The following is a 72,089-nucleotide window of genomic DNA, read 5'->3' as shown; positions in this document are numbered from 1 at the left end:
AGCCAACTCCAGGGTGCCTCCAGTTTAGGAGCTTCCTATGTGGGCTGCGTGAACTGGTAGTCAAGGCTGGTTCTGTAGTGCCAGTAGGCCCAGCTCCCCCTGTAGGACTGTTGGGGTTCAGTAACTGCGGCTGCCTCGCGGCCTAGCTGTTCTCTCCTCTCCTGTGGGCCTTGGGGTCCACCACCTGGTTCCAGCACCGTCAGCTGGTTCCGGGCCGAGCCTTTGGCTTAGGTGCCTCCTCCTGGGTATCCGAGTTCCGCCAACGTCAGGCGGTCCTTGGTAGTGCTTTTAAGCGCGGGCACCTACAGCTTAGTAACCGGGTTCCAGCACCGCCAGCTGGTCCTCGGTCGTGCCATTGGCTCTTGCACACTGGGGCAACGCATCTGGGTTCCAGCAACGCCAGCTTGTTCTCGGCAGTGTTTTTGACACAGGTACTCCCTCATGCCAAGCCTGGTTTCAGCACCGTCAGCTGTTTCCGGGTTGTGTCAAGCTCACTGAGACGCCTATGCTTGCCCCGTCGTGGTGCGGTCGGGTTAGCCAACTCCAGGGTGCCTCCATTTTAGGAGCTTCCTATGTGAGCTGCGTGAACTGGTAGTCAAGGCTGGTTCTGTAGTGCCAGTAGGTCCAGCTCCCCCTGTAGGACTGTTGGGGTTCGGTAACTGCGGCTGCCTCGCGGCCTAGCTGTTCTCTCCTCTCCTGTGGGCCTTGGGGTCCACCACCTGGTTCCAGCACCGTCAGCTGGTTCCGGGCCGAGCCTTTGGCTTAGGTGCCTCCTCCTGGGTATCCGAGTTCCACCAACGTCAGGCGGTCCTTGGTAGTGCTTTTAAGCGCGGGCACCTACAGCTTAGTAACCGGGTTCCAGCACCGCCAGCTGGTCCTCGGTCGTGCCATTGGCTCTTGCACACTGGGGCAACGCATCTGGGTTCCAGCACCGCCAGCTGGTTCTCGGCAGTGTTCTTGTCACAGGTACTCCCTCGTGCCAAGCCTGGTTTCAGCACCGTCAGCTGTTTCCGGGTTGTGTCAAGCTCACTGAGACGCCTATGCTTGCCCCGTCGTGGTGCGGTCGGGTTAGCCAACTCCAGGGTGCCTCCAGTTTAGGAGCTTCCTATGTGGGCTGCGTGAACTGGTAGTCAAGGCTGGTTCTGTAGTGCCAGTAGGCCCAGCTCCCCCTGTAGGACTGTTGGGGTTCGGTAACTGCGGCTGCCTCGCGGCCTAGCTGTTCTCTCCTCTCCTGTGGGCCTTGGGGTCCACCACCTGGTTCCAGCACCGTCAGCTGGTTCCGGGCCGAGCCTTTGGCTTAGGTGCCTCCTCCTGGGTATCCGAGTTCCGCCAACGTCAGGCGGTCCTTGGTAGTGCTTTTAAGCGCGGGCACCTACAGCTTAGTAACCGGGTTCCAGCACCGCCAGCTGGTCCTCGGTCGTGCCATTGGCTCTTGCACACTGGGGCAACGCATCTGGGTTCCAGCACCGCCAGCTGGTTCTCGGCAGTGTTCTTGTCACAGGTACTCCCTCGTGCCAAGCCTGATTTCAGCACCGTCAGCTGTTTCCGGGTTGTGTCAAGCTCACTGAGACGCCTATGCTTGCCCCGTCGTGGTGCAGTCGGGTTAGCCAACTCCAGGGTGCCTCCAGTTTAGGAGCTTCCTATGTGGGCTGCGTGAACTGGTAGTCAAGGCTGGTTCTGTAGTGCCAGTAGGCCCAGCTCCCCCTGTAGGACTGTTGGGGTTCGGTAACTGTGGCTGCCTCGCGGCCTAGCTGTTCTCTCCTCTCCTGTGGGCCTTGGGGTCCACCACCTGGTTCCAGCACCGTCAGCTGGTTCCGGGCCGAGCCTTTGGCTTAGGTGCCTCCTCCTGGGTATCCGAGTTCCGCCAACGTCAGGCGGTCCTTGGTAGTGCTTTTAAGCGCGGGCACCTACAGCTTAGTAACCGGGTTCCAGCACCGCCAGCTGGTCCTCGGTCGTGCCATTGGCTCTTGCACACTGGGGCAACGCATCTGGGTTCCAGCAACGCCAGCTGGTTCTCGGCAGTGTTTTTGACACAGGTACACCCTCGTGCCAAGCCTGGTTTCAGCACCGTCAGCTGTTTCCGGGTTGTGTCAAGCTCACTGAGACGCCTATGCTTGCCCCGTCGTGGTGCGGTCGGGTTAGCCAACTCCAGGGTGCCTCCAGTTTAGGAGCTTCCTATGTGGGCTGCGTGAACTGGTAGTCAAGGCTGGTTCTGTAGTGCCAGTAGGCCCAGCTCCCCCTGTAGGACTGTTGGGGTTCGGTAACTGCGGCTGCCTCGCGGCCTAGCTGTTCTCTCCTCTCCTGTGGGCCTTGGGGTCCACCACCTGGTTCCAGCACCGTCAGCTGGTTCCGGGCCGAGCCTTTGGCTTAGGTGCCTCCTCCTGGGTATCCGAGTTCCACCAACGTCAGGCGGTCCTTGGTAGTGCTTTAAGCGCGGGCACCTACAGCTTAGTAACCGGGTTCCAGCACCGCCAGCTGGTCCTCGGTCGTGCCATTGGCTCTTGCACACTGGGGCAACGCATCTGGGTTCCAGCACCGCCAGCTGGTTCTCGGCAGTGTTTTTGTCACAGGTACTCCCTCGTGCCAAACCTGGTTTCAGCACCGTCAGCTGTTTCCGGGGTGTGTCAAACTCGCTGAGACGCCTATGTTTGCCCCGTCGTGTTGCAGTCGGGTTAGCCAACTCCAGGGTGCCTCCAGTTTAGGAGCTTCCTATGTGGGCTGCGTGAACTGGTAGTCAAGGCTGGTTCTGTAGTGCCAGTAGGCCCAGCTCCCCCTGTAGGACTGTTGGGGTTCGGTAACTGCGGCTGCCTCGCGGCCTAGCTGTCCTCTCCTCTCCTGTGGGCCTTCGGGTCCACCACCTGGTTCCAGCACCGTCAGCTGGTTCCGGGCAGAGCCTTTGGCTTAGGTGCCTCCTTCTGTGTATCCAAGTTCCACCAACGTCAGGTGGTCCTTGGTAGTGCTTTCAGGCACGGGTACCTCCTGCTTAGTAACCGGGTTCCAGTAACGTCAGCTGGTTCTCGGTAGTTCCATTGGCTCTTGGACCTTCGGCTACCCATCCGGGTTCCAGTACCGTCAGCTGGTTCTCGGCAGTGTCTTTTGCTCTTGTACCTTCTGCTCCCCATCCTGGTTCCAGTAACGTCAGCTGGTTCCGGGCAGAGCCTTTGGCTTAGGTGCCTCCTTCTGGGTATCCGAGTTCCGCCAATGCCAGGCGGTCCTTGGTAGTGCTTTTTAGCACGGGTACCTCCTGCTTAGTAACCGGGTTCCAGTAACGTCAGCTGGTCCTCGGTAGTTCCATAGGCTCTTGAACCTTCGGGTAGCCATCCGAGTTCCAGTTCCATCAGCTGGTTCTTGGCATTTTCTCAGCCTTCTTGTACCTTCTGCTACATTTCCAAGTTTAAGACCCTAAAGTCGACGACCCGGAAGACCACCCCGATGACGACGACCCGGAAGACCACCCCGATGACGACGACGACGACCCGGAAGACCACCCCGATGACGACAGCGGAGACGACGACGGCGGAGACGACGACGGCTGAGACGACGACGGCGGAGATGACGACACTGGAGACGACGACCCTGGAGACGACGACATGGAAGACCGAGAAGCAGAAGAACAAGAGGCTGCAGAACAAAGAGCAGAAGAACATTAAGCATAAGACTTAATATCAGAGCAAAAGATATTATCTAAATTATATGCAGAAGAAGACTAAGCAGTGTATGGGGGTGAGTCCGTTCCTCCTCGTGGTGCCCCTGGATAAAGCCTGATGCTGCAGGCCAAACTGAACGCGGACAAATGTAACTTTTGTGACTGGCAGAACGGAAGGTGTAATCTTCCAACTTTTATAGATAACAACTACGGGAATGCCTGTCACAAATGAGAATATGATGAAGAAGTAGAATAGGAAGAATAATAACAGTGGAATAAAAAGAATATGTAGAATAGGAAGAATAATAATAGTTGAATAAAATGAATATGAAGAATGTAATAAAAAAAAAAATAGGTAGAAGATGAAGAAGAAGATGAATAAGGTGAAGAAGAAGTTGATGTCAAAGATGCTGATGATGATGAAGATGAAAGTGTGGGAAAAGTAAAAAAAAAAAGAAAAAAAAGAAGGGGAAGGGCGTGGAATAGTGAAACATCAATATCTGACAAAATAAAAAAAAATTTACATACTCAATATCTTTTTCACTCCGAACGTCTTTAAAAAAAAAAAAAACATGCTATTCTATTTGATTGGGCTAAACCTCATTGCCTTTAATGTCTCCGCCACCTCCCACAATACATCCTACATTATTCTTAGTTGTTTTCCTTGATGTAGAATGAACCTACAAGGAAAGAAAGGGTTTATTTTAATTCCGATATTTTGGTCCCATTGACTTGCATTGGGATCGGGTATCGGTATCGGCGATATCCGATATTTTTTGAATATCGGCCGATCCAATCCGATACCGATACTTTCCGATATCGGAAGGTATCGCTCAACACTAGTGACCAGTTATTGATATTATTTTGAAAACACTGATAATTTATTTGTTATATTTTGATATATCTTGTAGATAATTACCTTAATAAAGGCCACACTGCAGAAATATTGGTGCTGGATGACTGGTCATGTGAATAAATTCAGAATAAGTTGCATCGACATTCTACTTGTTTGCCTCAGGATTATCTATTTTAATGAAAAAAATTGAATATGCAAAATGTAATTTTGAAATCACTGCCCTCTCCTAAATACATCTTTCTTATAAATAGAAGCCAAACCTTTTTTAGTAATAAACCAAGACAAGAATTGCTTTTTAACCTCTTAATGCAATATAATTCACATGTATGTGATAGCAAGTGGATGGGGCTCAGGAGTTAATCTTTTTTCATACAAGGCAGAAATTGTCTATTTTAAAGAGAGGTTGTCGACTACTTTAACATTGATGATCACTAGTGTTGAGCATTCCGATACCGCAAGTATCGGGTATCGGCCGATACTTGCGGTATCGGAATTCCGATACCGAGATCCGATACTTTTGTGGTATCAGGTATCGGTATCGGATCAATAGGGATGTGTAAAATAAAGAATTAAAATGAAAAATATTGATATGCTCACCTCTCCGGCGGCCCCTGGACATCACGCTGGTAACCGGCCGGCTTCTTTGTTTAAAATGAGCGCGTTTAGGGCCTGCGAATGACGTCGCGGCTTCTGATTGGTCGCGTGCCGCTCATGTGACCGCCACGCGACCAATCAGAAGCCGCGACGTCATTCGCAGGTCCTAAATTCCTAGAATTAGGAATTTAGTGAATGAGAATGACGTCGCGGCTTCTGATTGGTCGCGTGGCGGTCACATGAGCGGCACGCGACCAATCAGAAGCCGCGATGTCATTCGCAGGTCCTAAATGCGCTCATTTTAAACAAGGAAGCCGGCCGGTTACCAGCGTGATGTCCAGGGGCCGCCGGAGAGGTGAGCATATCAATATTTTTTATTTTAATTCTTTATTTTACACCTCACTATGGATCCCAGGGCCTGAAGGAGAGTTTCCTCTCCTTCAGACCCTGGGAACCATCAGGATACATTCCGATACTTGATGTCCCATTGACTTGTATTGGTATCGGATATCGGTATCGGCGATATCCGATATTTTGTTCGGGTATCGGCCGATACTATCCGATACCGATACTTTCGAGTATCGGACGGTATCGCTCAACACTAATGATCACTCTTAGGAGAGGTCATCATTGTCTGATCAGAGGGGGCACAACACCTGTCACCCCCTGACGATCAGCTTTTCATGATAAAGGCAATGCCCGGAAGTGCTTAGTTATGGAGCTGCTCCGTGTACTGATAGTAGCCATAATACTACATAGTGAGCAGTTCTTGCTGTCGCATTGGGTACAGCTGATCGGCAGTGGTGCCAGATGTCGCACCCCCACAGATCAGACATTAATAACATGTCCTGACGATAGGTAATCAATGTTAAAGTAGTGGACTACCTCTTTAAATTGCCAGCATATGTCGCTAACAGTGGCATTTAAATGGAACACACTTTTAAATGGAGCAATGCTAACTTTAGTGGAATGCTGAAGACCATGTCACTGCCATGTTGGTACTTCTCTGAAGCTCAGCTGTATACTAAGATTTAAAAGAGACCATAATTTAAACTAGATACTATAATACTGGGATATTTCAATTTGTAGTATAAGTTACTAGGTAATAAAAGATTCAAGTCCCATAATGAAAATAAAATAAAATAAAAAATGAAAGAAAAGTTTTTAAAAGTATAGAAAGAATAAAGTAATATAAAAGTTTGAATCATCACTAGTGATGAGCAAGCAAGGACTAATTACGGGGTATATAGATTGCAGTGCTAGATAGGCAGGCAGTGTATGTGCATACTGTATATACATATCAATGCAAGGCATGCAGGCACTGTATGTGGGTATATACAGGTCCTTCTCAAAAAATTAGCATATAGTGTTAAATTTCATTATTTACCATAATGTAATGATTACAATTAAACTTTCATATATTATAGATTCATTATCCACCAACTGAAATTTGTCACGTCTTTTATTGTTTTAATACTGATGATTTTGGCATACAACTCCTGATAACCCAAAAAACCTGTCTCAATAAATTAGCATATTTCACCCATCCAATCAAATAAAAGTGTTTTTTAATAACAAACAAAAAAACCATCAAATAATAATGTTCAGTTATGCACTCAATACTTGGTCGGGAATCCTTTGGCAGAAATGACTGCTTCAATGCGGCGTGGCATGGAGGCAATCAGCCTGTGACACTGCTGAGATGTTATGGAGGCCCAGGATGCTTCAATAGCGGCCTTAAGCTCATCCAGAGTGTTGGGTCTTGCGTCTCTCAACTTTCTCTTCACAATATCCCACAGATTCTCTATGGGGTTCAGGTCAGGAGAGTTGGCAGGCCAATTGAGCACAGTAATACCATGGTCAGTAAACCATTTACCAGTGGTTTTGGCACTGTGAGCAGGTGCCAGGTCGTGCTGAAAAATGAAATCTTCATCTCCATAAAGCATTTCAGCCGATGGAAGCATGAAGTGCTCCAAAATCTCCTGATAGCTAGCTGCATTGACCCTGCCCTTGATGAAACACAGTGGACCAACACCAGCAGCTGACATGGCACCCCACACCATCACTGACTGTGGGTACTTGACACTGGACTTCAGGCATTTTGGCATTTCCTTCTCCCCAGTCTTCCTCCAGACTCTGGCACCTTGATTTCCGAATGACATGCAAAATTTGCTTTCATCAGAAAAAAGTACTTGGGACCACTTAGCAACAGTCCAGTGCTGCTTCTCTGTAGCCCATTTCGGCACCTGTAGCCCATTTCCTGCACACGCCTGTGCACGGTGGCTCTGGATGTTTCCACACCAGACTCAGTCCACTGCTTCCTCAGGTTCCCCAAGGTCTGGAATCGGTCCTTCTCCACAATCTTCCTCAGGGTCCGGTCTCCTCTTCTCGTTGTACAGCGTTTTCTGCCACATTGTTTCCTTCCAACAGACTTACCATTGAGGTGCCTTGATACAGCACTCTGGGAACAGCCTATTTGTTGAGAAATTTCTTTCTGGGTCTTACCCTCTTGCTTGAGGGTGTCAATGATGGCCTTCTTGACATCTGTCAGGTCGCTAGTCTTACCCATGATGGGGGTTTTGAGTAATGAACCAGGCAGGGAGTTTATAAAAGCCTCAGGTATCTTTTGCATGTGTTTAGAGTTAATTAGTTGATTCAGAAGATTAGGGTAATAGGTCATTTAGAGAACCTTTTCTTGATATGCTAATTTATTGAGACAGGTTTTTTGGGTTATCAGGAGTTGTATGCCAAAATCATCAGTATTAAAACAATAAAAGACGTGACAAATTTCAGTTGGTGGATAATGAATCTATAATATATGAAAGTTTAATTGTAATCATTACATTATGGTAAATAATGAAATTTAACACTATATGCAAATTTTTTGAGAAGGACCTGTAGATATCAGTAGCAGGCATGCATTGTATGTGGCATATTTCATTGCATACATCAAGAGGGTCCATTCCATTACTGTCTGCTGCTGCTGCCTATTACATATATTGACCATGTATACCTATCCCCAGGTCTCAGTGGGCAGGATTTTTTTTTGTCTCTTAATCCTGATTATTTTATTCCAAAGCAATCCAGAAACCCCTTTTTTTTCTCCATTTGCCTGTTGACACTGCTGAATACAGCCAGATCCTTTTCATAGTACAGTGTGAAAATCCAGCTATTTTATGCGGGTTTGCATGTCCCAGCCATCACATCTGAGTGCGCAAAAATTTCTGACATTTTTGTGGCAGTGATAAAAAAATTTTTGGAGTGTATAATTTCTTGACACCATTTTGCTGCTTGAAAAATACTTAGCTGTCAAAAAATATTTAGCTATAGGCAGATATTTTACATCGGGTTTTGTCCGCCACACAGATCGCATATCATTGCGCTCAAAATTGTGCCATTTCAGGCCTTCATAGAATTGTTTTTGTTGCGTCTTAGCCTACTTATTGACCGAATTTAGCTGCGCAAAAAAAAATACAGGCCAGATATTTGAAAGTGGGCCTTCTCCGTCATGCGTCTCATCTATTTGTGGGCTACAAATTGTGGCATTTCAGGCCTCCATTCCACTGAAAATGCTGTCTGTTACCCTAGTTCTATACACTATTTTGGGGTAAAAAATAAAAAATACAGTCCACATATTGAACTGTGTAGTATCTCCATCAGACTCTTCATCTGTCTGTGGGCTACAAATTTCAGACCTTAATTCCACCATATTTGCTGTCTGTTACCCTAGTTCTATACACTATTTTGGGATAAAAAATAAAAAAATACAGGCCACATATTGAGCAGTGTGATATCTCCATCGGACGCCTGATCTATCTGTGGGCTACAAATTGTTGCATTTCAGGCCTCTATTTCACTGTATTTGCTGTGTCTTATCCTAGCTATTGATACCAGTTTGATAACAAAAAATAAATTTTTACCTACATTCCAGATATTTTAAAATATGGTTTTCCCGCACATGGATCACATATAAGTTCCCTCCAAATTCAGCAATTTGTAGTGAACGTGGAAAATATTGTAATCCATTTAAAATGGGCAAGGTACGTGGCAAGGGATGGGGAAGTGGAAGTGATGGTAATGGTGCATGCAGAGGCAGAGGCCGTGGGCAAGCTGAAATTGTGCCACAACAAACACCGACATCTTCTCGCAAGACCTTCCTGTCCAAATTCATAGGGGCCCCAGAACAGCACTATTGAAGCCAGCGCAGTGTCAAAAGGTTTTTGGTTGGATAGCGGATAATGCTTCCAGCCATTTTTCCATCACCACCAGCACTCTGTTTTTCACACGGTCAAGTCTGAGTAGCTGTGAGTCTGGACTGCTTATTCCTCACCCTGATCCTCCTTCCTTCCACCATGCCGAGTGCCCAAGACAACTGATTCCACACTTGGACCCTCCAGTCTGAGCAGGTTCTTAACTGTTTCCATTCCCCTGCCTGTATACTAGTTGCTACCAGAGTATCAACCCTGTCTGTCTGACCTGCCAGAGTGCCAGCCGTGCCCGCCTGTCTGCCAGAGTGCCAGCCGTGCCTGCCTGCCTTCCTGTGTCTCTGTCAAGCCCGTCTGCCCATCAGGGCCTCTGGTTTACCTGTCCACCAGCCAGTGTCACAGTCGTGCCTGCCTGTGTCCTGTCCCCCCAGTGGCATTAGCAACCACAGCCAGACACCACCCTGGAGTGGTACCTGGTAGCTTCCTGCCACTCAAGTCTAACCTCACCATCAGAGGCTCCAGCGAACACCAAGAAAGCTACTTAGTTATGCCCCTTCCAGGGTAGTCTGGTCAATGGTCCAGTGGATCCACACCCCCAAATGCCCGCACCAACCAGTCTGGGCATGAGCATTACACCCGGCTGTTATGATCAGGTGGCCTTGGAGCAGCATGAAATGACCTTCGCTGGAGCAGTGGTAACTTTACTGACCGCAAACCCTGATCCTATCACCGCAACTAGAAGTAGCCGTGAGGTGTGCCTAACAAGACCTAGACACCTCGACACAGCCTAAGGACTAAATATTCCTAAAGATGGAAATAGGAAAACTCTCTTGCATCAGAGTAGATCCCCAGGGGATAGGTAGCCCCCCCCACAAATAATGACTGTGAGTAGGAGAGGAAAAGACACACGCAGACAGAAAACAGGGATAAGCAAAGGAGACCACTTCTACCTAGATAGGAAAGGAAAGTACAGGATACTATGCGGTCAGCATAAAACACTATAAAATATCCACAGCAAAAAAAAAAAAAAAACTCCACCACCTAACTAAAGATGTGGAGAGTGTGCGACTCCAGCGAGTCCAACTAGACTGAGAAAAACATCAGGCACAGTCTAGCAGGAACAAAAATAGAAACAAGATAAGCACAGAAAATAAACACACAGCAGTGTGTCTAAAAAAATGAAGCAAACACTTATCTTAGCTGAATTGGCAGCAAGCAGGAGAGGCCAGGCAGAGGACCAACACTTCCAAAGGAACATTGACTACTGGCAAGGACTAATGAGTCCTGCACAGCTAAATACCCCAGTCAGAATTGCAATTAGCAGAAACACCTGTCCAAGACTGCTGCTCAGGAATAACTGCATTACCATCAACAACCACCGGAGGGAGCCCAAGAGCAGAATTCACAACACCCGGCATTGCACAAGCACGTGTCCCACAACATTACCCGTGCCTTGAACAATGCTGTTACTGGGAATGTCCACCTAACCATGGACACATGGACAGGTGCTTGTGGGCAGGGATGCTACATCTCACTGACAGCACACTGGATTAACACAGTGGAAGCCTGGACACAGAGGGACCTTGGGATGGAACACGTCCTCCCGATGCCGTGGATTGTGGGCCCTACATCAATCAGGGTTGCCCCCACAGTCTATAGCTTCTGCACCTCCTCACCTCCTACTCTTCTTCAGCCTCCATCTCCAAAATGACCACATCAGTCACAAGCTAGAAGCAGTGCAGCACTGCCTCAGCCAAGCGTCAACAGGCTGTACTGAAGCTATTATGCTTAGGTGACAAACTGCACAATGTTGAAGAGTTGTGGAAAGCTCAGAAAGAGCAGCAGATGTGTGGCTGACACCACTGAACCTACAGCCAGGCATGATCGTGTATGACATTGTCCGGAACTTGGTGGCTGCTCTGAGGCGAGGCGAGCTCACACACGTACCCTGACTGCCCCATGTGCTTAACCCCTTCACGACATGTGCCGTACTAGTACAGTGCATGTTGTGTTTCCCCTTTGATTTAGTCTCTGGTGCTGAGCCCACATCAAAGTCGCAACATGTCAGCTGTTTTGTACAGCTGACATGTGCGCGCAATAGCGGCAGGTGAAATCGCTATCCACCAGCCGCTATTAACTAGTTAAATGCCGCTGTCAAACGCTGACAGCGGCATTTAACTACCACTTCCGGCCATCGGGCCAGAAATGCGTGCATTACCGACCCCGACATGTGATCGGGGGTCAGCAATGCGTCGGCTTAACAACCAGAGGTCTCCTTGAGACCTCTATGGTTGTTGATGCCGGCTTGCTGTGAGCGCCACCCTGTGGTCGGCGCTCATAGCAAGCCTGTAATTCTACTACATAGGTGCGATCTGAGGATCGCTCCTATGTAGCAGAGCTGATCAGGCTATGCCACCTTCTAGCCTCCCATGGAGGCTATTGAAGCATGGCAAAAGTTAAAAAAATGTTTTAAAAAATATGAAAAAATAAAAAAATATAAAAGTTGAAATCATCCACCTTTTGCCCCATTCAAAATAAAACAATAAAAATTACATATTTGGTATTGCCGCGTTCATAATCGCCCGATCTATTAAATAAAAAAAGGATTAACCTGAACGCTAAACGGCGTAGCGAAAAAAAAATTCAAAACGCCAGAATTACGTTATTTTGGTCACCGCGACATTGCATTAAAATGCAATAATGGGTGATCAAAACAACTTATCTGCACAATCGTGGTATCATTAAATACATCAGCTCGGCATGCAAAAAATAATCCCTCACCCGACCCGAGATCCCAAAAAATGGAAACACTACGGGTATCGGAAAATGGCACTTTTTTTTAGTAAAGTTTGGAATTTTTTTTCACCACTTAGATAAAAAATAACCTAGACATGTTTGGTGTCTATGAACACGTAATGACGTGGATAATCACATTGGCAGGTCAGTTTTAGCATTTAGTGAACCTAGCAAAAAAGCCAAACAAAAAACAAGTGTGGGATTGCACTTTTTTTGCAATTTCGCCACACTTGGAATTTTTTTTCCGTTATCTAGTACAAGACATGACATAACAAATGATGTCATTCGAAAGTACAACGTCCTGCAAAAAAATAAGCCCTCACATGGCCATATTGATGGAAAAATAAAAAAGTTATGGCTCTGGGAAGGAAGGGAGCGAAAAACAAAAATGCAAAAATGAAAAAGGGCACCATCTTGAAGGGGTTAATCTCGTTCAATGGTTTCTCAAAAGCTACTCAGAGCTGCCAGATCTGCTTGTCAAATACGCCACCTGTGTGCCCATTTTAGAAAGTCAGCTCCAGCTTTTGGCGCCCTTGCCATGCTTCAGCAGCGTTTGCAGCTTCCGAATCTCCGACTGGTGTGTGATGTCCCCATGCATTGGAACTCAACACTGCACATGTTGAGAGCAGAAGAGGGCATTTGTTGACTACCAGCATTAACAAGGCCGTTGGTATTTAGTTCAGACTCTGCACATAAGACCTCAGGAGTGGACATGGATGTCAGATACAGTATATGTACCATCCTACAAAACTTTGAGGACTCCACCAAGATGGTGAGCGGCGATGATGCGATAACTAGCATTCACATCCCGCTTCTCTGTCTTCTGAAACACTCTCTGCTCACAATCATAGAGGTGGCATTGCAGGCTGATCACCATGAGATGGAGCAAGGAAGCATACACGGTGATTACACACAGCCCAGCCTCATGTCATCCCAATGTGGATTGGTTGACAATGAGAAAGAGGAGGAGGAGGAAGAACAGGAGCTACTTTCCTGCGCTATAGACAGTATTACAAGCACATGGTGGGATTTAATTTTTTCACAGTTTCACCACATTTTGAATTCTCCCATTATTCAGTATGTTAGGTGTTAAAACAAATGTTGTCATTCAAAGCAACAGCATACTTGAAAAAACAAGCCCTCATACAGCTATATTGATGGAAAATTTAAAAAAGTTTTGGCTCTCGGATGCAGGGGTGGAAATAAAGAAAAAATTCTACAAAGGATCGGGATAAAAGAAGTAATGGGAGAGGGCATGTCATCTCATCAGATAGATCACTAGAGATACATGGTGTGTGGCTGTAAAACATATGGTTAAATATGGTTAAACACTCTTCTGTTTCTGGTGTAACAGTGATATATTTAAAGACATGGTCGGCGACTGTTTGGTGAACATTGGGAAGTTTACCGAACATAGCTGAACTAAACCTTAAAAGATTGGCTCATCTCTACACATGATTATCAAAACCTACAGTTTTACTTAAGTGACTTGTATCAAATAAACACTTTTTCCTATGTTTTAGCAAACACACAAATTATGAAAATTTCACAAAAATTTACAGTGGCTTGTGAAAGTATTCACCCTCTTGGCTTTTTAACTACAGGTCCTTCTCAAAAAATTAGCATATAGTGTTAAATTTCATTATTTACCATAATGTAATGATTACAATTAAACTTTCATATATTATAGATTCATTATCCACCAACTGAAATTTGTCAGGTCTTTTATTGTTTTAATACTGATGATTTTGGCATACAACTCCTGATAACCCAAAAAACCTGTCTCAATAAATTAGCATATCAAGAAAAGGTTCTCTAAACGACCTATTACCCTAATCTTCTGAATCAACTAATTAACTCTAAACACATGCAAAAGATACCTGAGGCTTTTATAAACTCCCTGCCTGGTTCATTACTCAAAACCCCCATCATGGGTAAGACTAGCGACCTGACAGATGTCAAGAAGGCCATCATTGACACCCTCAAGCAAGAGGGTAAGTCCCAGAAAGAAATTTCTCAACAAATAGGCTGTTCCCAGAGTGCTGTATCAAGGCGCCTCAATGGTAAGTCTGTTGGAAGGAAACAATGTGGCAGAAAACGCTGTACAACGAGAAGAGGAGACCGGACCCTGAGGAAGATTGTGGAGAAGGACCGATTCCAGACCTTGGGGAACCTGAGGAAGCAGTGGACTGAGTCTGGTGTGGAAACATCCAGAGCCACCGTGCACAGGCGTGTGCAGGAAATGGGCTACAGGTGCCGCATTCCCCAGGTAAAGCCACTTTTGAACCATAAACAGCGGCAGAGGCGCCTGACCTGGGCTACAGAGAAGCAGCACAGGACTGTTGCTAAGTGGTCCCAAGTACTTTTTTCTGATGAAAGCAAATTTTGCATGTCATTCGGAAATCAAGGTGCCAGAGTCTGGAGGAAGACTGGGGAGAAGGAAATGCCAAAATGCCTGAAGTCCAGTGTCAAGTACCCACAGTCAGTGATGGTGTGGGGTGCCATGTCAGCTGCTGGTGTTGGTCCACTGTGTTTCATCAAGGGCAGGGTCAATGCAGCTAGCTATCAGGAGATTTTGGAGCACTTCATGCTTCCATCGGCTGAAATGCTTTATGGAGATGAAGATTTCATTTTTCAGCACGACCTGGCACCTGCTCACAGTGCCAAAACCACTGGTAAATGGTTTACTGACCATGGTATTACTGTGCTCAATTGGCCTGCCAACTCTCCTGACCTGAACCCCATAGAGAATCTGTGGGATATTGTGAAGAGAAAGTTGAGAGACGCAAGACCCAACACTCTGGATGAGCTTAAGGCCGCTATTGAAGCATCCTGGGCCTCCATAACATCTCAGCAGTGTCACAGGCTGATTGCCTCCATGCCACGCCGCATTGAAGCAGTCATTTCTGCCAAAGGATTCCCGACCAAGTATTGAGTGCATAACTGAACATTATTATTTGATGGTTTTTTTGTTTGTTATTAAAAAACACTTTTATTTGATTGGATGGGTGAAATATGCTAATTTATTGAGACAGGTTTTTTGGGTTATCAGGAGTTGTATGCCAAAATCATCAGTATTAAAACAATAAAAGACCTGACAAATTTCAGTTGGTGGATAATGAATCTATAATATATGAAAGTTTAAATGTAATCATTACATTATGGTAAATAATGAAATTTAACACTATATGCTAATTTTTTGAGAAGGACCTGTATTTTGTTACATTACAATATGTGTTTAAATTTTTTAGTAATCCGATTTGTGGGTGATGTATCAGCACTAAATAGCCTAAGTTGGTAATGTGAAGTGAGAAAAATATAGGTATAACTTAAATTATTGAGATCAAATATCTATATATTGGCATGTGCACATGTATTCACTCCTTTTGGTATGAAGCCCATAAAAATTTCTGATGCAAGTATAAATCACATGCTTAGTGAAAGGAAGTCCACCTGTGCGCAAACTAAATGTCACATGGTCTGTCAGTACATACACACCTTTTCTGAAAGACCACAAAGGCTGCAACATTATTAACCTCTTTACCACCTTAGGCCAATTTCACACGTCAGTGTCTCAAGTACGTGTAGTGACAGTTTTCTCACATACCGGAGACACTGACACACGTAGACCCATCCAAATGAATGGGTCTATGCACATGTCAGCGTGTTTTGACGGACCATTTGTGCATGTGCAAAACATGCAGACATGTCCGTTTTTACCCAAACACACGGGCCGCAAAACATGCCACACATATGCACATGGAGAACAGTGTACAGTGTCCTCCGTGTGCACGGATGGCTGCGGGGGAAGCAGCACTACTGTAAGTGCTGTTCCCCTGCATGTGGTGCTGAAGCCGGCTGTCATCCATTGCCCCCTGCTCGGCCGGAGAGCAGGGGAGAATGAATGAAAGAAAAAAACGATGTGGGGTCCTCCCTAGTTTATTAACCAACCAGACAAAACTCATAGGCTGCTATTCTCAGGCTAGTAAGGGGCCATGTATATGGGCCCCAGCCTAAAAACAGCAGCATAATTATTTTTTCTATAAAATAATTTTTATTGTGTAAAAGCGCCAAAACATAAAAAACTGTACAAATGTGGTATCATTGTAATCATACAGACCCAAAGAATAAAGCTGCCTTAACAATTTTACCACACAAGGATTGACTTTAAAAAAGTACAAAAAAACAATTATTGAATTGCTGTTTTTTTTCATTCTGCCTCCAAAAAATCTGAATAGAAAGCGATAAAAAAATGTAATGTCTGAAAATGGTAGAATAAAACCATTAACTCGTCCTGCAACAACAAGCACTCACATGAATCTGTTGGCTGAAATATGGAACAATTATAGCTCTCAAAATATGGTGATGTGAAAAATTATTTTTGCAATATAAAGCATTTTTTAGTGTGTGACAGCAGCCAAACATAAAAACCCAATATATATCTGGTATATCTGGAATTGCACCACCTGAAGAATAAAGCCAGCATATCACTTATACCAAACAAGGAATGGTGTAAAAAAATGGAACAAATTTTGAACCTGCTGTTGATCTGCTCATTCTGCCTCCCAAAGATCACAGTAAGGCATGGCGTACATTTATCGTGTGGTCTGAGCTGAGAGCTTACACTTGGGTTTCCATGTAAATCTCTGAAATACATAATTCAGACAGAACATCTGGTGAAAGATTTCCCATAACGAGGTAGATAGAGGAACTGTGTATGCCATAGGTCCTGTGATCCGGCGGTGTTAGTCTTATTAGGCATTCATAAAAGTGCAGTTGCCACAGATTTGTGCATTTTTTAAAAGAAGGATGCCGCTGAACAGAGGCCAGACTGAGTCCAGAGTAACTTTGCTGCCTCATTACAGTGAATGGATCACTTGGGGGTTTCATCTGTGTCACGTCACTCAGAGATTTACATGGAAACCCCAATGTAAGTGCTTAGCGTAGAGCGCCGTACAAATGTGATCCCAAGGTTTATGTAAAATGTAAGCAATTTCTTACTCAGGTCCGTATTCTGTTAACGCAAATATAGAGGTTTCCGTATTGCTGGTAGTACAAAGGCTCTGGAAAAGCGCTTATTCTCCTCACCTCCCAAAATAAATTCAGCCAATTCTGCGCTCCAAATCCAAATGTCCCCCTCCATTCTCCTTCTGAACTCCACTATCCTTAATCACATATAGCATCCACATATTTGCCATTTCTGAAGTGATTAAAGTATGTCTAGTAGGGTTGAGCGAAACGGATCGGCCAAATTCATTAGTCGCCGACTTTTGGCAAAGTTGGGTTTCATGAAGCATGACCCGATCCCAGTGTGGGATTGGCCATGCGGTACGCAATCTTCGCGCCAAAGTCGCGTTTCATATGACGCATTCAGTGCCATTTCTCAGCCAATGAAGGTGGACGCAGAGTGTGGGCAGCGTGATGACATAGGTCTCAGTCCCCACCATTTTAGAGAAGATTTACCCCCAAACCGCTTGTGCTGTAGCGATTTCCACTGTCCAACACCACCTTTAATTTGCAGGGACAGTGGAGGCTAGATTTCTGTGCATCAGCTCTGTAGCTTATAAGGCTCCCTGATAGCTGCATTGCTTTTTGCACGCCGCTGGGCAAACCAACAGTTTTTTTCAAAGGAAAAATCCTGTTGCTCCTTCTTTTCTGCACAGTTCTCTTGTTTCTTTGTCCACACTCTTGTGTGCAGCAGTCCTTTTTATTGCTGCCATACTTGTCCTTTGATCAATGTAGGGAGATTGAAATTCTACTACAGCCCTTGTATTTTTTGATATATCTGCCAACTACTTTCTGCCACTCAAACTGTGTAATGTAACACAGTGGGCCTGATTTTTTCCTGCATTCTCCCACACATAAAAAAGGGAGATTTATATTGCCACTGAGTCCATCTGCGTCAGTCCTGTTTGTGGCATCTGTCATCCACTTTCTGCCACTCAAACTGTGTAGTGTAATACAGGGGGCCTGATTTTTTCCTGCATTCTCCCACACATAAAAAAGGGAGATTTATATTGCCACTGAGTGCATCTGCGTCAGTCCTGTTTGTGACATCTGTCATCCACTGTCTGCCACTCAAACTGTGTAGTGTAATACAGTGGGCCTGATTTTTTCCTGCATTCTCCCACACCTAAAAAAGGGAGATTTATATTGCCACTGAGTGCATCTGCGTCAGTCCTGTTTGTGGCATATCTGTCATCCACTTTCCACCACTCAAACTGTGTAGTGTAATACAGTGGGCCTTATTTTCCCAGCAGTCTCACACACCTATCAAGGGAGATTTAAACTCACAACAAGTTTACGTACACCTTCTAACTGGTTTTACAGTACCATATAACGTTTGTTAGTTTGGTTACATTTTTCCAAGAATGAGGAAGTCGGGTGGAAGAGGTCGTGGCTGTGGGTGGTCATTGCCAACTGGTAATGATGGTAGTGGTGGTGGAGCATCAGGTGGTCGTGGGAAAAGCAATATAGCAATGTTGAGCCAGCGCCATCGTCTGGCTACACAAGGCCTCGAACACTCCCTTTTCTGGGAGTAGGAAAACCGCTTTTAAAGCCGGAGCAGCAGGAACAAGTTTTGGCTTTCCTTGCTGACTCTGTCTCTAGCTCTTTCGCCTCCTCCTCGGAAAGTTCAAAATTTAAAAGCAGCGCTCCCGGTCAGGAACAAGTCGCTTCCTTGTGTCCTTCACCCAGAACAACAGAGAAGAATGCGTCAGGCGACACAATGGGTTACTCCATGGAGCTCTTTACACATACCATGCCTGGGTTAGAAAGGGAAATTGTTAACAGGCCATGCCCATTACAAGATGAATCGGACATGGAGTGCACAGATGCACAGCCACAGCTAGATTATTATGCTGTTCCATTGACTCAGATCACAAGATTGCCCTCGCAGTCTACTGAGCCAAAATCTGACCCTTATAAGGCTATGGTGCCCCGTCCTGAACGCTATAGCATTGGCTTACATGGTGACACAGAGGAAGGTGCACAGGACATAGAAGAGGAGGTGATAGACCCAGTTGTTCACCCCGATTGGCAGCCATTGGGGGAACAGGGTGCCACTGGCAGTAGCTCTGAAGCGGAGGAGGAGGAGCCGCAGCAGGCATCAACATCGCAACAGCTTTCATCTGGCAGGCCCGTATCTGGCCAAAAAACGTGTGTCAAAACCAAAAACAGTTGTAGGACAGCATGGTCATCCGGTTACAGTAGCTCAGTGTGCAATGCCTGAAAAGGTATTCGATAGTAGGAAGAGTGAAGTCTGGCAATTTTTTTTACCAAGATCCGAATGATCGGTGCAAAGTGATCTGTAAGAAATGCTCAAGGACCTTTAGCAGAGGTCAGAATGTCAAAAATTTAAATACAAGTTGCATGCGTAGACATTTAACCACCATGCACTTGCAAGCCTGGACTAACCGCCAAACGTCCTGTAAAGTTGTTGCACCAGCTCACAATTAACCTAGTCAGCAACGCTACATTCCTTCCCTCACTGTAAGCCCACCATTTACGACACCACCTGCAGCAAATGTGGAGGTTTCGTCGCAAGGCGAAAGCAGTCAGGGAATCACCAGGTTCTTGGTAGGAAACAATGTATGTAGGCCAACAGCAAGAATACCATCACCAACCCTCTCTCAGTCTGCCATGTCCACCATATGCAGCTCTCCAATCCAGCTCACACTCTCCTTAGGAAAAAGATGTACTCATCCTCTCATACGCATACACAGGGTTTTAACGCCCACATTGCTAGACTAATCTTGTTAGAGATGATGCCCTACCGGTTGGTTGAAAGCGAAGCTTTCAAAGCCCTGATGGCCTACGCAGTACCACGCTATGACCTTCCCAGTCGACACTTATTTGCGAGAAAAGCCATTCCAGCCCTCCACCAGCATGTCAAAGACTGCATTGTCCATGCACTCAGGCAATCAGTCAGTAGAAAGGTGCACCTCACAACAGATGCATGGACCAGTAGGCATGGCCAGGGACGTTATGTCTCTTTCACGGCACACTGGGTTAATGTGGTGGATGCAGGGTACACAGGGGACAGCCATAGTGGTACAGTTCTGCCTGGCCCACGGTCTAGGAAACAGTTGGCTGTAGGCATTTGCCCCTCCTCCTCCTCCTCCTCCAGAAGCGAAATCTCATCCACAGAGCGTAGTCACATGACCACTCCATCCGCAGCTGACAGTGTTGCAACAGTGGTGTCTCATTATAGAACAGCTTGTGGGAAGCATCAGCAGGCTGTGTTGGAAATGAAGTGTTTGGGCAACAGCAGACACACCGCGGAAAATCTGTCTGACTTCTTGCAGCAAGAAACTAAGTCATGGCTGGGCAGTGTACATCTTGAGTCAGGCAAGGTAGTCAGTGATAACGGAAGGAATTTTATGGCTGCCATAGCCCTTTAACAACTGAAACACTTTCCTTGCCTGGCTCACACCTTGAACCTATTGGTGCAGTGCTTCCTGAAAAGTTATCCGGGGTTACCTGCCCTGCTCCTGAAGGTTCGAAGACTTTGCTCACACATCCGCTGTTTGCCCGTACACTCCAGCCGTATGCAGAACCATCAGCGATCTTTGAATCTTCCCCAGCACCGCCTAATAATCGACGTTGCAACAAGGTGGAACTCCACACTGCACATGCTTCAGATGCTGTGCAAACAGAGGCGTGCTGTTATGTATTTGTGGGAGGATACACATACACAGGCAGGCAGTTGGATGGCAGACATGGAGTTGTCAGGTGTGCAGTGGTCGAAGCTACAAGATCTGTGTCAAGTCCTTCAGTGTTTTGAGGAATGCACACGCCTGGTTAGTGCAGACGACGCCATCATAAGCATGAGCATCCCCCTAATGCGTCTGCTGATGCAAAGTTTGACGCACATAAAGGAGCAGGCATCTACAGCCGAGGATGAGGGTAGCCTTGATGACAGTCAGCCACTGTCTGCTCAGGGAAGTCTCCTGGACGAGGTGGCGGACGAAGAGGAGGAAGACAAGGAGGATGATGGGGATGAATATTTATGGGAGGAGGAAGCTTCTCAGGGGGCAATAGAAACTGGTGGCGTTGCAAGGTCAGGTACAAGGTTTTTGAGGGAGACAAGTGATGTTGATTTGCCAGAAAGTGCTCCTCAACCCAGCGCAAGCAGTGAATTGACACCTGGAAAATTGGCCCACATGGCGGATTATGCCTTGCGTATCCTAAAAAGGGACCCCCGCATTATCAAAATGATGACCGATGATGAATACTGGTTGGCTTGCCTCCTGGATCCAGGCTATAAAGGGAAATTGTAAAATATCATGCCACATGAGAACCTTGAGCAAATATTTGCTACCAAACAAGCAACTCTTGTAGACCGTTTGGTTCAGGCATTCCCAGCACACAGCGGCGGTGATGGTTCTCACACAAGCTGCAAGGGACAACATGGCCGAGGTGTGCACAAGTCAGAAGTGGTGTTGGACAGAGGGGTTTTATGACCAGCTTGTGGAGTGATTTCGCAATGACTGCAGACACGACAGGTACTGCAGCATCAATTCAAATTGACAGGAGACAACATTTGTCCAGTATCGTTACTATTTTTCCTCCCTTATCGATGTTCTCCCTCACAAGTCATTCCCATTTGATTACTGGGCATCCAAAATAGACACCTGGCCTGAATTGGCAGAATATGCATTGCAGGAGCTTGCTTGCCCAGCAGATAGTGTGCTATCAGAAAGTGCTGCTGGGTCAATACTGACCAAAAAAAGGAGTCATCTGGCTACCCAAAATGTTGATGATCTAACCTTCATTAAAATGAACCAATCATGGATTTCTAATTATTTTGCCCCACCTTTCCCGGCTGACACCTAGCTTTCCAGTAAAAAGGTCTTGCTTTTGGACTGGTCTTACTGACTGTTCCAATTTCTCCATTTCTAGCTGCTGTATGTCCAGCATACGCCATTTTTACACCTCCCTAAAAGGGCTGACTCCCCCCACGGGGTCGTGGTCACCACTTGGCTCAAGTACCCGTGAGAGTGCCGTTTGTCTGAAGAGGTGGGTGTGCCCACTTTTGGGCGACGGCACTGGCACAGGGTCCCTCATAGTACAATGAAGTGTCTCTGGCGGTGGTGGTTTTCACCCAACGTCAGACACACCATAGTAACATGAGGGGCCCTGGAACAGTACCGCCGGCCACGAGAGAGTGTTCCCCCCAGCTCAAACAGTGCTCTACCACTTGCAAAATTATCTCTCACTGCTCCACCACTGTTTAGTCTATGCGGTTAAATCCTTCAATGACACTGCCAATACCAATTTGCTAACATGTATGATGCTTATAAAAATATACTGGGGCCCTGTCCTACATTTACACCAGTTAATACTTTGCGACAAATACCACTGTCTGCAAGTCAGCAGAGGAGCCCACCCCTGTACCTAGGTATGCCACCTGTTTATTTGTTAATTTTTGTTTTTGCCAGACATTAACATCAATTTATTTGTTTGGACTACTAACTGTGTCAGACACTCCTTCCAATTGTCCTCCTCTGACCACACCAATGCTGCCTGTGTACCCCTGGAACTTATTTAAACCTGCATCGAGCCAAATTTTTTATTTTAGAAATTGTAAGTCTGTCTGTGGTCCCTCCTTAAATTGTCCTCTGTTGACTACACCAATGCTGCCTGTGTACCCCTGGAACCTATTTAAACCTGCCTCAAGCCAACTTTTTATTTTAGGCCTAGTAAGTCTGTCTGCGGTCCCTCCTTCCAATTGTCCTCCACTGACCACACCAATGCTGCCTGTGTACCCCTGGAATCTATTTAAAACTGCATAGAGCATCCTTTTTGATTTTAGGCCTAGTAAGTCTGTCTGCAGTCCCTCCTTCTAATTGTCCTCCGCTGACCACACCAATGCTGCCTGTGTACCCCTGGAACCTATTTAAACCTGCATCGAGACGACTTTTTTATTTTAGGCCTCGTAAGTCTGTCTGCGGTCCCGCCTTCCAATTGTCCTCCGCTGACCACACCAATTCTGCCGGTGTACCCGTGGAACCTATTTAAATCTGCATCGAGCCTGCTTGTTTATTTTAGGCCTAGTAAGTCTGTCTGCGGTCCCCCCTTCTAATTGTCCTCCGCTGACCTCATCAATGCTGCCTGTGTACCCCTGGAACCTATTTAAACCTGCATCGAGCCTACTTTTTTTAGTTTAGGCCTATAAGTCAGTCTGTGGTCCCTCCTTCCAATTGTCCTCCGCTGACCACACCAATGCTGCCTGTGTACTCCTGGAACCTATTTAAACCTGCATCGGGACAACTTTTTTATTTTAGGCCTAGTAAGTCTTTCTGCGGTCCCTCCTTCCTATTTAAACCTGCATCGAGACAACTTTTTTATTTTAGGCCTAGTAAGTCTGTCTGCGGTCCCTCCTTCCAATTGTCCTCCACTGACCACACCTATGCTGCCTGTGTACCCCTGGAACCTATTTAAAACTGCATAGAGCCGACTTTTTTATTTTAGGCCTAGTAAGTCTGTCTGCGATCCCTCCTTCCAATTATCCTCCGCTGACCACACCAATGCTGCCTGTGTACCCCTGGAACCTATTTAAACCTGCATCAAGCCGACTTTTTTATTTTAAGTCTAGTAAGTCTGTCTGCGGTCCCTCCTTCCAGTTGTCCTCCGCTGACCACACCAATTCTGCCGGTGTACCCGTGGAACCTATTTAAACCTGCATCGAGCCTCCTTTTTATTAGGCCTAGTAAGTCTGTCTACGGTCCCTCCTTCTAATTGTTCTCCGCTGACCACACCAATGCTGCCTGTGTACCCCTGGAACCTATTTAAACCTGCTTCGAGCCTATTTTTTTAAGTTTAGGCCTAGTAAGTCTGTCTGCGGTCCCTCCTTCCAATTGTCCTCCGCTGACCACACCAATTCTGCCGGTGTACCTGTGGAACCTATTTAAACCTGCATAGAGCCTACTTGTTTATTTTAGGCCTGGTAAGTCTGTCTGCGGTCCCTCCTTCTAATTGTCCTCCGCTGACCACACCAATGCTGCCTGTGTACCCCTGGAACCTATTTAAACCTGCATCGAGCCTACTTTTTTTAGTTTAGGCCTAGCAAGTCTGTCTGCGGTCCCTCCTTCCAATTGTTCTCCGCTGACCACACCAATACTGCCTGTGTACTCCTGGAACCTATTTAAACCTGCATCGAGACAACTTTTTTATTTTAGGCCTAGTAAGTCTGTCTGCAGTCCCTCCTTCCTATTTAAACCTGCATCGAGCCTACTTTTTTATTTTAGGCCTCGTAAGTCTGTCTGCGGTCCCTCCTTCCTATTTAAACCTGCATCGAGCCTACTTGTTTATTTTAGGCCTAGTAAGTCTGTCTGCAGTCCCTCCTTCTAATTGTCCTCCGCTGACCACACCAATGCTGCCTGTGTACCCCTGGAACCTATTTAAACCTGCATAGAGCCTACTTTTTTTAGTTTAGGCCTAGTAAGTCTGTCTGCGGTCCCTCCTTCCAATTGTCCTCCGCTGACCACACCAATGCTGCCTGTGTACCCCTGGAACCTATTTAAACCTGCATCGAGACAACTTTTTAATTTTAGGCCTAGTAAGTCTGTCTGCGGTCCCTCCTTCCTATTTAAACCTGCATCGAGCCATTTTTTTAATTTTAGGCCTAGTAAGTCTGTCTGCGGTCCCTCCTTCCAATTGTCCTCCACTGACAACACCTATGCTGCCTGTGTACCCCTGGAACCTATTTAAAACTGCATAGAGCATCCTTTTTTTAGTTTAGGCCTAGTAAGTCTGTCTGCGGTCCCTCCTTCCAATTGTCCTTCGCTGACCACACCAATTCTGCCGGTGTACCCGTGGAACCTATTTAAACCTGCATCGAGCCTACTTTTTTATTTTAGGCCTAGTAAGTCTGTCTGCGGTCCCTCCTTCCTATTTAAACCTGCATCGAGCCATTTTTTTAATTTTAGGCCTAGTAAGTCTGTCTGCGGTCCCTCCTTCCAATTGTCCTCCACTGACAACACCTATGCTGCCTGTGTACCCCTGGAACCTATTTAAAACTGCATAGAGCATCCTTTTTTTAGTTTAGGCCTAGTAAGTCTGTCTGCGGTCCCTCCTTCCAATTGTCCTTCGCTGACCACACCAATTCTGCCGGTGTACCCGTGGAACCTATTTAAACCTGCATCGAGACTACTTTTTTATTTTAGGCCTAGTAAGTCTGTCTGCGGTCCCTCCTTCTAATTGTCCTCCGCTGACCACACCAATGCTGCCTGTGTACCCCTGGAACCTATTTAAACCTGCATCGAGACTACTTTTTTAAGTTTAGGCCTAGTAAGTCTGTCTGCGGTCCCTCCTTCCAATTGTCCTCCACTGACTACACTAATGCTGCCTGTGTACCCTGGAACCTATTTAAACCTGCATCGAGACGACTTTTTTATTTTAGGCCTAGTAAGTCTGTCTGCGGTCCCTCCTTCCTATTTAAACCTGCATCGAACCTACTTTTTTATTTTAGGAAATCAAAAAGCAAGAAAACAGACGTACTATCAGCTCACACCACTAGCTGTAATCCCTCACACCAGTCAGCGTTCTATTAAGCCACTACAGAATGCGGTGCTCATAGAAAACAGGTGAAAGTTCTGCAGAAACAAAATATGAAAGAATACGAGCACTCACCATTCATGCAAAAAGTGTCCATCCTTTATTGAGGCTTCATAGTAAAAAAGCAGGACATAGCAGGGAGAACCTGTGGTTCCCAACGACAACGGTCGTTGGGAACCACAGGTTCTCCCTGCTATGTCCTGCTTTTTTATTTTAGGCCTAGTAAGTCTGTCTGCGGTCTCTACTTCCAATTGTCCTCCGCTGACCACACCAATGCTGCTCGTGTACCCCTGTAACCTTTTTTAAACTGCATTGAGCCAACTTTTGTGTTTAAGGCCTACTACCAGTGTCTGTCTGCGCCACTCAATACAGCTGTCCTCCTCTTAAAAAAGCTTAGCTTCAATTGTCAGGTTTTCAGCCTATCGGAATTTGAAAACTGCATTGGGGCTACTAGTTTGGTTGGGGCCTACTAACGGTGTCTGCTGCTACTAGGTGTTCTCCTGGTTTACTTGCCTTAGCTTCAATCTTCAGGCTTTCATTAAGTAGTTTTAATATTAAACTGCATTTGGCCTACTAGTTCTGTTGGGGCCTACTAACGGTGTCTGCCGCTCCTAGGTGTTCTCCTAGTTTACTTGCCTTAGCTTCAATCTTCAGGCTTTCATTAAATATTTTTAATATTAAACTGCATTTGGCCTACTAGTTTGGTTGGGCCTACTAACAGTGTTTTCCGCTCCTTGCTGTTCTCCTCCACTGAACAAAGCAGTGCCACCTGTTTACTACTGTTACCAACTTTGAACTGCATTTAGCCTACTTACTGATGTGGGCCTACTCACTGTGTCTGCTTCTCATTACAGTTGTCCTCCACTGAACAAAGCAATGTTGCCTAATTAGTCCTGTTACCAATTTTCAACTGCATTTAGCCCACTTTATTATTTTGGCCTATATCAGTGTTTCCTCCTCATCCTGCCCATTGCCCAGCCACTGCTAGATGAGTCTGCTGGTACATTGACCCACACCACTACATTCCCCTTGCTACACAGCCAGAATCTGACTCTGCTGAAAGTCAGGTTCCCCTTCCCGCATACTATACCACCTTACACGGGGACAAAGAGGAAGGTGCAGATGAAAGTGCAGGTTCCTTCATAAGGTGGGGGGGCATACTCATTGGCGACGTCACTGGCACAGGGCCCCTCATAGTATGCAAAAGTGTCGCTGCCGGTGGGAGGCGCCCCCACCTTGCAAACACACCGCCGTACTGTGAGGGGCCCTGTGCCAGGGCCAATGCGAACAAGTGGGCCCACCCTGCTTGCTCAGGATCACAGCACTTGCAAAGTTGAAATACTTACCTCTCCCTGCTACACTGCCGTGACATAGTCCACGTTTCCTGGGCCAACTAAAAACTTGAACCAGCCATACCCCCACAACTTTAGCCAAATGACCCCCAATTTCCAATGCCTAACTATTATTATAAGGTAAATTAAGATTGACAAGCTTCAGTAACAAGAATGGATGTTTTTGCCATTAAAATGGGCACTGTAGGTGTTTTCCTGGCCTCCACCCACTGCCGACTATGCTTCCCCATTGACTTGCATTGGGTTTCGTGTTTCGGTCGATCCCCGACTTTTCGCGATAATTGATTGGCCGATTTCACTCGACTTGACTTTTGAGATAGTCGGGTTTCACGAAACCCGACTCGATCTAAAAAAAATAAAAGTCGCTCAACCCTAATGTCTAATTTACAGATGCATGTCTTCAGAAGCATCAGCTGGGCATAAGATACTGGTCACTATAAGGTACTGGTCACCACAATGTTCTGGTGAAAACAACGGCAGTTTGAAATTTTCTCTTGGCAGGAATCATTGCTGCTTATTTCTGGAAAACACCCATGGAGTCAAAATCATCACTACACATGTAGATAAATTATCAAAGAGGTATAATTTCCACAATAGGGCCACTTATGGGAGGAATTCTGTTCTTCCAGCACTTAGGGGCTCCATATATATGTGGTCCTCAAACTATTATAAGAAAATATGTGCTCAAGGAGATTTCCAAACAAGTCAGGGATAAATTTCTTGAGAAGTTCAAGTGAAGATTGTGTTATAATAAATTTTCCAATCTCTGATGAACCCCCGGAGCACCATCAAATCCATTACAATAAAATGGAAAGAACATAGCACCACATTAAATCTGCTAAGGGAGGGCTACCCACCAATAATCTAAGTATGGGAAAGGAGGGCACTAATGACAGGAGAGTTACCCAGCAAAGACTGGATTATCTATCCATACGAACAAATTAAGTCATACACTCCGTAGAGGTGGCCATTATAGAAGAGTGGGCAGAAAAACCTTTACTTACACAGAAAAATTGTAAAGTTTGCTTCAAGTTTGCAAAAATGAATGTGGGAGACTCCCCAAATGTCATAGTGTCAAGATGTGTAAAGCTCATACAGACTTATACAAAGTGACTTGCAGCTGAATTTGCTCTACAAAGTACCGTATTTTTTGGACTATAAGACGCACCGGACCATAAGACGCACCCCAAATTTGGGGTGAAAATTGCAGAAAAAAAGATTTTTTATAACATGGGGGTCCGTCTTATTGTCCGAATTTACAGTATCTTATGGCGGTGGCAGAGCAGGGTCACAGGAGGCAAGGTGGGGTGATGCTGGGATGAGGAGGTGCTGGGATGAGAAGGTGCTGGGATGAGAAGGTGCTGGGATGAGAAGGTGCTGGGATGAGGAGGTGCTGGGATCAGGAGGTGCTGGGATCAGGAGGTGCTGGGATCAGGAGGTGCTGGGATCAGGAGGTGCTGGGATGAGAAGGTGCTGGGATCAGGAGGTGCTGGGATCAGGAGGTGCTGGGATCAGGAGGTGCTGGGATGAGAAGGTGCTGGGATCAGGAGGTGCTGGGATCAGGAGGTGCTGGGATCAGGAGGTGCAGTGAGAGGTATGGCGTGAGAGGGGTCCCTGGCGTACCATGCAGGCTTACCTAGGTGGCAGAGGTGCGGTGGCAGAGGTCCGGTGGCAGAGGTGCGGTGGCGGGGGTGTGGCAGCAGAGGAGGCGCAGGAAGCGGGGTCCCTTTCCCCGGTATGGTGATGCAGTAGGCCCGGTATGCAGCAGTGCCGGGTGAATCCTCTTGTTATCGGTGGGCGCGGCCATCTTCCTGAGGCCGCGCGTGTGCAGATGAAGCGCTATGCTCCCGGGGCTTCAGGAAAATGGCCGCGGGAGGCCGCGCGTGCGCAGATGGAGATCGCGGCGGCCATTTTCCTGAAGCCCCGGGAAGCAGAGCGCTCCATCTGCGCACGCGCGGCCTCCGGAAAATGGCCGCCACCACCGATAACAAGAGGATTCACCCGGCTCTGCTGCATACCGGGCCTGCTGCATCACCTTACCGGGGAAAGGGACCCCGCTTACTGCGCCTCCTCTGCCGCCACACCCCCGCAACCGCACCTCTGCCACCGCACCTCTGCCACCTAGGTAAGCCTGCATTGCGACTATTAGACGCACCCCCCATTTTCCCCCCTTTTTTTGGGGGGAAAAAGTGCGTCTTTTAGTCCGAAAAATACGGTACTGAATTTTGAGGGGCGAATAGTTATGCACATTGAAGATTTTAGTTATTCTGTCTTTTTGTTTTTTGCTTCACAATTAAAATAAATCGAAATGTTCACAGTTGTAGGCATGTTCTTTCCATGAACTGATAAAAACCCTTCAGAAAACAGTGAAATACCAGTTTGTAAGATAGCAAAAGATGAAAAATGCCAAGGGGGGGGGGGGGGGAAATAAGTGCATTAAAAAAAATGCCTCATGCAACCACATCAATGGAAAAATCAAAAAATTGTGACTCCTAAAATATGGTAAAAATGTAAGAAATTAATTGGTCATTAAAACTTTTTTAGGGTCATTCATTGGGGAAAGCAAAAAGTGTAATTGAATCCAAACAAAAATAAGACTTGTTTATTTTTTTCTTTATATTGTTTTCATATTTAAGACCTTGTTTTGGTATTTTTGTTTAATACATTCAAATTCCATAAAATAACTCAGAAGTAAAGATAAGAACAATGCTTTAAAAACTGTTGTATAAATAGATTGAGTCTATCTAATGTTATCAAGAAGCATGTGATTTACAGGCATTATATAGTATTTGTAATAAGCTTTTTCTTTTAGTTTATTTCAGATATTAATGCAGAAAATCTGTATAGGCTAACAGAAGTGTCTAGATAAACAATAGGGCTAATCAGCATTTATTTTAAATTAAACCTATTTAGAGACTTTATGGCAATATCATAATCACAGCAGACAAGAATCCAAAATTGGTCTTCTGTGAAATAACAAAAGTCCAGATGGAGGATGATGAAGTGAAACATTTATTCAGATGAACATACCATACATTTCTTTCAAACATGCCAGTTAACAAGTTTTATTGAATAAAGTTGAGCTTGATTATTTAACAAGTAGTTTGAACATGTTCAAGCTGTTCCATAGGAAACTATAAATATGTATGTAAATATACACTTTGGCTGAAAAATATAGGGCTTTAAAAGAAAATATATTATATTAAATCACTCACTGATGTACTACTATAGCAATATATGTTATTACATTGATGGAATTTCACCCTAAACATACAAAACAGATTCTTATGGTGCCATAACTGTAAACAAGAAAATAATTTTGGAAGGACAACTTCTAAAAGCGTAGTCATGTTTAACTAAGTTGCAGGCCTCAATTAATCCCTTAAAATACCCTGTCCGATAATTAAGCCGGTAATATCCCACAATCCCCTGAAACACCCTCACTTGTTTCTTGGAGAGTGATTGCAGCCAATTGCCTCTATCTTTTTTAACTGAGGCTTGATCTTGCCTCTCCCAATTATGTAGCCTAAGGGTACCGTCACACAGTGCAATTTTGATCGCTACGACGGCACGATTTGTGACGTTCGAGCGATATAGGTACGATATCGCAGTGTTTGACACGCTCCTGCGATCCGGGACCCCGCTGTGAATCGTACGTCGTAGCACATCGTTTGAAACTTTCTTTCGTCGTCTAGTGTCCCGCTGTGGCGGCATGATCGCATGGTGTAACAAAGGTGTGCACGATATTGTATACGATGTAAAGGGCGGAGGAGTTGGCTACGTAGGAGCGCTGAATTCTCCACCTCCCAAGTGCTGATTGGGCGGTACAATACTGTGCGCTCATTCGACAAAGGACTATTGTTCCCAGCGGATAAAACCGGAGCTCTCGAGCGCGCTATTCATTTCTCTCTGTAGCACGTGCTGTTAACAGAACTCCTAAATTCGCTGGATTTCCTGGACTTTTCTTCTACTACTAGACTTTTACCGCAAAAGGTATGTATAACGCTTCAGCGTAGCATATGTTGTGCTTCAACGTGGATAAACGCTGTAGCGTGGTCGATTGTTCCTTTATGGAGAGTAGGGTAGGCCTGAGAACCTCAGGTACACAGCTGTAGCGTGGCCCAATTAATTCTTTTACAGATCGAGATGGTTGACAGCTCCATTTAATACCAGTAGTAAAATATATAGTTATTAGATCAATGGTCAGAACATTGTTTTGTAAGCACGTGTATTTATTGTACGTTTGATTTCTTTTTAGGAACTATGCTCACTTCCGATGAGAGTTCTGTTGTTGCTGCTGCCCTGGTGTTTCAGGCAGCACGTCTCCAAGAGGAGAGACGTCCTAAACGAAAACGTCGCATGTGGACCCGGAGCTGGCTGCAGAAAAGATCCTCATTGTCACACATGGGTCTCATAAGAGAGTTACGTGACAATAACCCTCATGATTTCAGAAACTACCTTCGGATGTCGGAGGAATCCTTCAAAATAATACTGTCTGCTGTTATGCCACTCATACAAAGGTGTGATACGCCGATGCGTGCAGCCGTGCCCGTGGATGAAAGGTTGGCGGTGACACTGCGGTTCCTGGCAACAGGAAGGTCTCTTCAGGATTTGCAGTTTTCCGCTGCTGTTTCCAGACCTTTCCTGAGCGTTGTGATTCCGGAGACATGCGAGGCCATTGTGCGCAGCTTAAGGCATTATATGGAGGTACTACTATATTTTATTGGCTGCTGTGTTATGTCGATATATTATACAAGCTATTTAACCCATTCTACGCCCTGTTTACGCGCATTTCTATTGGTATATGTTCTACATCCTATCATGTGCTGCTCCCATCCTGCGTCCCCATTCAGACATGTGCTGCTGTGATCCTGCGCCTCCATTCTGACATGTGCTGCTACCATTATGCGGCTCCATTCTGATATGTGCTGCTCCAACCCTGCGCCACCCTTCTTTTATTTGATGCTCCCAACCTAATTTTATTGATTATATAATTTAGATATATTTTTTAGCACCCCCTCTGAGTCACCGAAGCCATCTGATAAAATGGCTGCCTGCATACTCAGGGTTGTTGACTTTGTTATACTAATCCATACTGCGCGTCAATCACTCTAGGATGTCCACATGAGAGTGTATGTGCATAATATATTTGACCTAATTTGTACATGTTTCCTTCTCATCTTGCAGTTTCCCAAGACGGCGGATGAGTGGAAGAGGATTGCTTCCGATTTTGATGAGCTGTGGCAGTTTCCAAACTGCGGTGGTGCGTTAGATGGAAAGCATGTGCGCATCACGCAACCAGCCAACTCTGGATCCTTCTTTTTCAACTACAAAGGATATTTCAGTGTGATCCTCATGGCCCTTGTCAATGCGAACTATGAGTTTGTCGATGTAGATGTTGGCATGAATGGTCGAGTCTCCGACGGTGGTGTTTTTGAACACACTTCATTTGGGGAAAGCTTGAGGAACAATGAACTGCTGTTGCCACTAAATGAAGACACAAAAGCAAACCTAAATTTTGTCTTCATCGCTGATGAAGCTTTCCCTCTTCATCCACATTTGCTGAAGCCATTTGCACAGAGAACACTCACACCGGAGCGCAGAATCTTTAATTACCGGTTGTCGAGGGCCCGTCGTGTGGTTGAAAATGCCTTTGGGATTATGGCAAATCGGTTTAGAGTGTTCCACACAGCTATCAACTTGAAGCTGCCGTCTATAGACTTTGTGGTTTTGGCATGCTGTGTGCTCCATAATTTCCTGAGACGTCATGATACGAGCTCCTATTCTCCTCCTTCGTTTATTGATGCAGTGGACGCAAGAACCGGAGATATTGTGCCCGGGGAATGGCGTACACAACCTGATAATTTTACAGCTCTTCAAGCACTTGGATCTGGCAGGCAGGCAGACGATGCAAGGGACTGTCGCGAAAAATACTGTCAGTACTTTAATGGTTCTGGAGCTGTACCCTGGCAGGATCGCGCCGTATAAAAAAAAAATTTTTTTTGCTTTGCTGTCATATAAACCTCTCTAACTTAAAGTAAATGTGATGCCTATTAAATGGTGCTGTTAACCCTTATAGCTTGGTAAACATTAAAGAAAGAATGCGAAGATTTTTGGTTTTTTTTGTAACATTTTCTTGGTTTACAATTATTTAACAACTAAATATAACATAACCAAAAAAAAAAAAAATTATCTCCTTCCACGGCCCAAGAGGTGTCGCAGCGTCACGCCCTGCTGCTCTACTTGAGCCTGGAGGAGCGCTGCTGTCCGCTGCAGGAGCGCTGCTGTCCGCTCCAGGCGCAATTGTCTCGCCATGAGCTCTCTTACGGTGGGCGGTTCTGTGGATAGAAGAGGTTGGAGAACCAACGTTGAATCCGCTGAAAATACATCTCGACCTCTGTGGCAGGACCAAATTTTTTGTGTTGTAAATTTCAATTTGGTCTGGCACCACAGGGCGATGTTAATTTTATTAAATTTTACAGTTTTAGTTGTCTATTGTGACATCCAGCAGAAAACCACTCGTATTATGTTGATACTTACGGAGAAGGGACGCCGGTTCCTCATTGTCAGAACCAGAGGTGCTAATTTGCCATCCCAGCGATCTGGACAGTGCTGCAGCACCGAAAAGGAAATAATAACAGATCTGGTTAAGGATGGAACACGCCGTTGGGAAGCGCTCGCTGTTTTGGTCACTTACGTATGTTAGCTTCTGGGAAGAATGGCGCCGACCCGGGGGAGGAAGAGGAGTGTCGGAAGGGAGGTGTTGAGGGTGGTGTAGGGGTGCGAGGCCGTCTGCTGTCTGGTGGAGGCGTGGTAGGCCGCTGGGTCATTACTGCGTCTGTAATGTATTCAAATATTACCGCTACCCTCTTATGTCCCTTATGCAGTTGAAAAACTGTAATCAATGATTGTTAACTTACGTGACGTCCCGGGCTCTGGGCTCCCGCTGGTGGTGGATGCTGTGGTGCTTCTGGCAATGGCAGGTACCTGTTGCCGCCGCTGTCTCTCTACACATAAAGTTAACAAACGCAATCTTTAAATACACATGTAGAGTGCTGCAGATCAAAGCTAACAATTTACTGAAACATAAAATTTATATAACACTTCACAGGGGTGCGAGGGTGCATGGTCGCAACAGATGGTGGAGGCGTGTTAGGCCGCTGGGTCATTACTGCGTCTGTAATGTCTTCAAATATTTCAGCTACCCTGTTATGTCCCGTGTGATGTTAAAAAAAATGCAATCAATGATTGTGAACTTACGTGATGTCCCGGACTGTGGGCTCCCACTGGTGTCTGACGATGGGGTACTGGTGGCAATGGTGGGTCTCACTTGCCGCAGCCGCTGTCTCTCTACACCTAAAGTAAAGAATCACAATGTTAACACACAAATGTTGAGTGCTGCAGATCAAAGCTTACAATATACTGAAACATAAAATAGAGATCACACTTTACAGGGGTGCGATACTCTGACATGTCTGTGGGCTCTGGTGTTCAATGGTCTTCCTGTCTTTGGAAAACGTATCATTTCATCAGTAGGCCACCCTCCTCCGATAATATTTTTGGTCAATTGAGAAACTAAAAATTACGGACATCTTAATAATTTCAAGATGGTGGTTGAGATTAGGGAACCACGACAAGTTTTCTCACGGACAACGCATATTCTGCTTGGAAAATAACTAAATTTTTAAAAAACGGGGCATGTGTTTTAATGCATTAGAGGTGAAGTTGGCAACCATGAGCGCAAGCCTCCCTCACAAACCCCCCCCCTCCTAACAGCGTGCATCTCCCAATCCCCCCATACTAGTACTTGCCTTGCCTTGCCTCCGCACGCAACTCAGCAAACAGTTGTGGAGTTTTATAGCGGAGGTCAGCCCATTTTTTACGCAGTTGAAGCTGACTGCGGCAGACGCCAAACCTCCTCTCCATCATTCTGGCTATGTGGCCAAGCACTTCCCGCTTGTGGATGTGTGGGTGGGCAGGGCGGCTCTCCAGACCATCATAATCCAGGGCATCCATCTGACCAATAAAAAAAAGGAGCTCTGGCTGCCCCAGCGGAGCAGAACGCATTCTCGCCGCCATTTTAGATGGAATGACCCTGAACAGCAACGCCCACAGGAGGAGCTTGACTACGCCGTCCTGCCGCCAGATCGGCTTCGCAATAGCGTTGCAGTTTATGGACAGCGTCACATTTGTGACGCATGAGCGGTACGGAATGAACGCACATAGTAAAAGCCGTTCGCAGGATGGTTATATAACGCCGGAGCGTCACGTAATGTACGCTCGTGGTCTATGACGGCGTGATGACGTTACAGCGTTCCGGCGTGCCTGCGCTAGCTTGTTTTGGATCCCTGACATCCTGATAATGGCTGCCAGTCGCCGTGATCCTCCTATGGGCATCCCAGAGCTCAAGTTCCTTATTGGAACTATGGATCGGATGCAGTATGAAACAACAGGGCTGGTGCTGCACCGCAACCAGCACAAGGACGAAGTTGTCCGTGTGGTGTCTGAGGGCCTCAGGAAGCGGTTTGGGATAACTCGGAGTAAGGCCCAGATTGTGAAGAAATGGGGCGATCTGAAGTCCAAAAGCCCAGAGCGCCTGCAGGAGCTTCGCAAGGAGATTCGCAGAGGTCAGTACTCAGGTACCCAAAATTTGGGCACGCAGAAGGGTTAATTGGGTGATTCATGGGAATGGGGGGTACGCTGCATGGATTTGCATAGGCCTTTGGGCCAGTATGAACGTTGCAGAGCCACTATGTGCCACATCTATGGGACAGTTTGAACATTGCAGAGCCACTATGTGCCACATCTATGGGGCAGTTTGAACGTTGCAGAACCACTATGTGTCACAGCTATGTGGCAGTTTGAACGTTGCAGAGCCACAAAGTGTCACAGCTATGTGGCAGTTTGAACGTTGCAGAGCCACTATGTGTCACATCTATGGGACAGTTTGAACGTTGCAGAGCCACTATGTGCCACATCTATGGGGCAGTTTGAACGTTGCAGAACCACTATGTGTCACAGCTATGTGGCAGTTTGAACGTTGCAGAGCCACAAAGTGTCACAGCTATGTGGCAGTTTGAACGTTGCAGAGCCACTATGTGTCACATCTATGGGACAGTTTGAACGTTGCAGAGCCACTATGTGCCACATCTATGGGACAGTTTGAACATTGCAGAGCCACTATGTGCCACATCTATGGGGCAGTTTGAACGTTGCAGAACCACTATGTGTCACAGCTATGTGGCAGTTTGAACGTTGCAGAGCCACAAAGTGTCACAGCTATGTGGCAGTTTGAACGTTGCAGAGCCACTATGTGCCACATCTATGGGACAGTTTGAACATTGCAGAGCCACTATGTGCCACATCTATGGGGCAGTTTGAACGTTGCAGAACCACTATGTGTCACAGCTATGTGGCAGTTTGAACGTTGCAGAGCCACAAAGTGTCACAGCTATGTGGCAGTTTGAACGTTGCAGAGCCACTATGTGCCACATCTATGGGACAGTTTGAACATTGCAGAGCCACTATGTGCCACATCTATGGGGCAGTTTGAACGGTGAAGAGCACTATGTGGCACAGCTTTCTGCTGACCAAACTTTTTTTTTTCCTTCACAGAGGCCAAGATACAGCACCAGTGTCCCAGTGCCCTCCGGGTCAACAACTGATCCTAGTAGGTTCATACAATAATGTGATGAGGATTTGGTGGCAGGTCCCCTCGATCCCCCCCCCCCCCCCACCTGCAGTCACTGTTGCCATTTATGTTAAAAAATTTTTATTTTTTTCCTTTCACAGAGGCTAAAACACAGCGTCGCAGCCACGAGGCTTCCCACACGGCCTCTTCTGTCCCAGTGCCCTCCGGGTCAACAACTGATCCTAGTAGGTTCATACAATAATGTGATGAGGATTTGGTGGCAGGTCCCCTCGATCACCCCCCCCCCCCACCTGCAGTCACTGTTGCCATTTATGTTTTAAATTTTTTATTTTTTTCCCTTCACAGAGGCAAAAACACAGCGTCGCAGCCACGAGGCTTCCCACCCCGCCTCCGATGTCCGTGCGCCCTCAGGGTCAACGGCTCAACACCCTAGTAGGTTCACACAATAATGTGATGAGGATTTGGTGGCAGGTCCCCTCTTCCCTCTTCTAAAACATTATTTATTTATGAATGCTGACAACACCTTTTTTTCCATTAAAAGAGGCAAAGAAACAGCGCCGCCACCCCGAGTCATCCCAGTCACCTCAGTACTGTCCCCCTGATGCTCTTCCGGGCTTCTCTCTTTCGGAGAATATGTCCCCAGACGAAGTCTTGCCACGTAAGTTTTCCCTACACGTTAAAGATTGTCACTCACTGCCTCTCTCTATGTAACTCTGTACAGCAAGGGCCGTTTCAGAGCCTTCCGCCGCCTCAGATGTTTCATTCATCCTGTACGCTATTATGGGGATGTGATCACAGCCCACTATCAGGATAATACTGTGGTATTAATGTTAGGTTTTTATGCTTTGTCACCAACAGCAGCCGGCAGTGTGACCATCCTGGATGTAAAAGCCAGGATTGAAAGGCTGTGCGAGACTCTGGCGCACATTCACAAGCAGCAGAATCTGGCAATCGTAGAGTTGCAGAAGATAAAGGACATGTGCCACCAGTTGTAGGGGGGACAATACTAAATCGTATTACTGGTTTTACAAATGTTATGTTGTTAAATTAAAAAAAATTATTTAAACTAATATTCATTTTTTCTTTGTTTTAGTTAAGTTTACATTAGTTTGTTACGTTAATTTCTGCCCTCATACTGTGCTGTGGACCCATTTTGTCTCTGTGATCTGGAAGCCGGTATAGAAAGGCTAATCCACACTATGGCGCGTATTCAGGAGCAGCACAATGTGGCAATGGAGGAGCTGCAGAAGCTGCGGGACATGTGCCAGCAGTTGTAGGCGGGCCAATAATACATTTTTTGTATTAGTTAACTGTACATGAATTTGGTACGTTAATTTGTGCCCTCATACAGTGCTCTGATCGAGACACACCAATCAAAAAGTAGTGATAGAATTTCTAACAAAAGCTTTTATTTGAAACATTATTTTAACAAGACAATAAAATAAAAAGGAATGTAAAAGAAGTGAGGAAATCACAAATTATGATACGACGATTGTTCCGGCTGATAACTTTGGTGCCTGATGGGCGAAGCCATATGTGAAGGTATTGGCGTGTAGGAGTTATTAGGGGGTGGCTGGCCGAAGTGGGAAACGTGAGCATTGTGTCGCATCGATGTCTGACACTGTGACCAACCATTGTAATTTGATGGCTCTGTCCGCTGTATTGGCCGGGAATAGACCAAACAAGTGTTCTTGTCCAAATCGCCATCTGTACCCTTGTTTACTGCTTCCATAATCAGACGCTCTGCTAGTGTTCTTTGGTTCTCGTCCATTTTGGCCAGTTTGTCAACCACATAGTGTCCAAACCCCTGCAACGCAGGGCTAACATTGCTTGTCAACACCTTCTTTGCTAGGCTCAATAGTTCATGCGAGGCGTCTGAGGTGGCTTTCCGTTTTCTTGGACCTTGCCTCGATTGAGTCCTGGCAGGTGCAGCCTCCACTAAATCAGTTGTTGTGCAGTCCTGTGAACAGTCCAGTGTACTGTCCTGCGCACTGTCATCCTGGGGGGGAAAAAAAAAAAAGTTATGAACCCGGCAACAAAAAGTTGTACCACCATAACCGCATCCAAACTATATATTCGTAGTAGGTAAAAAAAGGTTATAATATATTTTAAGCTTAGTAATATTCTTTAACCCTCCCTTTTATTTAATACTTTGAACTACACTGTTCTGACTGCTAGGGGAACCTGATGAATATTTTATAGTCTAAATTGTCTCAACAAGAGTACATCGGCAGCTTGAAGCGATACTATTTTCTATATTGCTTAGGTGGTATGGTTTAGAAATATCGCCATTTCATACATATTAAGTTCCCCATATAATACTTTACTGCGACAGGGTTACTTATGTGTACATGTTTTTGTAATAACTTCAAACTGATGTGATAATCAGAAGTATAAAACATAAAATGCAGAGAAAATTTAGGTAATTATAGGACACATTGGTGAACTTTCGTCCAAAGAGCTACTTACTTGTAGCCCTTGTGACTCCTGCTCGGCGTGGTTCTCCGAAACTATTTGTTCCACAGGTGCCAACAAGCGAAGACACGTGGAAGTCCGTGGCACCTCTTGGTCCCTCAGAAAATTAAGATGTTCAAAATACCAAAGTTTTGGCACATAAACATCTTCAGTGGAAGCTCCGGACCTTGTAGTCTGAAGAACCTTGTTCAGCTCCTTCCTCCACACCGTGCGGAGCGCCTGGATTTTCTTTTTAATAACCGCTTCATTTGCTGCCTCTTCTGGTGCATGACGATTGTAAAGCTCAATGAGCTTTATGTAACCCTCCCTCCTCTTTTCCCTGTTACAATAGTCTGGAGATTTGATTTTCCAGAGGCAGGGAAAAGACTGGTAAATCTCGATGAAATCCCTGATGAACTCCACACGATTTGACATCTGAAAAATAATTTAAAAAAAAAATTACACGGTTGACAAAGAGTCCTTTAAACAATACTTGTGCCAGTTTGCCAAACGCTTAACAACAGCAGCCACACAAAGCGCTCATGCCTACCATCGCTTGTTCCATCTGCCACGCCATAGGCCACCATAACCCAAAACAGTGTACCGCCCGCTTCCCTACAGCAGCCACACAAAGAGCTCATGGTGACCATACATTGTACCATCTGCCACGCTGTAGCTCACCAGACACAACCGGTCATAACCAGTCACAACAGCGTACCATCCGCATCGCTTCAGCGGCGGAACGAAGCGGTCATGCCGACCAAACTGTGTTTCATCTACCACGCTGTAGCTCACCAGACACAACCGGTCATAACCAGTCACAACAGCGTACCATCCACATCGCTTCAGCGGCGGAACGAAGCGGTCATGCCGACCAAACTGCGTTCCATCTACCACGCTGTAGCTCACCAGACACAACCGGTCATAACCAGTCACAACAGCGTACCATCCGCATCGCTTCAGCGGCGGAACGAAGCGGTCATGCCGACCAAACTGCGTTCCATCTACCACGCTGTAGCCCACCAGTCACGACCAGTCACAGTCACAACAGCGTACCATCCGCATCGCTTGTTCCATCTGCCACGCCATAGGCCACCATAACCCAAACTGCGTTCCATCTACCACGCTGTAGCCCACCAGTCACAAACAGTCACAACAGCGTACCATCTGCCACATTGTAGCCCTCCAGTCACAACAGTGTACCATCTGCTTCGCTTCAGCGGTGGAACGAAGCACTCATGCCGACCATACAGCGTTTCATCCACCACGCCCAAGCGGTTTACATACCTCGAAGCAGCGGAGCAAAGCGTGGTATATTCAGCGCAGTACAAATTTCCGATGTCCAGGTCCACCAAGTGTCCAAGTACGAAGTGAAGAAAGGAAATTTTGAAAGCAGTGAGGTGGCATTGGGAACAATAGCGCTCAGGTGACAAATTTTCCAACCAATTGTGTGCACAGAACCTTTGGCCTATCAGCACACTAGCTAGTAGCACAACACGCCCCTAGTGAACAACGTCACGCACAGATTATGCAAAATTTGCTCTGAATCGTCTTGTGTGACATGACCGTACGACTGTCCCATACGACTTCTACATCGGAAATACGTCATGATTTTATCGCTTCAGCGCCGTGCATCGTGTAGTGTGACCGCAGTCTACGATGTTTGAAACGATAATTAAGCGACGATGCAACGTCACAAATCGTGCCGTCGTAGCGATCAAAATTGCACTGTGTGACGGTACCCTAAGTGTCTGGCCTCTTCCTTCCCTATGGCACACTTCAACGATCTCGTAAGGGCCTTGCCAAGAATTTGCTCTCCAAAGTAGGGATAAGTATTAGCATACAGTCCCTGGGTTGGAATTGCCTTAGCCTCGCAAATTGGTTGTATACCCTGGCTTGAGCCTCCTGTGCCTGGAGAAGATGTTCTCTTATGATAGGCATTAAGTGAGCCATCCTTTCTTGCAGCTGTGCAACATGCTCAATGAAACTCTGGTGCGGCATGACCTGAGCTTCCCAGGTTTCCTTGGAAATGTCCAGTAGCCCTTGTGGATGTCAGCCATACAGGAGCTCAAACAATGAGAATCCAGTAAAGGTCTGTGGGACTTCTCTGATAGAAAAGAGAAGTAACAGGAGAAGATAGTCCCAGTCCTGACAGTCCTTCTTAGCAACACTCTTGAGCATGGCCTTCAAGGTCTTGTTGAAGCACTTCACCAGCCCATCAGTCTGTGATTGGTAAATGGAGGTTTGCAGCTGGATGATCTGGAGGACTGTGCACAGCTCCCGTATCACTTTGCTCATAAGCGGAGTCCCCTGGTCTGTCAAAATCTTCTTGCACAAACCGTTCCTGGCAAAGATATGGACAAGCTCCCGGGTGATACGCTTAGCTGATGTGTTCCTCAGTGGCACTGCTTTCGGGTACCAGGTCGAGTAGACCATGACCACTAAGATGAACTGATGGTCGCATTCTGATTTAATGAAGGGACCTACCAGGTCCATAGCAATCCTCTCGAAGGGGATTTCTATCACAGGTAAGGGAACTAAGGGGCTTCGGAAGTGAGAAGTGGGAGCAGTTATCTGAAGGTGGGGCAGGACCTACAATAATTCAGGATCTTTCGGTAACACTATGGCCAGAACTATGGCTAGAACTTCTGTAACACTCTCTCCTGAGTTTTCTCCACCCCCTGATGTCCACCCAAAACATGCAAATGGGCCATGTCTAATACCCTCTGCTGATAGGGTCCTGGAACTAACAACTGCTCCCCTCAGTTTGGTCACCCGATGCAAAAACTCACCATGTACTGCAAAATGAGGGAACCTGGTGTCAGCTCCCTGCTCTTGAGCAACCCCATTACATACAATCACATTCTCAAATGCCCCCTTCAATGTAAGGTCCTGAAGTTGAGCAGTCCCAAAGTTCTCTTCGGGCACCTCTAAGTTAGGGAAGCTGGGCTCCTCATTTACCGTCTCATTCTCCTCTCCAGCAAGAACACATAGGGGAAACTCCATCACCTCTGATTTTGATGGAGTTGTCTTCCAAGAGGGGCCTGGTTTTTGAACGGGGCCCTCTGTCTATCCTATATTTGCCACAAGTTCCAGATTAGAAGAAAATCCAGACCCAATATGATCGGATGAATTGTCTTTTACCACCCCATCTTCATGGGTTTGATTACCATAGTCTGTTCCCATGGTTCTCTGGTTCTAGGGTATTCATTGGCATCTCCATTTATGCAGCAGATGCCCTTAAACTTGTTAGGGATTAACTGGTAGTGCAGTGCAGTGCCGATTAGGGTCACCATACCTCCAGAGTTCAAGAGTCCCAGAACCATCACCCCATTAATATGACACGGCACATGTCTGGGGACCCTCGCCCGGTTGACAGTCCACACTGCAGGTTGCAAAGGCAGCGTCTGCCTAGGCTACACTTCCATAGGCTCAGGGGGTATATGAAACCAGGCAGTGATATGTCCAGGATTGTGACACCACAAACAGTGGTGTCAGGGTTGGGACGCCCCCCATTTGTGGGTCTAGCCACCCTCCATGGTGAGCCCACCCCCTTTTAGGTATCCCAGTATGGGGAAGCAGCAAGGTCTTGTTTACCGAGGGATTTCTCCACAATCTGGCATCTCTCAACCAGGACAAATGAGTCATCTACATTCTGAGGGTCGCCCTGGGCAACCCAGGTCTGTATCGGCCTGGGGAGGGAGTGAACAAACCTGTCCTTCACCACACACTCAACCATTTGGGCTGGAGTGGCTGCAGCCACTTTTGAAAACATCATGTGTGAGGGGTTGACTCACTCAACTTCTTCACTATGTTGACACAGGGACAGTTCTGGTAGTAGTTCACCTGCTGGTTTATTATAGACCACATATGGACCATATGAAACCAGGCAGTGATATGTCCAGGATTGTGACACCACCAACAGACTTAGGTGACCCCTCCACAGTGTTAGGATGCCCCCCATTTGTGGGTCTAGCCACCCTCCATGGTGAGCCTACCCCTATTGGGTATCCCAGTATGGGGGAGGAGAAAGGTCTTGTCTACCGATGGATTTCTCAACAACCTGGTATCTCTCAACCAGGATAAATGAGTCATCTGCATTCTGGGGTTCGCCCTGGGCAACCCAGGTCTGTATTGACATGGGGAGGGAGTGAACAAACCTTTCCATCACCACACGCTCAACCATTTGGGCTGGAGTGGATGTCTCTGGCTGCAGCCACTTTTGAAAACACCATGTGTGAAGGGTTGACTTACTCAGCTGCTTCACTATGTTGACACAGGGACAGTTCTTGTAGTAGTGAAGCAATGGCCGGGGGACCACCACGGTTCAGGAAGACTACTGTACACAAGATGAGGTGCAAACAACAAAGGGTACATTTATTGGAAGGCAAGGAATGAAGTGGATGAGGAAGATGCAAACAGGGGTATGCAATGGCAAAAGATAATTTACAAGAATTAAATTCTTTAGCTTGTCCGTAAAATAGTATGGTGCTCCTACTGTTACAGACTCAGTATACTGTTACAGACTCAATCCTCTAAACTGCATGCTCGCAAACGCCAGAAGCCTGACAAACAAGATGGAAGAACTAGAAGCAGAAATATCTACAGGTAACTTTGACATAGTGGGAATAACCGAGACATGGTTAGATGAAAGCTGTGACTGGGCAGTTAACTTACAGGGTTACAGTCTGTTTAGAATGGATCGTAAAAATCGGAGAGGAGGAGGGGTTTGTCTCTATGTAAAGTCTTGTCTAAAGTCCACTTTAAGGGAGGATGTTAGCGAAGGGAATGAGGATGTCGAGTCCATATGGGTCGAAATTCATGGAGGGAAAAATGGTAACAAAATTCTCATTAGGGTCTGTTAAAAACCCCCAAATATAACAGAAATCATGGAAAGTCTACGTCTAAAGCAGATAGATGAAGCTGCAACCCATAATGAGGTCCTGGTTATGGGGGACTTTACCCAGATATTAACTGGGAAACAGAAACCTGTGAAACCCATAAAGGCAACAGGTTTCTGCTAATAACCAAGAAAAATTATCTTCCACAATTGGTGCAGAATCCAACCAGAGGAGCAGCACTTTTAGACCTAATACTATCTAATAGACCTGACAGAATAACAAATCTGCAGGTGGTCGGGCATCTAGGAAATAGCGACCACAATATTGTACAGTTTCACCTGTCTTTCACTAGGGGGACTTGTCAGGGAGTCACAAAAACACTGAACTTTAGGAAGGCAAAGTTTGACCAGCTTAGAGATGCCCTTAATCTGGTAGACTGGGACAACATCCTCAGGAATAAGAATACAGATAATAAATGGAAAATGTTTAAGAACATCCTAAATAGGCACTGTAAGCGGTTTATACCTTGTGGAAATAAAAGGACTAAAAATAGGAAAAACCCAATGTGGCTAAACAAAGAAGTAAGACAGGCAATTAACAGTAAAAAGAAAGCATTTGCACTACTAAAGCAGGATGTCACCATTGAAGCTCTAAAAAACTATAGGGAGAAAAATACTTTATCTAAAAATCTAATTAAAGCTGCCAAAAAGGAAACAGAGAAGCACATTGCTAAGGAGAGTAAAACTAATCCCAAACTGTCTTCAACTATATCAATAGTAAAAGAATAAAAACTGAAAATGTAGGCCCTTTAAAAAATAGTGAGGAAAGAATGGTTGTAGATGACGAAGAAAAAGCTAACATATTAAACACCTTCTTCTCCACGGTATTCACGGTGGAAAATGAAATGCTAGGTGAAATCCCAAGAAACAATGAAAAACCTATATTAACCCCTTCCCGACCTTTGACGCACCGTATGCGTCATGAAAACCCATGCCAATCCGACCTGTGACGCAGCATATGCGTCATGGCCAGATTGGGCTCCTGCAGGCCCGGTGAAAGGGTTAACTGTAATTTCACTCAGCCTGCAGGGAAAGGAGGAGTTGTACTTTAGCCCAGGGGGGGTGGCTTCACCCCCCCGTGGCTACGATCGCTCTGATTGGCAGTTTCACTTTCAACAGCCAATCAGAGCGATTTGTAATATTTCACCTAAAAAACTGGTGAAATATTACAATCCAGCCATGGCCGATGCTGCAATATCATCGGCCATGGCTGGAAACACTGATGTGCCCCCACCCCACCCCACCGATCGCCCCCCCCAGCCCTCCGATCTGTGGTCCGCTCCCCTCCTTCCTGTGCTCCGCTCCCCCTCCTCTTGTCCGCTCCCCCCGTGCTCCAAACCCACCCCCCGTGCTCCAATCCACCCCCCTTGCACTCCGATCCACCCCGCCGCACACCCATCCACCCCTCCGCACACCGATCCACCCCCCTTTGCTCCGATCTACCCCCGTGTTACGATCCACCCCCCCATGCTCCGATCCACCCTCCCCGTGCTCTGACGCCCCCCCGTGCCCTGATCCCCCCCCATTATACTTACCTAGACTCCCGGGTTCCGTCCGTCTTCTTTCCTGGGCGCAGCCATCTTCCAAAATGGCGGGCGCATGCGCAGTCCTAATATCCCGGTATCTCGGTGTGAGATAGTTTTGCTGTATGGTACTTTGTCCCCCGTTCTGAGGGGTGTTATAGATATTATTGAGCCCAATCTGTGTATACATAGAGAACTAAGTAATGTAATAGATAAACCATTATTTCTTATTTTTAGGGACTCTATAGCGACAGGGTCTGTTCCGCAGGACTGGCGCATAGCAAATGTGGTGCCAATATTCAAAAAGGGCTCTAAAAGTGAACCTGGAAATTATAGGCCAGTAAGTCTAACCTCTATTGTTGGTAAAATATTTGAAGGGTTTCTGAGGGATGTTATTCTGGATTATCTCAATGAGAATAACTGTTTAACTCCATATCAGCATGGGTTTATGAGAAATCGCTCCTGTCAAACCAATCTAATCAGTTTTTATGAAGAGGTAAGCTATAGGCTGGACCACGGTGAGTCATTGGACGTGGTATATCTCGATTTTTCCAAAGCGTTTGATACCGTGCCGCACAAGAGGTTGGTACACAAAATGAGAATACTTGGTCTGGGGGAAAATGTGTGTAAATGGGTTAGTAACTGGCTTAGTGATAGAAAGCAGAGGGTGGTTATAAATGGTATAGTCTCTAACTGGGTCGCTGTGACCAGTGGGGTACCGCAGGGGTCGGTATTGGGACCTGTTCTCTTCAACATATTCATTAATGATCTGGTAGAAGGTTACACAGTAAAATATCAATATTTGCAGATGATACAAAACTATGTAAAGCAGTTAATACAAGAGAAGATAGTATTCTGCTACAGATGGATCTGGATAAGTTGGAAACTTGGGCTGAAAGGTGGCAGATGAGGTTTAACAATGATAAATGTAAGGTTATACACATGGGAAGAAGGAATCAATATCACCATTACACACTGAACGGGAAACCACTGGGTAAATCTGACAGGGAGAAGGACTTGGGGATCCAAGTTAATGATAAACTTACCTGGAGCAGCCAGTGCTAGGCAGCAGCTGCCAAGGCAAATAGGATCATGGGGGGCATTAAAAGAGGTCTGGACACACATGAAGAGAGCATTATACTGCCTCTGTACAAATCCCTAGTTAGACCGCACATGGAGTACTGTGTCCAGTTTTGGGCACCGGTGCTCAGGAAGGATATAATGGAACTAGAGAGAGTACAAAGGAGGGCAACAAAATTAATAAAGGGGATGGGAGAACTACAATACCCAGATAGATTAGCGAAATTAGGATTATTTAGTCTAGAAAAAAGACGACTGATGGGCGATCTAATAACCATGTATAAGTATATAAGGGGACAATACAAATATCTCGCTGAGGGTCTGTTTATACCAAGGAAGGTGACGGGCACAAGGGGGCATTCTTTGCGTCTGGAGGAGAGAAGGTTTTTCCACCAACATAGAAGAGGATTCTTTACTGTTAGGCCAGTGAGAATCTGGAATTGCTTGCCTGAGGAGGTGGTGATGGCGAACTCAGTCGAGGGGTTCAAGAGAGGCCTGGATGTCTTCCTGGAGCAGAACAATATTGTATCATACAATTATTAGGTTCTGTAGAAGGACGTAGATCTGGGGATTTATTATGATGGAATATAGGCTGAACTGGATGGACAAATGTCTTTTTTCGGCCTTACTAACTATGTTACTATGTTACTATGTCACACAAGTAAATGCAAACAACAAACAAAGAATGATGCTACTCTACGTATAACCTCCCTGGCCTTTACTAAGCAGGCCACACGGCTGTCGTGTTCTGACTATTGAAGCCTACACTAGGTCCTGACATGTGCACAAAACAGGAACAAACTCACGGTTACATAGTTATTAAGGTTGAAGGAAGACTATAAGTCCATCTAGTTCAACCCATAGCCTAACCTAACATGCCCTAACATGGTGACACAGTGATGGTGAGGACTCAGATCCAGTCCCGGTGGGCCCCCAACAGTCTAGTACAGTGATGCGCACAGCTTTCTGCCAGCACCGTGAAACATTGTCTTCTCCTTGCTTCTGAGTCCTGGAGGTGCTCCTGGAAAATGTAATTCCCTTTCTCGGTATCTTCGTGGCTTCTCCAACTAACACAGGACAGTTACCCTTGCTGCACCCGGAAAAGTCTGTCAAAACTCAAAAGTCCACTCCGTTACAGGCTGTGGGTCCTCTCTTGCAGCTATTTGCACACTCAGTTCTCTCTCCAGCAGCTTCAGCTCACACATACTGTCCTGTCTCCACCCCTACACTCTGCACAGTCCAGTTCATTCACACAGTCTATTGCAGGGGAGAAGCAGAACAATCCATCACACCAGACAAGGGAGTGCAGTCTCGTAAAAGTGACAGCGTGTTCCTTACTGTCCATAACAGCACCACCCTCCTACAGTAGTTCACCTGCTTGTTTATTATAGACCCCATATAGACCATATGAAACCAGTCAGCAATATGTCCAGGATTGTGACACCATCAACAGATTTAGGTGACAGCAAGCAGCAAGGTCTTGTCTTGTCTACCGAGGGATTTCTCCACAACCTGGCATCTCTCAACCAGGACAAATGAGTCATCTGCATTCTGGGGGTCACCCTGGGCAACCCAGGTCTGTATTGGCCTGGGGAGGGAGTGAACAAACCTGTCCATCACCACACGCTCAACCATTTGGGCTGGAGTGGCTGCAGCCACTTTTGAAAACACCCTGTGTGAGTGGTTGACTCACTCAGCTGCTTCACTATGTTGAGACAGGGACATTTCTAGTAGTAGTTCACCTGCTGGTTTATTATAGACCACATAAACCTTTGCAGGGTTCAGCAAAATATACAGAGCCTTTCTGGAATAAAGGTAAAACAAAGATAAAGTCTATCAGAGTACTTGCCTTGCAGGCTTCACTGCAGGTAACGCACACAGCATCCTTATCTCCTATGGGAGCCATGTGGGAGTTCCACCTCTCCCCAATACACCACACCCACTTACTCAGGTACAGGTATTTAACATCCCATATGATAATTATATGACTGTGATATCACACAGGACCTGTCAGGACTCTGCAGGTGGAGATACAGTTGACCCCTTCCCACCCGCTCTATTTAGGTCCACTAATACCAGCCCATAATAAACTTAACCCTCTCAACACATAACATGCTGGAGTAAAACTATTCTGGTTTTACATCAATAACGCTAATATGCGCAGTGACACATATCTCCTTTCATACACTTCGCCAGTGACCCTGTCACAAGCTGAATCAACTGAAAAAAATAGAGTTTTGTCTGTCATTAAACAATAAGACAAACCAATTTTTAAATCATTAAAATAATAAAAAATAATGTTTCCTGGCTATTTTAAGAACACAAAGAATGCCATGGGCAAAAGAAACCCAGGCAAACAGTCCATTTTTCAGAACAAGGTATGTTAACCCCTTGCTGACACTTGAAGTACAGTTTAGTGATGTGCTGGCTACATGACTTTAAAGGGAACCTGTCAGCTGAATTTGACGGGATCGGTTTTTGGTCATATGGGCGGAGTTTTCGGGTGTTTGATTCACCCTTTCCTTACCCGCTGACTGCATGCTGGCCGCAATATTGGATTGAAGTTCATTCTCTGTCCTCCATAGTACACGCCTGCACAAGGCAAGATTGCTTTGTGCAGGCATGTACTACGGAGGACAGAGAATAAACTTCAATCCAATATTGCAGCCTGCATGCAGCCAGCGAGTAAGGAAAGGGTGAATCAAACACCTGAAAACTCCGTCCATATGACCGAAAACCAGTCCCGCCAAATTCAGGTGACAGGTTCCCTTTAATGCAGGCTCAGGGCAGATGACTGTGATATAAAGCTTCATCTACCTTTAACAGCCATGCATGGAGTAGAGCTTCACAAGAGGCTGTTAACCTGTTAAATGCCACTGTCAATCTCTTATAGTGGCACTGAAAGCTAGCTGGCAAACAAAATGTCATACCATGCACCTGTCAGTGCCCCTGTGACACAAACATGAGATATAAATGAGTTTTCATGACAGCTGTGGGACTGTTGAAGACCCCTTTGCCTGTCATGATGGTGTTCCTGTGAATACCAGCTTCTGGCTGGTGTTCACATGAGACCATGATTTTAGCTATATACAGCAGTACTGTGGTGTTGCTGAACAAGCAATTGGATGGATGAGCGCAAGCTCGTCTCTTAAGGGACTAACAAGTACAATAAAAAGTAAAACTAATTTTATAAAACTTATTTTTATAAAAATGAATGTCAAACACTTATTTTTAAATAAAAACTGAATGTCAACTTAGGGCACAAAAAATAAACCCTCTAATAGCCCATAGACCAATTAATGAAAACACTGGAGGTCTTAAAATATGGCGACACAGAAAATATTGTTTTCTTTACAAACTTCAAGATATTTTTTCGTTACTGTGTGGTGTGTTCAAAATTGCACTGACCTGGAGAATCATATTGTCTGGTCATTTTCACTGTATAGAGAACAGGGTAATATATAAATATATGAGTTATAGCTCTTTGAAGAATAGGAGAATAAAATAAAAAGGCAAAATCGGAAAATACCAACAGTATATCAGTAAGGTGTTACATTGAGTAAAGTCATTCAGAAATACAACTATTCCTGCAGAAAATAAGTTCTTATCTTGTTCGTCAATAGAAAAATAAAATGTTGTTTTTTGGAAAAAGCGGAGGGAAAATAGAGGTGCAAAAATAACAATATGTTATCAGTGGCTGTTTAACTAACGAAATGCCTATAATCAGTAGGACAAATGATCAGTATACTGTGGGTTGAGAAAATATTCACCCCTTGGCATTTTATGTGCTTTGCTGCATCACTGCTTGGAATTTCACTGCTTTTTTAGAGGGTATACATCAGTTCATGTAAAGAACATGCTTACAATTGTGAACATTTGGTTTTCTTCCTATTGTGTAGCAAACAATAAAAAGGACAAAATTACTGAAAACTCCAGTATGCAAAACTATTCACTCCCTGAAATCAGTACTTTCATTTTGTGTCAATTACAGCTGCAAGTTGCTTTGGATAAGTTTCTATGAGCTTTCCACATCTTGCCACATAGATTTTTGTCCACTCATCAAGGCAAAACTGCTCCAGCTCCTTCAAGTTGGATGGTTTCCTCTGGTGAACAGTAGTGATGTGCGAGCACTAAAATGCTCTGGTCTCGTTATTCGAGTCGAGCAAATCACAAATCGCAAAGCTGGGGTGTTCGACCTGAGTAACGAGTAGAATGAAAGTCAATAGGAAACGTGAACATCTTTCCAGCATCTTCCTATCCCTGGAGGTCTGCATAGCATCTAAAAATTGCTTAAAATTATGTAATCAGCTCTGAAATGGCATTGGATGGGGAAGACCTCTAGAAGCATAAATGAATCCAAGTTCGGTGTTGAGAACAATATTGACAGAGTATTACGCTACTTTTACAGACTGACAATAAATCATACAAAGCCACACTTAACCCCTTCCCGACATGCGCTGAACTAGTACTGCAGTACTAGTACGGCGGCACGATCGCGCGGTCTCACGGTGAGCACCGCGGCGATCGCGTGCAGGTGTCAGCTGTATGTGACATACACGTATAGTACAGAATTGACCATTTTTTACTTCAAATTTTTTCCTAATTTCCTCCTCTAAAACCTAGGTGCATCTTATGGTCCGGTGTGTGTTATAGTATGAAAAATATGGTAAGTGCTTAATAATGTCTCAAACTGGCATTGAACATCTAATATTGGTAAGTATTGATATGTTTCCTTTACTTTCATGGACCTAAGAGTAGTATTTTTTTTTTTTGCTGCAATAAAGTGGGAATACCACTGATTTCCGAACAGGGGACAACTCCTTGTTACAGCCTCCTATTAAAAGTTAAGGGTACTTTACCACTATTTTTTATCCATAGTCTAGCTACCTGTTTAGAATTAGTATTTAGGGGGCAGCAGGAAAATATGAGACAGCAATATGGGAGTGTTTCTCAACGCAAGCAATAAATAGCCAGGTCTTGAGTTGAGAAACACGTGATGGCTTTTCTACATGCATTTGCATATTTCCCATAAGGGATGGGGGCAGTGTTCTGGATCACTGCGTTGAGAAACACGTGATGGTGTCTCCGCGGTGTTGGATGTTTTGATCTCCCCGAGGTCATTCATCCTTATGTTTATAAACAGTCGCTGCTATCCTTTCATTATGGTTTCATTATGATTTAAAAAGAGAAAACACAGTACTTTGACAATAAATGGCTTCACCCAACCACTATCCATGAGTGGAGAAAAAGTTTTGGTGTTATCATTTATATCCTCTGAAAAAAATGCCTTGAAAGCAGAAATTCTGCCAGGGTATGTAAACTTTTGAGCACAATTGTAGTAAGAGAACCCATCAGTTCTTTTGGTTTAGAAATATTTTCCCTCAGAAGTTGGATCCACATAAATGCATTTTTTCCAATTACTAAGGAGTGGGTCTCCTGCAGCGGTACAACATATGCACGAAGTGCAAGGGATGCCAAAAATTAGACAGAGGCACTCCAATACCCATTTGAAGAGACGTATTGGAGGACTTCAGAAAACATTTTTTTCACATTATTAAGGAGTGGGTATCCTAGATTGGTAATGCCCTGGCACTAAGTGCATGGACTGAAAAAACATTTACCCCTGGGGTATATATATATATATTTATATATATATATATATCTATATATAGATATATATAAGAATGCTCAAGGTTGGTCTCTAAAAATTGTTAAGGCGGGCATCATAAACACCCTTAAAAATTTTATAGCGTGGATAGAGTGATCAACCTTTTGATATGGTGATGAAGGAGGAGGTGGAGGAAGACACAAAAAAGACGAGATCCTGAAGTGTATACCCATGTTTGGGTGGGAAGGAGTGCATGCAAATAGACCAGAACCCCACCCACGCAAAAAACCCTCTGGATTTGTGTTTATATTCTGCTGCTGGCATCCGGAGGTGTACAGAATTCTAGCCCAATACAGCCTTTGTTCATTTTGATGAGTCACCCTGTCAGCATTTTCAGTTGACAGTCAGATGCACTAATTGGTTATAATACCTCTGGCAGGATTAAAAATCTACTCTGACAAAACACTAGAGGCATGGCAAGCCAGGACCCCTAAGGTGTAGAGAGACAGTTCATGCCACATGTCTAGATTGAATTATCAATAGTGGTAAGGCACAGAGGAATCATGGAGGAAGCTGGTATGGTCAGCAAAGTACATCTTCAGCATCTTCCAAAGCTTTTCACTCCTTGTCGGAGTACCCCAGTCTGGGTGCTGAGAGGATCAGTAAAAACCTGTCCCCAACCTTTGAGATTGTTTCTCTGTCTCGGCTGCATCCGGTGTGTGTCTCTCTAGTCCCCACTCTTCAAGGAACCGTGACCTCTGTCACCAGTGTTGTCAGCTGAGAATTTTTGTAATAATTCTTCAACTAGGGCCTTCTGGTACTGATACATTTTATTAGACTATCTTGCCTCACGTAATCTCAGGTCCTCCCAAGACCTCCTTCTCTCCACCCGCTTATTCGCTCCTCATCCAATCGCCTTCAAGACTTCTCCCAAATATCCCCTATCCTTTGGAATTCTGTGCCCAACACGTCCGGTTATCCACCACATTTGGATCCTTCAAAGGAAACCTGAAACCCCACCTCTTCAAAGAAGCTTACAGCCTATAATGACCACACGGCCACCTCAACACCATCGGAGCTACTGCAACCCTTGACCTACTGTCTCCTTCCCCATAATCCTGTAGAATGTAAGCCCACAAGGGCAGGGTCCTCTTCTCTCTGTACCAGTCTGTCATTGTTAGTTTTGTTTACTGTGAGTGATATTTGTATTTTGATGTAACCCCTTCTCATGTACAGCACCATGGAATTAATGGTGCTATATAAATAATAATAATAATAATTAGACCTCTCCGAAATGGGATTGAAAGATGTAAATTTCTCCTTATAGCTTGGGTCTACGAGGGTGACCAACTAGTAATTCCTGTTGGCCAAAATTCGCACAACATGAGGGTCACGAGAAAGGCAGCAGAACTTAAACTCAGCCATATGTGCCAGACTGCAAACAGCCAAGACTTCCCTTTCCCCACCGTGTGTGACTGTCCATGTTGTCCGCCTCGTCATCCTTATCCTCTATTTCTTCCTCGTATTCAGGCCATCCATGCTGAGCAGACAGCATGAAGGTTGTGTGGGTTCTACTATCTGGAGCATAGGCAAATAGCCAGCAGCCTACCATGCTTTGCGGAACTGTTTATTGCTTGTGCAATATAATTTATACATCTGAGGTGTAAAATCAAATTTTACTTTTCATGTTAATACTGTAAATATTTTTTTTATAACCCAACCCTGACTTGTACTTCTCAACAACTTTGTCCCTGATTTGTTTGGAGATCTCCTTGATCTTCATGGTGTTGTTTGGTTAGTGGTGCCTCTTGTGTAATGATGTTGCAGCCTCTGTGTCCTTTCAGGAAAAATGTGTTTATACTGAAAAATCATGTGACACAAGTGAACTTGCTTTCACTAAACATGTGACTTATGAAGGTAATTGCTCGCATAAGATTTTTTTAGGGTCTTGATAACATGGAATTGATTTTTCCCAGAGGCAGGATATCACAGAAAAAGGGCAGACTAGTCTGGGGCTACTAATGCCCTAACGACTAGTCAAAGCCCTCATTAGTATGGGAAATGTGGACATGTTTTTTTAAAGCATTTATTTAACTGAATTATGTTATACGTGACTGGTTAGGCAGGGAGTTTAATCAAATCATACAAAGGTGAATCCTGCTGAGTTGGAAGGCATGGGGAAACCTGACAGTTTCCCTTTAAAAAAGATATGCCATAACAAATATGAATATATGATAAAGCATGTTTTGTTTGTACTTCCATATATTTTGGGGAAATTATTGATAAGCTGTCAACTCTTTATGATTTCTGTTTAATAAACTAAAGTCAATCTTTACTTCTCATTCATGTAATGCTTTGAATACTACCATAAGGATGAATATGCAAATTGCTGACTTTGGGCTATAATATGGACATCTGCAAAAATGTTTTCTATATGCAGCTGCTTTTCCTTTTGTAAATTCACTTGCTGAATAAAGAAGTAGATTGCAAGAAAAGTGTCACTACTAGTGATGAGAGAGCAATAAAATGCTCAGGTGCTCATTACTCGACTCAAACAAAACGTAAAGCTCGGGTGCTTGACTCAAGGAATGAATATAATAGAAGTCAATGGGAACTCAAGCATTTTTCTGTCCCCCCACCCCTGGATGTCTGGAAGGGTCTAAAAATTGCTGAAATCGATAGAAACAGAGCAGAAATGTCACAGTAACAGTATGGGAAAGACCCCTGGAAGTATCTCTGAATCTCGGGTTGCTGCTAAGAAAAATGTTGTCAGAATATTACGCCACTTTTACAGACTGACAATATAGCATACAAAACCGAAGATAAAATGGATTTTACTGGAAATAATGTTAAGAAACATTCTTTCCAGGATAATGACTTGTATGTAATGCAAAATGAATAAGACACACCTTAGAATATGTTCACACGTAGTGTTTTTGCTGCGATTTTGCACAATTGTAGTGCCTTCAATGGTGAAAAAACATTCAAAAGGAAATGTCATTTTAACATTTTACTACCTTATCTAGCCATGTAGTGTGTGAGACATGATCAGACACCTCTTGTTTAATTTATGAAGAAAGGATTTTGAAAGTCACACCATATTTTTTCAGGGCCATCAGGAAATCCTCACTATTTGCAGCAGGTCATCAGGTGGCCCTTACTATTGTTAGAGAGCCAGCAGTTGTCCCTCACTAGGGTTGAGCGACTTTTAGTTTTTTAGGGTCGAGTCGGGTTTCACGAAACCCGACTTTCTCAAAAGTCGGGTCGAGTGAAATCGGCCGAGCCTATTGAAAAGTCGGTGTCGGGGATTGGCTGAAACTCGAAACCCAATGAAAGTCTATGGTTTTTTTTTTTATATATTTCCTTCAGGGCGATATAGCAGAAAAGCCGGTAATTCAATTACCGGCTTTTCATTTCTTCTGCCAAAACCCGACATGATATGAGACATGGTTTACATACAGTAAACTATGTCATATCCCCATTTTTTTTGCATATTCCACACTACTAATGTTAGTAGTGTGTATATGCAAAATATCGGGGCTCTAGCTCTTAAATTTAAGGGTTAAATCGTGGAAAAAATTGGCGTGGGCTCCTGCGCAATTTTCTCCGCCAGAGTAGTAAAGCCAGTGACTGAGGACAGATATTAATAGCCTATATACGCTGCATTGCATTCAGTGCAACCGATTTTATAAACCACGTTCTTAGTGTGACAATTAATGAAACTTTTTATGTGATAGGTTTGGGTTTTATCTCTGTTATGGAACATAATTTTTACCAGTGCATTACAGCAAGTGGTACAAGCGGCAACTCCACACTTATAAAAACCTTTACATTCAAGCCAGGTTTTGGAAACCGGCTGTGAAGAAAAGAAACTCGGCGATAAAGTGTTGCCAATAGTGGGCGCCCTTCTCGCCACAACGTTAAGACCATCTGAAAGACCATAAGGATTTCAGAGAGAAAATCATCTTCTTTTAATAAAGGTAACCTTTTCAAAATAATATTTTTTATTTCCTGAAATTGAGTGCTATACTGAAAGCACACATACGGTTTTTTCTTTCTGGCCTCTTTTTCTTTGTTTTTTTCTTTGCCATGGGTCAAAAGACTATCTCTGGGCTTACTATCCACTATTTTTTGTGCTCTGCTGAGGGTCCAATCTGGATACCCTCTTTTTTTAATTTAGTTTTTAACAAAGAAAACTCCTCTTTGCTTGCCGTATCTTTACTACAATTTCTTTTGAGCCGCGTGTATTCCCCAACGGGAATCGATTTGATGGTATGTTTGGGGCGGCTACTTTTAGCGTGTAGTACCGTGTTCCTACTGATGGGTTTAACATGCGTTTTACTATTGATGATCTCATCGTTTACACCCTTTAGATCAAGATCCAGGAAGGAGATTTCATCCTGGTTCCATCTGTGGGTGAATCTAATGCCATAATCGTTCCCATTAATGTACTCCATGAAGTCTGGCACGGTAGACACATCGCCACCCCAGATGATAAGGGTGTCATCAATGTATCTACCGTACCAGACAAGGAGACTGGCAAAAGGGTTATCTGCACAATAAATGAAATTACATTCCCAATACGACATAGTAAGATTAGCTAATGAGGGTGAATATTTAGCCCCCATCGGAACACCTGTTCTTTGCTCATATACCGTTTTTTCAAAGGAAAAAATGTTGTGCTTCAAAAGAAAAAAAGTGACATCCAGGACATAATTAGTAAAGTCTTGTGTATAAGTACTGAAATTTTCCAAATAGAAACGTACCGCTTCCATGGCCAATGTGTGGGGGATACACGTGTATAATGAAATTACATCACAACATAGCCATGAATGGTTTTTGTTCCACACTTTGGTAGAAAAAGTTCAGAGGACCTCTCTGGAATCTTTAATGTGACCGGGTAATTTGACTACAAGCGGTTGTAAGATGGAATCCACCCACTCACATAAATGCTCATTCATTGAGCCTATGCCCGAAACTATGGGTCTCATTGCTGGTAAACCCACCCCTTTGTGTACTTTAGGCAAACCATATAGTATGGGCATTTTAGGATGGGGAACATATAGATAATCTGCTTGTTTTTTACTGAGGATACCTAGGCTCAAGCCTTCATTTATGATGATGTTAATTTCCTCATTATATCTCTTTGATGGATTTCCCCTCATTTTACCATATGTTACATCGTCCGTTAGTAGTTCCAACATTTTATCTTTATAATCATTTTTGTTCATAACGACTATCATGCCCCCTTTGTCACTTTTTTTTTATAATTATCTCTTTTTTGTTTTTCAATTCTGTAAGAGCTTTCTTTTGTTTATATGTGAGATTATTAGTTTTATTTTTATATGTTGTTTTAGACATTTTGTCCTTGAGGTCCTTCAAATCTTTTTCTATCTTATCTTGGAACCTATCCATACACTCCACCCTAGATTGAATTGGGTAGAAATATGGATTTTTAGTGCCAAAATGAGTAGTCTGTTTATTATGTGTAAATTCCGTTTCATTCTGTGCCGATAAATCCAATAGACACGAAAGCGCTAATTGCTCGCCAAAGTCCAAATGTGCAAACTCATTTTCCTCTTGTCTTTGCGTTTCTGAGACTCTCTCCTCTTCACTGTTGGAGAAATGTTTTTTTATGGTAAGATTTCGTATAAACTTATTAACGTCCATAATAGTCATAAATAAATTAAATTCATTGTCTGGCACGAAATTCAAACCCAGGGACAATACATCTAATTGATCAGTTGTAAGTTCACAATTGGAGAGGTTAATGACATTACATCTTATTTCTTTTTCTGTCTGCTCCGATATCTGGTGGTCACTCTTGGTGTATTTTTTATGCTTTCTCCCACCCCGTCTTTTACGTTTTTTGACGGTTTGTATGATGTCCTCCTGTTCTCCCACGTGTTATTTTCCAGGGATATATCTGATGTACTGATATTTGTGTGGCACCCCTAGGGGTATTTGCCACAAAAATAGTTACTGACAGTAAGTACAAATACTAAAATAGCAAGACTGCACTACCACCTCTGGCCAGAAGGGGGAGCTCCAGAGACTCCCCTTGATCCATTCTGGTCTGAGAGAAGAAATGGCAGTTGGGCCAAGGAGCTGATAGTGAGAGGTCATACAGTTGGATCTCTAACAGCCCTGTGACTGTTACCAGGCCTAAATCACCGGCCTGAGGAGAAGAGGGATAGAGAAAAAGGACATTGTGAGAACCGGGTAGCATTAATCACTACCCAGAACAGGCGCAAAGATGGATACCGGATCCGTGGCTGTATTCATTATATATAATACAGCAACCGGAAAAACGTGAGGTGATATCAGCTTCACTAGGGTCGGATGCAGCAACAGACACAGAGTTCAGCGGTACTCCCAGAGGGGGTAAACCGATAAAAGGACTCGGGTTGCCCGTCGAACCAGGACTCGGAGGGGACAGATTGGGCCGGCAGCCAGTTCACATACAGCAGCAGGGCCACACAGAAATTGCGCACAATAAGAGGCGAAGACCCTGGCAGGGTCAAAGTAACTCAGAGTTCCCATACAGACTCCGGTGACAGGACTGGTTGTAAATCCTTTTATGTTAAAGTAAACTGGTTAAACGTTTCAGTGCCTCAGACTTTCATTTGGACAATAGCCATCTATCCAGGATCGAGATCGTCACCGCTGGGAGAACCTGCTGCTGATCAAGTAAGTGCCTGTCCCCTCATGATACCCCTTACACTGTGCATTGCCTGAGGCCACAGCACCGGGTCAAGCCACCCGTGACATCCCCCTCAAGAGACAGACTCTATTGGTCCGGTGCTGGGTATCCCGGTCTCCTGGGCGTCACATTTGTATCCGTTGATTCGGCATCTGACGATATAAAGCCCACCTGCGATTTATTGGTCGGTTTTCTATGAGCTGAGCTGGTTTTTAAAATGGATCACGGGGATTTATAATTTCTGTCCCACTGACCCCACTCATAAACTTTATCCGAGGCATAATCTTTGAGATCTCTCTCGAATTTCCGTTTTTTGCGATCCATGATTTCAGTTTCAAGCATGCTGATATTATTCTTCATTATTTTTAACGAGGATTCGAAATGTGAGGAATCCCTGAATTTATCAAGGGTGATATTTAGTTCCTCAATGTTCTTTTGTATTTCACCCAATTTCAGTTTCTCATTTTTTATTAGCAGTCTCATCAGATTCAATGAGCAATTCGTCAGTACCTGGTTCCATTCTTTCTGAAAGTCTTCAGACTAGATCGTGGTGGAGACTTTTTTTATTCTTAAGCCCCGTGGGATCATCTCTTTTGCCAGATAATTATGTAGCGTAGTATTATTCCATCAAATTCGCATCTCTTGTTTGGAGAGTTTTTCTAATTCCGACATGTGCAAGGAAAAATCAGAATTAACAGCTGAGGTGCTGTTGAAGTCACCAAAAACTTGAGCAGCCTTTGCTGATCTTTCATTGTTATTCATGGTGCCCTTCAGTGCTCTGCACTACTAACATTCACACAAAAAATAATATATGGCAGGATAAGAATCGTGAGACCACGGCAAAGTCCAGAAAATGCAATATGCTGAAAAAAAAAAAAAGACTAAATAGCCACAGCCAGCTCACCGATCCACGCAGGTGCACGGAACTTCATCTCGGACCAGGATGAGTGAATAGCAGAAGGAATAGAAGAAAGGCGTTCCAGCTCCTTTAAAAATTTCAAAAACTTTATTTCTAAATTAAAATGCGAAACAGCAATCCTTGCCTTAGTGCGAAAATGTGAGTGCAGAGTACATGCGACGCGTTTCGATCTAACTGATCTTACTCAATGCATGATGTTTGACAAACTGCAGTGGCTATTAATATACAGATGGACCAATCTCTTCACTGATACAAGTCACATGACTCATTACCACAGGTCCTATACATGTGAACACCTCTGCAGCTGCAAGAGATGAACAAACAAATAAGCCAAGGTAACACAACATACTTAAAAAATGTAGATACACAATAATAAAAACAATAATACAATAAGTAACTAGCAGTAATGATACATGATCTCATTTTTACGATTTAGACCAAATGGGTGTCTTGTTCCCAAATTGAAAATCCAGAAAGCTTCTCTGGTCAGAAGCTGTCTTTTGACATCTCCACCTCGCTGTGATAAATTCAATATGCTCTATGCCCTGGATTGTCATGGTAGATGTATTCCCTTCGTGGTGCACATTAAAATGCTTGGCGACAGCTGATATATTTTTACTAGCGATGTCATTTCTTCCTAAGTCCCTTAAGTGTTCAGATATCCTTTTTAAGTATGTTGTGTTACCTTGGCTTATTTGTTTGTTCATCTCTTGCAGCTGCAGTGGAGTTCACATGTATAGGACCCGTGGTAATGAGTCATGTGACTTGTATCAGTGAAGAGATTGGTCCATCTGTATATTAATAGCCACTGCAGTTTGTCAAACATCATGCATTGAATAAGATCATTTAGATCGAAACGCGTCGCATGTACTCTGCACTCACATTTTCGCACTAAGGCAAGGATTGCTGTTTCGCATTTTAATGGAGAAATAAAGTTTTTGAAATTTTTCAAATATCAGATATCGGAGCAGACAGAAAAAGAAATAAGATGTAATGTCATTAACCTCTCCAATTGTGAACTTACAACTGATCAATTAGATGTATTGTCCCTGGGTTTGAATTTCGTGCCGGACAATGAATTTAATTTATTTATGACTATTATGGACGTTAATAAGTTTATACGAAATCTTACCATAAAAAAACATTTCTCCAACAGTGAAGAGGAGAGAGTCTCAGAAACGCAAAGACAAGAGGAAAATGAGTTTGCACATTTGGACTTTGGCAAGCAATTAGCGCTTTCGTGTCTATTGGATTTATCGGCACAGAATGAAACGGAATTTACACATAATAAACAGACTACTCATTTTGGCACTAAAAATCCATATTTCTACCCAATTCAATCTAGGGTGGAGTGTATGGATAGGTTCCAAGATAAGATAGAAAAAGATTTGAAGGACCTCAAGGACAAAATGTCTAAAACAACATATAAAAATAAAACTAATAATCTCACATATAAACAAAAGAAAGCTCTTACAGAATTGAAAAACAAAAAAGAGATAATTATAAAAAAAAGTGACAAAGGGGGCATGATAGTCGTTATGAACAAAAATGATTATAAAGATAAAATGTTGGAACTACTAGCGGACGATGTAACATATGGTAAAATGAGGGGAAATCCATCAAAGAGATATAATGAGGAAATTAACATCATCATAAATGAAGGCTTGAGCCTAGGTATCCTCAGTAAAAAACAAGCAGATTATCTATATGTTCCCCATCCTAAAATGCCCATACTATATGGTTTGCCTAAAGTACACAAAGGGGTGGGTTTACCAGCAATGAGACCCATAGTTTCGGGCATAGGCTCAATGAATGAGCATTTATGTGAGTGGGTGGATTCCATCTTACAACCGCTTGTAGTCAAATTACCCGGTCACATTAAAGATTCCAGAGAGGTCCTCCGAACTTTTTCTACCAAAGTGTGGAACAAAAACCATTCATGGCTATGTTGTGATGTAATTTCATTATACACGTGTATCCCCCACACATTGGCCATGGAAGCGGTACGTTTCTATTTGGAAAATTTCAGTACTTATACACAAGACTTTACTAATTATGTCCTGGATGTCACTTTTTTTCTTTTGAAGCACAACATTTTTTCCTTTGAAAAAACGGTATATGAGCAAAGAACAGGTGTTCCGATGGGGGCTAAATATTCACCCTCATTAGCTAATCTTACTATGTCGTATTGGGAACGTAATTTCAATTATTGTGCAGATAACCCTTTTGCCAGTCTCCTTGTCTGGTACGGTAGATACATTGATGACACCCTTATCATCTGGGGTGGCGATGTGTCTACCGTGCCGGACTTCATGGAGTACATTAATGGGAACGATTATGACATTAGATTCACCCACAGATGGAACCAGGATGAAATCTCCTTCCTGGATCTTGATCTAATGGGTGTAAACGATGAGATCATCAATAGTAAAACGCATGTTAAACCCATCAATGGGAACACGGTACTACACGCTAAAAGTAGCCACCCCAAACATACCGTCAAATCGATTCCCGTTGGGGAATACACGCGGCTCAAAAGAAATTGTAGTAAAGCTACGGCAAGCAAAGAGGAGTTTTCTTTGTTAAAAACTAAATTAAAAAAAAAGAGGGTATCCAGATTGGACCCTCAGCAGAGCGCAAAAAATAGTGGATAGTAAGCCCAGAGATAGTCTTTTGACCCATGACAAAGAAAAAAACAAAGAAAAAGAGGCCAGAAAGAAAAAACCGTATGTGTGCTTTCAGTATAGCACTCAATTTCAGGAAATAAAAAATATTATTTTGAAAAGGTTACCTTTATTAAAAGAAGATGATTTTCTCTCTGAAATCCTTAGGGATGGTCTTAACGTTGTGGCGAGAAGGGCGCCCACTATTGGCAACTCTTTATTGCCGAGTTTCTTTTCTTCACAGCCGGTTTCCAAAACCTACCTTGAATGTAAAGGTTTTTATAAGTGTGGAGTTGCCGCTTGTACCACTTGCCGTAATGCACTGGTAAAAAATATGTTCCAGAACAGAGATAAAACCCAAACCTATCACATAAAAAGTTTCATTAATTGTCACACTAAGAACGTGGTTTATAAAATCGATTGCACTGAATGCAATGCAGCGTATATAGGCTGCACGACCAGAAAGCTGAAGACTAGGATATCTGAACACTTAAGGGACTTAGGAAGAAATGACATCGCTAGTAAAAATATATCAGCTGTCGCCAAGCATTTTAATGTGCACCACGAAGGGAATACATCTACCATGACAATCCAGGGCATAGAGCATATTAATTTATCACAGCGAGGTGGAGATGTCAAAAGACAGCTTCTGACCAGAGAAGCTTTCTGGATTTTCAATTTGGGAACAAGACACCCATTTGGTCTAAATCGTAAAAATGAGATCATGTATCATTACTGCTAGTTACTTATTGTATTATTGTTTTTATTATTGTGTATCTACATTTTTTAAGTATGTTGTGTTACCTTGGCTTATTTGTTTGTTCATCTCTTGCAGCTGCAGTGGAGTTCACATGTATAGGACCTGTGGTAATGAGTCATGTGACTTGTATCAGTGAAGAGATTGGTCCATCTGTATATTAATAGCCACTGCAGTTTGTCAAACATCATGCATTGAGTAAGATCATTTAGATCGAAACGCGTCGCATGTACTCTGCACTCACATTTTCGCACTAAGGCAAGGATTGCTGTTTCGCATTTTAATGGAGAAATAAAGTTTTTGAAATTTTTAAAGGAGCTGGAACGCCTTTCTTCTATTCCTTCTGCTATTCACTCATCCTGGTCCGAGATGAAGTTCCGTGCACCTGCGTGGATCGGTGAGCTGGCTGTGGCTATTTAGTCTTTTTTTTTTTTTTCAGCATATTGTGATTTCTATAATACCTTATCTCTACATGAAATGCAGACAAGATCATTATTATTATTTTGACAGAATGGAATCGATTTGAATACCAATGGGCATGTTGCAGCTGGTATACAACTACCGCTCTCTGCTGCTCACAAAACCTTGCCAACATACGTAACATTGAGTTCCAAAGTGTGGTGACATCGAACACCAGTCATTGTGCTGGAACTTGCAAACTCTGCTGAAGCAGTGCCAGGGCGGCAGCAGCTGTAGCCGACTTGTGGAAATGGGCACACACGTGATGTACTTTCACAAATAGCTCAAGAAGAACCACTAGGTTGAGCATGTGCACCAGGTATGGTACGTGTGCGAGGTTGCCAAGCTTCTGAGAAGGCACTAAGTTATGGTCATTGTCACACACAACCATGCCTGGTTGTAGGTTCAGGGGAGAGAGCTACAGATCAGTCAGATAAGTTAGACCTTTCAACAACTCTGCAGCAGTGTGTGGTTTGTCACCTAAACAGATTAACTTCAGCAGAACCTGTTGCTGCTTGACAAAGGCAATGCTGCAGTGCTTCCAGCTTGCAACTGAAGTTGACATTTGGGAGATGGAGGTTAAGGAGCAGGAGGTGCAGGAACTGCTGTAGAAGGTGGGAGAAACCCTGAATTAACTAGTGGACAGAATTCTCTGTGTCGGTAGCACGTGTTCTGCCCCAGGGTATGACTAAGTCCCCTCTTCCAAAATGTTCACCCAGTGTGTCATTTGGGAGACATAGCATCCATGGTCACAAGCACTAGCCTGTGTGTCCTTGGGTAAATGGACCTTCCCAGTAACGGCGTTGGTTAGGGCATGACTGGTGTAATGGAACACGTTTTGTATAAGGTGGGGATGGCACACTGGAAGAAATAGTGGCTGCTCTGGACAGCCGCTGCCATTAGGTTGCTGAAAGCCTCCCTCTCCACAAGCCTAAATGGCAACATTTCAATGGCAAGCAGGCTGAAAATGTAGACATTTAGTATTGTGGCTTTTGGAAGGGTGGCTGCATATTTACGCTTGCATTCCAAGGACTGAGGTATGGACTATTGAAAGCTTTGCTGCTGAGACAAGGTTGCTGACATGATTGCTGACAGTGGCTGCAAGTGTGCAATGACAGGTGCAGGGTCAGAGGCATCTTTTCCTGCAGCATGGACAGGGGATTGGCGTGCATGTAGAACAGGAAAAGAGGCAGTTGTGTCAACCGCAGGCAGTTTTTGGACACTGGCATCAGGCCCAACTAGTCGGGTGATTTCCTGTCATGTGCCTGAGCATGCGGTGGTGATCAGGCTGGTGCTTACAAAGTGACTGGAAGCATTTTCTGCTATCCATCCAACAACCTTTAAACATTGGTCTGGCTTCAAGAGTGGTGTTCTGTGCCCCCTACAAAGAGGGAGAGAAAGCTAGGTTGACATGATGTGTGTTTGTTACGCTCCCGCAGCAGGCACAGTTTCACCTTGCCCATGGTCTCGGCCTGTGTGCTCACTATTCCCTGTCCTTTACCATGCATCTTGCCGATTTTAAATTACATGTCGTACATCCTTTGTTGAGAAAATGTTGCAGGATTAGTATCGCAGGAAAATTTGCCCACCTGAGATAAACTTTCGCAAACAAATTTTTCCTACCTCAGATGGACTTGTTACTCTGCAGGATTAATATCGCAATGCTATTGCTAACCAACTAAGTCTGGCTGTATGTCTTTGATGCACAATTGACATGATATCAATGCATATAATATTTCTCTGCTGAAAAAACTTTGCAGGATTACTATCTCCGGAAATTTGCCCACCTCACATGGACTGGGTTCACTGCAGGAGCAATTTAGCGATTCTATAGCTTGCCAACCAAGTCTGGCAATATCCTTTTGATGCATAACTGGCACAGTATAAATAACTTAAACAATAATAAAAAAAACAATGTATGTAATATGGCCAAGAGCATATTAATATCAGGCTGTCCCAGATTGTAGTCAAAATCTTAATGATAAGGTGGAATACTCCAAGTATAATATCCAACAACAAAAAGGAAGGAGTAGCAACAAGCCACCCAAGATAAATGTACATATAATATTTATTAAATAAATCACCATAAAATCAAATTAGACAAGAAATGCATAAACAAAATATATGAAAGTGGAGGAAACATGAAGGTAGGCAAGGGATAGTTAAAGGGTCAAAATTATAACCTGGGAAAGCTTGGTTAATGAGTTTCACAAGTACACAACCGTGTAAAACTCTAAGCAGCTAAATGGCAAAGTATGCCTATTTGTCAGTGTCATCACATGTCATAGCACATATCCAGTTGATAACCCATCATAAGTCATGACCCCTTCAGCCACCATTTCGTACCCTGTCTCACGTTTCGTGTACTTCACTTTTTAAAGGGAGGTAGATACTATATACTGTCTCATGCCAGCCTTATATATGAAATTAAGAGGCGCCGTTGATTGTGGCGCATGCACACTGGACTCCGGCCACATAAGATGTAATTTTCTCCACTACCGTCCCTACCCAGTGCGCTTGTGGGTGGCCAATAGCCCGCTGACATCAGTGGACATGCACATTGTGTCGGTTTGATAGCTGCTGAGAAAGTAAAGTGACGAGAGTCACAGTGCGCATGAGCACCATTGGCAGCCATTTTCTTGAAGGACAAAGACTGCCGCCATCATGTCAAGTACCAGAAAAATTAATCTACAGAATGGTAGCAGTGGGGCTCTGGGAGTAAACCTCCAAATACAGTGGTATGTAATTCAAAGAGGAGGAGGTTTTGTCCCAGGGTCCAACTACTAAAATTTGGTGGTGGAGGAACTGACATCTTGCGTGGCCAGAGTCCGGCGCGCATGTGCCACAATCAACAGTGCCTCATCATTTCATACAGTATATAAGGATGGCATGAGACAGTATATATTATACACCCCACTTGGAAAAACGTGAAACGTGAAAAGCACGTCAGGGGGGGCTAGGTGGCTGAAGGGGTCAGGACCTATGATAGTTAGCACCTGCATAGGTGCTGGGACTTGTGGTGACACTGACAAATAGGCATACTTTGATATTTAGCAGCTTGGGTTTTTACCTGGTGTGTGCACTCGTGATACTCGTTAACCCAGCTTTCCTAGGTTATTATTTTGCCTCTTTAGCTATCCATTGCCTACCTTCATGTCTCCTCCACTTTCATATATTATGTTTATGTATATCTTTTCTAATCTGATTTTATGATTTGTTTGATAAATATTATATGCCCATTTATCTTGCGTGGCTTGTTGCTACTCCTTCCTTTTTCTTGTTGGACAGTATAAATAACAAATAATATTTCCCTGGTGACAAAACTAAGCAGGATTATCATCGCAGGAAAATTTGGCAACCTCAGATGGACTGGTTACACTGCATAAGCATTATAGTAATGCTGTTGCTAGCCATCCAAGTCTGGCTGTATGCTTTTGATGCACAAGTGGCGCAGTATAAATGGCGAATAATATTTCCCTGCTCAGAACAATTAGCAGGATTAATAGCAAAAACAATACTACAAGCCCTGAGAACTTGAAGGGCTTTTGGTATAAGTTGCAGCAGAATGGATGTGCAATTAACTCTATCCTGTCCTACACTATCGCTTCAGCACAATCACAAGTGCTGCTTACAGCAGTATGAATATTGATAGCAATTAGTCCTAATAAGGGCTGTTGTTGCAATTGAAATAAATTTTGAAATAAATATTACAGGTGACTAATCCCTGCTTATACGCAGCTACAACTTTGCACATCTCCCTCTTCTGCTTATGTCTGTTGGTACAAGGGGACTGAGCATGGCTTCACGGGTCTTATATTGGCCCGATGATGCTATGTGGCCAGCCAATCATTATAATGTCATTTCCAAGATGGCTACGGCATTTCAGTTACTGGCATGCAATCCTCGCATGTCTAACATGTCGCATGTCTAACAAGCAGCAGACATTCAGGGTGGGGACTTGAACTTGCACGCGAGCATTCAGAAATACTCACCAAATAGCGAGCATTTTGACCACTATGATACTCGAGCGAATAACGAGCAGTGACGCGCATGTCCACTAATCACTAGTGGGGGAAATAGATACATGAGAATTGCCATTGGCACTATTTACACTGTTTATAAATTAAATTTTCTCTTTATTGACAATGCAATAGAAAGCATAAGCAATACAATTTTAAATGACTGATGGAAGGTATAAGGTGGAGAACTTCTTTTTCTCATCAATGAAAAAAACTGATAATATTGTCATCCAACTCTGTATTGAGCAAACAACTGTATTGTTGTTTACAGAAAGAAATACAATCCAATACAAAACAGTATGATAGTTTTTCACTAACGGATATGGAAAAGTGGTGAAATGCATACATCCGTATTTGCCACAATACAGTACTCTAATGCAGGTGCTAACATTTTGGTAGTGTACCTATCTAGCAATTTGGATTTTGTCATTTTTTGGAAAAGGTTGTAATTTGTTGAAAAAATAGAACAAATTTGAAAACCATACACAACATACCTATACTGTGGCCTACTTCCATAGTAACATAGTAACATAGTAACATAGTTAGTAAGGCCGAAAAAAGACATTCGTCCATCCAGTTCTGCCTATATTCCATCATAATAAATCCTCAGATCTACGTCCTTCTACAGAACCTAATAATTGTATGATACAATATTGTTCTGCTCCAGAAAGACATCCAGGCCTCTCTTGAACCCCTCGACTGGGTTCGCCATCACCACCTCCTCAGGCAAGCAATTCCAGATTCTCACCGCCCTAACAGTAAAGAATCCTCTTCTATGTTGGTGGAAAAACCTTCTCTCATCAAGACGCAAAGAATGCCCCCTTGAGCCCATCACCTTCCTTGGTATAAACAGATCCTCAGCGAGATATTTGTATTGTCCCCTTAGCTACTTATACATGGTTGTTAGATCGCCCCTCAGTCGTCTTTTTTCTAGACTAAATAATCCTAATTTCGCTAATCTATCTGGGTATTGTAGTTCTCCCATCCCCTTTATTAATTTTGTTGCCCTCCTAGATTCTCTCTAGTTTCATTATATCCTTCCTGAGCACCGGTGCCCAAAACTGGACACAGTACTCCATGTGCGGTCTAACTAGGGATTTGTACAGAGGCAGTATAATGCTCTCATCATGTGTATCCATATTCTCCTTTTTTGGCAAAGGTTCAATAATTAAAGTTGAAAAAATGCCAAATTTAGTGTTACACAGAATGTACTGTAAAACAAAAAAGTGGAAATGGTAATAAACAAGGTAGTGTAAAAGAAAAACATATGAAATGATGGAAGGAATATTAGAGCCATTAGCAACAGTAGAAGCAACATTATCATTAGCAAAAAGTAAAAAAAATGGACGGCACTGCCTTCCACACAAAGACCTTCAACCTGTGTAAAAATCCGGTACACTCAGAGAAGCAGTGTTTAATCCACCTCCAGTTACCGGGTGCTCTTCCAGGAAACCACAAATAAAGCAATTTGTTGCACAAGAAAAAAGGAAAGGAAGGCACTTACCGATCTGGAACTTGACTTGTCTTTATTAAATATCCATTAAAATATCATGGCCGGGAGAATGAACAAGGAGCTCTTGTGAGCAGTGTACGGACGACGGCCGTTTCGCTCTCTCTCTGCGCTTCCAGAGACCCATGGAAGCGCGAAATGGCCATCGTCCATACACTGCTCACAAGAGCTCCTTGTTCATTCTCCCGGCCATGATACTTTAATGGATATTTAATAAAGACAAGTCAAGTTCCAGATTGGTAAGTGCCTTCCTTTCCTTTTTTCTTGTGCAACAAAACACCATTATCATTAGCACCAGCCTTATGGGCAGTAGTACTAATGGAAGCAGGTTACAATTGGTCTCATTTGCCTTTAGTAAGCATATTAGTGGTAAGGAAGCAGAGAGCATTATAGAATGTATGGCACATCACTCATCTCGGTCACAGCAGGGTGATTTTACCTCTAAGTACTCATTCAGCCAGTTTTTTTTATATATTTTGAGAAAAAAGACTGAGTTTCATCATTGATTCTCAATAGAGTTTCATAAGATCTTCATTAGAGTGTCATCAGAGTTTCATCAGAGTTTGGTAAGAGTTTCATCAGTTTTATTCACTGATGAGAAAAAATATTTCTCCACCTTTTACAATCTGTCAGTCAGTGGAAAATGGACAGCAAGTGCATTGCATCTGAATGTTGTCATATTTTTTAACAGACACATACACTTTCATTATTGAGCTTGGTCTGACACTCATATCAATATTGGACATGTCTTGAATATTTTGCACGAAACATCCCCATCTACTTTCATAAGTATGTGTGCTATCAGTGAAAAAAAAACGGATAGCCCTTGTGAATAAAAAACTGATGTATGATTGAGCTCTAACAGTTACATAGTTAGTTTGAGTCAGTGTTCTGCATATAATGGTCTGCATGATCGAAATTAACTTAGAGGAATAACTTTCGGACTAAATGTCATCTTTAAATATCATGAAAGTCTGTCAGTGCACTCTGTTTTTCAATGAAGCTATAGTTACTGCTTGGTTACAATTAGTGATGAGCGAGTATACTCGTTATTCGGGTTTTCCCAAAAACCCAAAATACTCGGAGACCACCCGAACATGCTCGAGGAAAGCAGAGTAATGAGTATACTCGCTCATCACTAGTTTGAATCCCTTTCTATTGTGAAGTCACTGAAATTACTAAGGTTGTGTTTGCATTTGAAGACATCTCACAGTGTTATACACATATTTGCAGGGCAATTAGGTCATCTGTAATTCACAGCAAAGATTTAGGAAAATTTTGCCCATCTGATGAATTTGAATTTCCAAAGATTTGATCATCTTTACTGCAAAGACAATCGTGGAATCCATTGCGGCCACGCATGATGTCATGCGAGCTTTGTCTCTGGCTGCTGCAATCTTTAATAATTTTTTTAAATGGAGCAGGACATTTTCAAAGTAATCTACCTCAATCAAATTGCAAATTGTTTGAGTTTACTAGAACCTAAATTAAATTCTTCTCAAAGTTGATTTGCATTGAATCAATCTCACATTGAAATTGAAAAAAATGAAGAGATACTGTTGTTATGTTTAGTGTATAAATTAGAATTTAACACCTGGAATGTTTCTCATTCAATTATTTTTCAGAATTCTTTCAACCTAATTTGAGCTTTACCTAATAGTCCATATAAAACAACTATATGCAGAGAAAATGATAACAAAAAGGTAAACTCCTTTTTTGTCCAAGTTTACTGCAATTCAGAGAAATTGGTGGATGGTAAGGGAAAAACACAAAAGCATCTTCATAAAGACAATGTTGTATTCTAACTGTTGTCTAATTTGAATGCTTCCATTCTGACCATGCAATTAATATGTTTTGCTAGGTTTGCAGGAACAGCAAGTGTACTTTTTATCTAGATATAAATACGTGTGACTTTACCACTGTTGTCAAGAGTATGATTCTTTTGAGATGTAACATAGACCTCTGATTTTGCTGAAGTTTTTTTTTTTTTTCATTTTATTTTAAAGCTTTGAGCATCGCTGCTTGACTTAAACAATGAGTTTTTTCTTGTCTGGCTTTACTCTTGGGAGATTCAATTCTCTAGCTAAAACAGGCTTGCCTTGGGAATTGGCAGAGGGAATCTGTCTTTGAAAGCTGTACAGTGGCTTTGAAGTTAAAGCTGTATATATATTTTCTTTCTTGAACCTGGTGTATTTTTACACTGCACTTGGGACCCTTTCTCTTTGTCTTTGAAGAAGTGATTCTCGTCACTTGCCTTTCCTGCACGACGTTTAAACATATTTGTATTCATAATATATACCATAGTTAGTCGTTTCAGTATGTATTGGTTATGTTTAACAACAGTTGTAACTGAGTCCTTTGGTATTAACTCATATGGGAAGCATACAGTGTTAAAGCACTCAGTAAAAAGTGTGATCAGCGCTGCCATGTCATCATCAGTCACCCATATAAATTAATGGATAGTGCTTTCAAGAGCTGTAAATGTTACTATGCTTGACAGATTCAATTTTGTCACACAGAATGTTTCAAGTCACCTACAGGTTCTGTTCCAGTATGAGGCTGATGTGATAATTCAGCTATTGAAAACACACCATATTTTATTCCACCGGGGAAAAAAAGCAAATAATAGATAAATCAGTCACCTTCCATAAGATATTCATCTATGCAGTGGAATGATTACCTGAAAGCATACTAACAACTGGCTGACAAGAGCAAGATCATTTCTATAGTCATTAACGTACTAGTCTAGGAGGTTTTCAATTTGTTTCAATGTATATTGTCAGTGGGAATTAATCTATATCTTTGATAACTAATTTGTTACATTTGTTCACAA

General features: G+C 44.0%; 1 protein-coding gene and 1 long non-coding RNA gene across 2 annotated transcripts; one reads left to right on the top strand and one right to left on the bottom strand.

Moving 5' to 3' along the window:
* The first annotated feature begins 31,172 nt into the window (after positions 1-31,172).
* On the top strand, positions 31,173-33,099 carry LOC138641414 (uncharacterized). Its single transcript, XM_069728942.1, has 2 exons — positions 31,173-31,716; positions 32,197-33,099. The coding sequence occupies exons 1-2, from the start codon at positions 31,273-31,275 to the stop codon at positions 32,995-32,997; spliced, it is 1,245 nt and encodes a 414-aa protein (XP_069585043.1). The 5' UTR covers positions 31,173-31,272; the 3' UTR covers positions 32,998-33,099.
* A 654-nt stretch (positions 33,100-33,753) lies between these two features.
* Positions 33,754-34,483, bottom strand: LOC138641413 (uncharacterized). The gene is made up of 3 exons (XR_011313825.1): positions 34,270-34,483; positions 33,930-34,016; positions 33,754-33,847 (listed from the first exon to the last, which is right to left on the bottom strand). It is a non-coding gene; the product is annotated as an uncharacterized lncRNA (long non-coding RNA).
* Positions 34,484-72,089: the final 37,606 nt, after the last annotated feature.

Source organism: Ranitomeya imitator, chromosome 6 (assembly GCF_032444005.1).
Source record: "Ranitomeya imitator isolate aRanImi1 chromosome 6, aRanImi1.pri, whole genome shotgun sequence".
Classification (NCBI taxonomy): Eukaryota; Metazoa; Chordata; class Amphibia; order Anura; family Dendrobatidae; genus Ranitomeya; species Ranitomeya imitator.
This window is presented reverse-complemented; position numbering and strand designations above follow the sequence as displayed.

Bases quoted from the DNA above. Each gene is read 5' to 3' on its own strand.
- LOC138641414 (XM_069728942.1), top strand. From the start codon at position 31,273: ATGCTCACTTCCGATGAGAGTTCTGTTGTTGCTGCTGCCCTGGTGTTT. The intron at 31,717-32,196 runs GTACTACTATAT...CTCATCTTGCAG, and splicing joins GCTTAAGGCATTATATGGAG to TTTCCCAAGACGGCGGATGA.